Source organism: Nicotiana attenuata, unplaced genomic scaffold (assembly GCF_001879085.1).
Source record: "Nicotiana attenuata strain UT unplaced genomic scaffold, NIATTr2, whole genome shotgun sequence".
NCBI lineage: Eukaryota > Viridiplantae > Streptophyta > Magnoliopsida > Solanales > Solanaceae > Nicotiana > Nicotiana attenuata.
The window spans coordinates 376,997-443,272 of NW_017670622.1; the positions used below are offsets into that span (position 1 = coordinate 376,997).

The 66,276-nt window shown below is 38.5% G+C and overlaps 2 protein-coding genes and 9 non-coding genes across 11 annotated transcripts; 10 read left to right on the plus strand and 1 right to left on the minus strand.

Annotated features, from left to right (window-relative positions):
- Positions 1–26,013: 26,013 nt before the first annotated feature.
- Positions 26,014–30,800, plus strand: LOC109241617 (haloacid dehalogenase-like hydrolase domain-containing protein At4g39970). The gene is made up of 11 exons (XM_019408381.1): positions 26,014–26,474; positions 27,753–27,846; positions 27,948–27,992; positions 28,095–28,145; positions 28,344–28,418; positions 28,506–28,539; positions 29,450–29,505; positions 29,595–29,654; positions 30,183–30,242; positions 30,333–30,379; positions 30,471–30,800. The coding sequence occupies exons 1-11, from the start codon at positions 26,104–26,106 to the stop codon at positions 30,517–30,519; spliced, it is 942 nt and encodes a 313-aa protein (XP_019263926.1). The 5' UTR covers positions 26,014–26,103; the 3' UTR covers positions 30,520–30,800.
- A 695-nt stretch (positions 30,801–31,495) lies between these two features.
- On the plus strand, positions 31,496–31,591 carry TRNAY-GUA. The gene is made up of 2 exons: positions 31,496–31,532; positions 31,556–31,591. It is a non-coding gene; the product is annotated as a tRNA-Tyr (tRNA).
- Positions 31,592–32,078: 487 nt separating this feature from the next.
- On the minus strand, positions 32,079–46,064 carry LOC109241618 (uncharacterized hydrolase YugF). Its single transcript, XM_019408382.1, has 4 exons — positions 45,255–46,064; positions 33,575–33,667; positions 33,263–33,330; positions 32,079–33,126 (listed from the first exon to the last, which is right to left on the minus strand). The coding sequence occupies exons 1-4, from the start codon at positions 45,876–45,878 to the stop codon at positions 32,964–32,966; spliced, it is 948 nt and encodes a 315-aa protein (XP_019263927.1). The 5' UTR covers positions 45,879–46,064; the 3' UTR covers positions 32,079–32,963.
- TRNAY-GUA lies at positions 34,185–34,280 on the plus strand. The gene is made up of 2 exons: positions 34,185–34,221; positions 34,245–34,280. It is a non-coding gene; the product is annotated as a tRNA-Tyr (tRNA).
- Positions 35,684–35,779, plus strand: TRNAY-GUA. The gene is made up of 2 exons: positions 35,684–35,720; positions 35,744–35,779. It is a non-coding gene; the product is annotated as a tRNA-Tyr (tRNA).
- TRNAY-GUA lies at positions 36,811–36,905 on the plus strand. The gene is made up of 2 exons: positions 36,811–36,847; positions 36,870–36,905. It is a non-coding gene; the product is annotated as a tRNA-Tyr (tRNA).
- On the plus strand, positions 38,100–38,194 carry TRNAY-GUA. Its single transcript has 2 exons — positions 38,100–38,136; positions 38,159–38,194. It is a non-coding gene; the product is annotated as a tRNA-Tyr (tRNA).
- Positions 39,096–39,189, plus strand: TRNAY-GUA. Its single transcript has 2 exons — positions 39,096–39,132; positions 39,154–39,189. It is a non-coding gene; the product is annotated as a tRNA-Tyr (tRNA).
- On the plus strand, positions 40,206–40,299 carry TRNAY-GUA. The gene is made up of 2 exons: positions 40,206–40,242; positions 40,264–40,299. It is a non-coding gene; the product is annotated as a tRNA-Tyr (tRNA).
- On the plus strand, positions 42,053–42,148 carry TRNAY-GUA. The gene is made up of 2 exons: positions 42,053–42,089; positions 42,113–42,148. It is a non-coding gene; the product is annotated as a tRNA-Tyr (tRNA).
- TRNAY-GUA lies at positions 42,988–43,081 on the plus strand. Its single transcript has 2 exons — positions 42,988–43,024; positions 43,046–43,081. It is a non-coding gene; the product is annotated as a tRNA-Tyr (tRNA).
- Positions 46,065–66,276: the final 20,212 nt, after the last annotated feature.

Here is a 66,276-nt window from a genome sequence, read left to right on the forward strand (position 1 = left end):
TGAAATGAGACACATAGTCTCTTAATTGAAAGCTTGAGCTGGAAAAGTTGACCGGATGTTGACTTATGTGTAACCGACCTTGGATTTTAATTTTGATGGTTCTGTTAGCTCCGTTAGGTGATTTTGGACTTTAGAGCGCGTTCGGAATGTGATTTGGAGGTACGTGGTAGCATTAGTCTTGGATTGGCGACAATTAGAATTTTGGCGATTTTGGCCGGCAGTGGGAATTTCGGTATCGGGGTCGGATTGGATTTCTGGAAATTGGAGTAGGTTCCTGGTGTCGTTTCCGACTTGTGTGCAAAATTTGAGGTCATTCAAACATGGTTCGGTAGGTTTCAGCATCGTTTGTGGAATTCAGAAGTTTAGAAGTTCTTTAGGCTTGAATCCGGGTGTAATTTGGTGTTTTGACGTTGTTTTGGGTGATTTGAAGGTTCGACTAAGTTCGTAGGATGTTATGGGATTTGTTGGTATGTTTGGTTGTGGTCCCGAGGGCCTCGGGGTGATTTCGGGTAGTTATCGGATTGTTTTGAGTTGAAGAAGTGCAGCTGAAGCTGCTGTTTCTGGTGTGACCGCACCTGCAGAGGGGGAACCGTAGGTGCAAGGCCGCAGAAGTGAAGGAGGATTCGCAGGTGCGGCTAAGGAAGGCCTAGGCAGAGGACGCAGGTGCGATGACATTCCCGCACCCCGGTGGTCGCAGAAGCGGACCTAGGGGTGCAGGTGTGAGTTTGCACCGCAGAAGCGTGATGGTTCACGCACCTGCGAAAGGTGCAGATGCGGTCTTGAGGCTGCATGAGCAAGGTCAGGATTTTAAGAGAAATCCGCACCTGCGATGGAACCCGCCGGTGTGGCATCGCAGAAGCAACAAATGCACCGTAGGTGCGGTATTACTGGGCAGAAAAACACCAACTCGAGGTTTGTCTTTCATCTTAAATTTTGGATTTCAGAGGTTCGGGAGAGAGGCAATTACTCGAGGAATTTCAAGGAAAACGTTGGGGTAAGTAATTCTTACCCCGTGTTGGTCTAAATTTCGTGAAGCCATGGCTTTATTCATCACCTAATTAAGGATTTGAGTTGGAAATTTGGGGTTAGGGCTTGAGAATTTACAGAGTGGATTTTTGGAATTTGAGTGACTAAATGAGGTCGGATTTTGATAAATTTGGTATGGTTAGACTCGTGAGTGAATGGGCTTTCGGGTTTGGTGACTTTTTTCGGATTTCGAGATGTGGGCCTAGGGGCCGGGTTTGAATCGATTTCGGGTTTTTTGCTATAATTTGGTATTTTTCTTGTGGAATTGATTCCTTTAACCTATATTGATCGTATTGTATTGCTTGTGGCTAGATTTGGGATTGTTGGAGGCCGATTTGAGAGGAAAAGGCATTGCGGAGTAGGATTTTGCTTGGTTTGAGGTAAGTAACGCTTCCAAACATGGTTCTGAGGGTTCGAAACCCCAAACTATGTGCTATGTGATTAATGTTGAGGTGACGCACATGCCAAGTGACGGGCGTGCGGGCGTGCATAGTGAGAATTGTGACCTGGGTGATTCCATGGCACCATTTAGTAACTTTATCCTCTTGATATCCATGTTTTCATCATTTGATAAAGTAGTCGAGCTATAAATCATGCTAGATATCATGTTTAGCCTTTATGTTGGTAATGTTTGGACCCTTAATGGTCATTTCTTGCTGTCATCTCACTATCTTCATTAATATTCCGTACTCGGTAATGTTCATGCATTATTATATCATATCTCAGTCTCAGTTATTTATTCATTCAACGTATCATTGTTCCGAGTTTGTTTTCATGACATTGTGAGCCCTTGGGTGAGAGTGGAGAGGTTGATGACTAAGTGAGGCCGAGAGCCTGAGTATGAGTTACAGTTATGGGATCGGGCTGTGCGCCGCATCGGTTATATTGATGATTATGATAGCGCTTGGACTGTAGGAGCCCCTCCGGAGTTTGTAACACATCCCCAGTGAGCGCGGATGATATTATTGAGGGATGGATTTCCCTATACATGGATTTGTCCGAAGTACTTGATACCTGGAGATGGATTTCTCCACAGGGCTGGATTGCCCTTTTTATAGCACTACGTTGTGTAAATCCGGGGTTTCAAACCCTCGGGATATCATTTACTATCATTACTCACCTCAAGCTGGCCCAAGTCCTAGCTTTCTATGCCCTTGCCTCGTAAATCAACCTCCTCGCGCGTCGAATCTGGCCAAAACCACAACGAATACGTTACAATAGGCTAAGGGAATATAACCCAATCGAAAAGACTCGAAAAACATCGAAATTCAGGAAGTTAGCAAAACCTGAGCCCCGGGCCCACTTCTCAAAAAATCAGAAAATTAACATCACCGGATTCCTTATCTCGCCACGAGTCTACACATATCAAAAACTCCAAAATCCGAGCTCAAATGCTCCCTCAAATCCCAATTTTTCATTCAAAAATTCAAGCCCTAATTCTTCCCTTTTTAATCAAATTTCCATGAATTTAAGTGTGATTCTTCAATTAAATGATGTTTCTAGGTCATAAGACTCACCTCCAATCAAACCCAGTCGAAAGCCTCTTTAATCCTCGTCAAAAAGCTCTCAAGGTTGCTCAAAAATTGTGGAAACAGACTAAGCTTCGCGGAACAAAATGAGAATTAAAACCCTTCTAATAACAGGGATTTTCGCATCTGCGGTGCCACCACCGCATCTGCGACTACCGCTTTTGCGGTTAGTTTCCGCTTCTGCGGATCCTCACTTAAAGACCACGACCGCTTCTACGGTCCTCTACCGCATATGCGGACCTCGCTCCTGCGGGTGCTTGTCCGCTTCTGCGGAATTACCATAGTCCAAACTTTTCGCTTCTGCGACCAAAATACCGCATCTGCGGCATCGCGGATGCGGCTCCACGCCCGCACCTGCGGAAACAGCCCCCTTTCTCACAACTCGCACCTGCGACCAACCACACACATCTGCGGAACCGCATATGCGGCCTTTCTTCCGTAGATGCGGAAACACCAGATACCAGCAAAACCTGCAATTCACCAATGTTCAAAACTCCTCAATAACCATCCAAAATCATCCCGAGGCCCCCGGGACCTCAACCAAAAGTGCCAACCCATCGTAATACATGATTCCAACTTGCTCCAATCATCAAAACACCAGACTTAACACCAAAACCATCAATTTACATCAGATTCAAGCCTAAGTTCTTCCAAAATTTCCAAATTACGCATTTGATCAAAAACCCAACCAAAACACCTCCGAATGATCTGAAATTTTACACACACATCCAAATCACCTATCGAAGCTACAGCAACTCTCGGAATCCCATTCCGACCCTCGAATCAAAATCTCACCTACAAACCGGAATTCGCCAAAATACTAACTTCACCAATTCAATCCTAATTCTACACTGGACCTCCAAAATCAATTCCGATCACACTCCTAAGTCACAAATCATCCCCCGAAGCTAACCAAATCACCAGAAATCACATCCGAGCCCTCTAACTCATAGGTCAACATCCGGTTGACTTTTCCATTACCAACCTTCCTTAAAGAGACTAAGTGTCACATTTCCATCCAAAACCAATCCAAATTGACTCGTTCACTCAAGACTCTTATAATAAAACATAAGGAAGCAGAAAACGGGGGAAACGGGGCGGTAACTCATGTGACGACGGGCCGGGTCGTCACATCCTCCCCAACTAAAACAAACACTCGTCCTCGAGCGGGTCAAGAAACATACCTGAAGTCTCAAACAACTGAGGATATCTGCTCTGCATCTCTCGCTCGGTCTCCCAAGTAGCCTCCTCCACGGGCCGACCTCTCCACTGCACCTTTACTGAAGCTATATCCTTTGATCTCAACTTTCGAACCTGACGACCCAAAATAGCCACTGGCTCCACATCATAGGTCAAATCATCATCCAACTGAACAGTGCTGAAATCCAATACATGAGACGGGTCCCCAACATACTTTCGGAGCATAGATACATGAAATACCGGATGTACGCCTGACAAGATGGGCGGCAAAGCGAGCTCATAAGCCACCTCCCCAATCTTCCTAAGTACCTCAAAAGGCCCAATAAACCGCGGACTCAGCTTCCCTTTCTTTCCAAACCGCATGACACCCTTCATTGGCGAAAACCTTCAGCAAGACCTTCTCACCCACCATATATGACACATCTCGGACCTTCCGGTCCGCATAGCTCTTCTGACGCGACTGTGCCGTACGAAGCCTCTCCTGAATCAGCTTTACCTTCTCTAAGGCATCCCGAACCATCTCTGTCCCCAATAACCTAGCCTCACCGGGCTCGAACCAACCAACAGAAGATCTACACTGCCTCTCATACAACGCCTCATACGGAGCCATCTGAATGCTCGATTGATAACTGTTGTTGTAGGCAAACTCTGCAAGTGGCAAAATCCCATCCCAAGAACCTCCAAAATCAATAACGCAGGCACGCAACATGTCCTCCAATATCTGAATAGTACGCTCGGACTGCCCGTCCGTCTGAGGATGAAATGTTGTGCTCAACTCCACCTGTGTACCCAACTCTCGCTGAAAAGCCTTCCAGAACTGAGAAGTGAATTGAGTACCCCTATCTGAGATAATAGACACTGAAACCCCATGCAATCGGACAATCTCTCGGATAAAGATCCCTGCCAGCCTCTCCGAAGAATAGGTAGTACATACTGGAATGAAGTGCGCGGACTTGGTCAGCCGATCCACAATCACCCAAATCGAATCAAACTTCTTCAAAATCCGAGGGAGACCACTCACAAAATCCATAGTAATCCTCTCCCACTTCCACTCTGGAATAATCATCCGCTGAAGTACACCTCCCGGTCTCTGATGCTCATATTTTACCTGCTGACAATTGAGACACCGAGCTACAAATCCTACAATATCCTTCTTCATCCTCCTCCACCAATAATGCTGCCTCAAGTCCTGATACATCTTCGCGGTACCCGGATGAATGGAATACCGCGAGCTGTGGGCCTCCTCCAATATCAACTCCCGAAGCCCATCCACATTTGGCACAGACATCTGGCCCTGCATCCTTAACACGCCATCATCATCAATAGTCACATCCCTGGCATCATCATGCTGAACCCTGTCCTTAAGGACAAGCAAATGCGGATCATCGTAATGGCGCTCTCTGATGCGATCATACAAGGAAGACCGAGAAACCACACAAGCGAAGACCCGACTAGGCTCCAAAATATCTAATCTCACCATCCGATTGGCCAAAGACTAAACGTCAACTGCGAAGGGTCTCTCCCCAACTGGAATGTACGCCAAACTCGCCGTACTAACCGTCTTTTGGCTCAAAACATCGGCCACTACATTGGCCTTCCCCAGGTGATACAGAATGGTAATATCATAATCCTTGAGTAACTCTAGCCACCTCCGCTGCCTCAAATTAAGATCCTTTTGCTTGAACAGATGCTGAAGACTGCGATGATCAATAAATACCTCACAAGATACACCATACAAGTAGTGCCCCCAAATCTTCAAAGCACGAACTATAGCAGCCAATTCCAAATCATGTACAGGGTAGTTCTTCTCGTGGGGCTTCAACTGGCACTATGCTCAAAATCGACGGTCACGCACAATTTGATGTCTGGAACCTAAGCAAATCATTACACCCACGGTGAAACAAATAACATATGCCACACAACCCGATAGGACACAACCGATACGCCGTTCACTAAGCATCGCTCACTTACTCTTTCTCGCTCGAATCCCACTAAGAGACCCCAATTGAACTGCACCATATGTGCATATAACCAACAAATCATAGCACCCCGCAACACAGAAAGGTAACTCATAGATCTCCCCAGATCACTGATAAGTTAGTGCTGTATATGTTCTGAGATGGATTTTCCTGGGCCGGATGGCCATATACAGTACCGAGTGGTTGAGCAGTTGAGAGTGGGAGCACATAGTGCATTTCATACAGTCGGTGCATTGGCATGTAGAATAGCTTATTGTATACCTTACATTGTTCAAATCTATATTTACTTTATTGCTTTGAGCTGTCTATTTAACTTGAAAGCATGCCTACATTTTCATCACATCTATTTCTGTTATATCTGTTGCGGTTGAGTTCGTCACTAACTTCAGTCCAAAGTTTGGACTTGTTACTTACTGAGTTGGTGTACTCACGTTACTCCCTGCACCTCGTGTGCAGATCCAGGCGATACCGGTTACAGCGTTGGTTGCTGATTGAGGTTCTAGAGTTTGGAGACTATCGAGGTAGCTGCATGGTGTTCGCGGGCCTTGACTCTCCTTCTTTATCTTTTTTTTTGTATTTTCTATTTATTTTTCTAGACTCTGTAGTGGATTGTATTCTGATCTAGCCGCTCATGTACCCAGTGACACCCCGATTTTGGGTTGCATTATATCGTATATTGGGATTTCTTATGTTTCAAACAGTTTTCTTTAAATGTTAAATGCTTCCGTTAATGTTTTCAAACTTATTGTGGTTGTGTTGGGTTTGTTGAGTCGAGGTTTGGCCTAGTTCTATGATAGGCGCCATCACGACGGTTGATTTTGGGTCGTGACAGATGTCCGAGTAGTAAACTGCCAGAATGTTAGCTTGCCCAACTTGTATGGAAGATACAAAGGCATTCACTTTGAAACATGGAGGCAAGAACACATGGTTTGACTGTCATCGCAGTTTCTTGCTAATAGATCATGAGTTTAGGAGAAATACTACTGCATTTATGAAGAACAAAACTGATTATGAGGAGCCACTACATGTCTTGTCGGCTGAAGAGATTTGGATCGGAGTTATGAACTTCCTATGGTAAAGAAGTATCCATTGCCTAATAAGATATCGGGGTATGGTGTGACACACAACTGGACAAAACAGAGCATATTTTGGGAGTTACCTTATTGGAAGCACAATCTTCTTCGACATAATCTTGATGTCATGCATATTGAGAAGAACCTTTTTTATAACTTGTTTAATAATGTGATGGATGTAAGCAATAAGACAAAAGATAACTTCAAGGCCATGATGGAATTGAAAGAATATTCTAGGCGGGCTGAGTTTGACATACTTGAACAGCAAGATTCAGAAGCCTAATGCCAGTTACACATTTACTTTGGATGAGAGAAGAGAGATTTATGCTTGGGTTAATTATTTGAGGATGCCTGATGGATATGCATCAAAATTATCTAGGTGTGTTAATATGAAAGAAAGGATGTTGATGCCTATGAAAAGCCATGATTGTCACATTTTTGTGGAATCTTTGATGTCTATTGCATTCAATGCTTTGCCTGATAGAATATGGAAGCCTATCACAGAGATATGCTTATTTTTCAAGGAGTTGTGATCTAGCACATCGAGGGTGGAGAACCTAGCTTACATGAACAGTAACATTCGCTTAACTTTAAACAAGTTGGCAAAAAGTTTTCCGCTTGGTTTTTTCGATGTCATGGAAATCTTCCAATTTACCTTGCGGAAGAGGCATGGCTAGGAGGGTCAGTTCAATGTAGATGGCTGTATCCCTTTGAGAGGTAATTATCTTTAATCAATTACCCTTACGTGTTTTAGTTAGATATTATGTTATCTTTAAATCATGCTATGTAGGATGATTAGCAAATGTAAGCAGACCGTGAAAAATTGATCAACGATTGAGGGATCGATATATGAGGCATATCTGGCTAGAGAAACTTCTTATTTCTGTTCATATTATTTTGAACGTGATGCGCCATGTTTAATAAATAAACCTGATCGGCATGATGATGGTGGCAATACCGATCCATTGGCAACACCCTTTTTCATATTGAATCAGCCTGGAAAAGGCGGTCCAAAACGTAGTCCAACTTGATTTTTGACTTAGATGGAGCTAAAGTCAGCTACAAAACATGTTCTAATAAATTGTCCTGAGGTCTAACCTTATTATATGTAAGTGTACATTTAAATTGCCGACTTACATTCAATCTCAATTTCAATCATTTTAACTAATGAAAGTTTCAGATCTGTCAGATAGTTAGTTTGTGGGTACATATGGGCATGAGCATGTTTATCCTAGGTTTGCAGAATGGTTTAATGTCACGCCCCAAACCTGGGCTTGGACATAACACAACACTCGGTGCTTGACTACATGTGACCGAGCGAACCATCTGGCTGGCTGAATCAACATGTAATATCATAACATACTGAATGCGGAAGATAAACAATACATGCTGATAGACTAAAAGTCTGGATGATATAAATCAGAGTGCGGAAATACAAATACAATTTTGAAATATATTTGCAGCCAACATAGCTTAACATGAAAAGCCCGAGACTCTGTCTAACTATTACTTCAGTCTATGAAGCCTCTAATGAACTACTGAAAACACTGACTATCTGAAAATACTGAAGATTGTAAGGTAATGATAATGCCCCGAAAGAACTAGGGATCACCAAACAGCTGGTACGAGAATCCTAGTGCTCTAAATCATCAACCTCTAAATCATTACCTGCATCGTGAGATGCAGGCCCCAGACAAAAGGGACGTCAGTACATTTGAATTTCACTGGTATGTAAAGCAACTAAAAGAAAGAATTATAAATGTTGAAACTGAAACTAAGCTGATAACTAAGAATTGATAATTGGTACTGAAATGATACTATTGAAACAGAAATTGAAATGATAACTGATAACTGAATAACTGATAAATGAACTGATAAATGGTAACTGAAATGATAACTGATAACTAAACTGAACAAAGGAAATAAGGATATGAATACTCACTCTTCTCAATGATGAACAACATGTTTATCTGAATAAGCTACAGGGCCCAATATATATGAGCACAAGCTACGGCCTCAGGCCCAAGCATACGTATACATAACTATGGCCTCAGGCCCAAAAATGCATAAAGCGTAAACTACAGCCTCGAGCCCAAACATGCATAAAGCATAAACTAAGGCCTCAGGCCCAAGTATGTATAAAGCATATAAACTACGGCCTCAGGCCCAAATATAGGTGTTCAACATTTAGGAACTGAGAATCAAACTGCAATACATGATAGTGAAATACTTAATCACACTGAGTTACATGATACTGGAATACTGGATCACACTGAGTTACGTAATACTGGAATACTGAATAGGACTAGACTGAGACATGTATTCTGGAACTGATTATGAACACTGAAACTTCAACTATTTATGGCATACTGAGTAATCTATATTAAGACTCGGGGGCATCAAACCCAAGTCTATATTGAATACGCACTGAGCTCACACGTTCAGAATGAAAGTGGTGAACGAGTTATGAAGCTAGAGAATAGAAGTTCTACAACTATTAAAGGAACTAGGCTTAACTATATTTCTGAGGCAATTAGTAACGTCGTAAAAGAAACGTAGTGTAGGGAGAATCAATAACATTCCCAAACATAGAGAGTTAGCCTCACATACCTTAACTTCCTGCTCTTGAGCGTAAAACAACATTCGCCAACCCTTTCAACTTTAATCTATATCAATACAAGTCAAAGGGATTCCATATTAGCAATAATTCTAATGTTTTGATCACTTAAGCATTTTCTCAAACACTTAGTGACATAAAGCTTCATAGTCCTTATTAATGGTGCCTCTACACCAAATAACCCTTTCTCTTTCTCCTAGATAACTTGTAAAGTCTCAAATGATTATAATCAACATCATTCTTTATCACCCATAAGGTAAACAACACCCTTAACCAATAATCAACAATCAACACCCCAAACCTATAACCGTTCATGCTTTTCTATCAAACCCATCAACACATATCTCATAAACTAGAGTCAATAATCATTAATCCAATGGTATAATCAATTAGAGGTGAAGACATTACCTTTTTGAAGTTCAATCCCCTTGAATTCGAGTTCTAGGGTTCCTTCTCTCAACAATGATGTCCCAATCGAATATCTAATGATATGGAGGGTTTACCCATGTTAATAAGATGTTGGGAAGTTTAAATTAACTTAGAATGACCATTAGAACTTACCTTGGATGGTGGAGGGACCCTTAAGGAGTTAGGTTTTTGAGAGTTCCCCTTTCTAAAGCAAGTTTTTATGTTTTTGGGCTGTGGGGGGCGAAGTAGGGCTTTAAAATGAACCCCCCATGAGCGCCCCCACGCACCTGGCAGGCCTGACTGCGCACCTGACCGCGCGAAATGACAGTAACACTATCTCAGGACCGCGGCCGCGCTCGGGGCGCGCTCAGGGCGCGTATATCGCATACTATTCTGTAAAACGCGCATAACCTTTTGCACAAAGATCCGTTCGGGCTCCATAATATATCGTTGGAAAGCTATTTCAAAGGCCTACAACTTTCATGCTTTGAGGTTTCCCAAATAACTTACAAATCTTCATTAGACCCTGCTGGAAGATGGACCTTCTGCAAACTTAGTCGATTTTGTCAAATCTTATGCACCTCACTCTCCGTCTTGATTCCAAAACAAGTATTTTTTCCCATACTCATCCCGATAGGACTTCATATGTCTAAAATATCAAATTAATACCCATTTAATATGTCCACACCTAGTCCGAATATACGGGATATTACATTATCTCCCCCTTGGTATGATTCGTCCTCGAATGATTGTCCTGACTGTAACTTCTGCTAACTCCGAACCTTAAACGGGTCTGGTGGAAACTTGAACTTCCATTAACACTTGCATACTAAACATAATGAATACATTATTACTGAACTGTTGAGATACTGAACTGAATGACTACTGCATTGACTGAATATTGGTCTGCCATGGATACGTGAATACTGAACTAACATGGATATCTGAATATTGAACTGGCACGAATAATTGAGTATTGAACTAACATCAATATCTGAGTAATAAGTTGGCAATATCTAAGTATTGGACTGACACGAGTAGCTGAGGGTTGAACTGACATGAGTATCTGTGTACTGGAAACTTGAATGTTATAACATGACATGTGAAATATTGGTTGTACCACCGCTAATTCTGGTGGCAACTACAGCTCATAAACTAATTGACCGATCCTTCACAAGATTCTATATGGCCCAATATAGCAGGGACTATGCTTTCCCTTCTTCCCAAATCTAATAACGCCTTGCATAAGCGAAACTTTCAGAAACACCCAATCATCAATTTGAAACTCTAGGTCTCTATGCCGCACGCTCGAATATGACTTTTGGCGGCTCTGAGCCATCTTCAAACGCTCTTGAATCAACTTAACTTTCTCTATAGTCTGATAGACCAATTAGGTCGCAACAACTCCCTTTCACCAACTATGGACCAACCAATTGGCGACCTACACCTTCGCCCATACAGAGTCTCGCACGTGCCATTTTGATACTAGAATGGTAGGTGTTATTATTAGAAAACTCAATGAGAGGTATGTGATCATCCCAATTACTTTTAACATCAAGGACATATCCTCAACTGTTTGAATAATGCACTCTGCCTGGCCATCTTTCTGAGGATGAAAAGCTTGTGCCTAACCATTTCTGAAAGAACTTCTAAAAGTTCATTGTAAGCTTAGCACCACAGTTCAAAATGACGGACCACGGAGTCCCATGCAATCAGACGATTTCCTGAATGTATAACTTGGTATAATCTTCTGCTGAATCTGTAGTCTTTACTGGCAAGAATGTGCTGATTTGGTAAGTCGATTTACAATCATCCAATCAAATTATGCTTTTAAAATGAGCACGATAATCCTGTTATAAATTTCATATTTACCATCTCCACTCAAAATATGTGTATTCGGTGATAAAACACTAGGCTTTCTGCTGCTCGACTTTCACTTGCTGACAATTCGGACAATTGGCCACAAAGTCTGCGACGTTCTTTTTCATGTCGTTCAACCAATAAATCTCCTTGGTCATGATTCATATTTGGAGAACCTAGATGGAAAGAATACATGGAATTATTGGCTTCTTACATGATCTTCCCTCTTTAAATCCATCTATGTATGGAACACACAATCTGTCCTGGTACCTCAAAGTACCATCATCTCCCCCTTATTCAAAAGCCATCATCTTATACTTGTGAATCTCCTCTTTCAACTACAACATGTAGGGATCATCAAATTGTTTCTCCTTCTCTTCGGCTACTAAGGGGGAACAAGTCCTGTTCTAGACAACAACTCCATTATCTCCGGAGTCCGAAGTCGAACTGCTATCTTGTCTAAGTGGTGAACTTCTTTCACCAGAGTTCTCTTATCTACCTCAATCATGAGTTATACTTCTCACACTTTATCTTCTTAAGCACTTCCTGAAAACACTTATAGCATTGTTGTGACCTAAGTCTTTGACCATCACTCCGAAGACTATAGTCTCGTGCAATGGCACTACCCTCGTGACACATAAATAGGCATGATTTTATTGCTTTTTTGTGATCACTTTATCATCAATAACTAAGCTCGGTGATCATTCTACTCACTTTGTGCTTCTTACACATGCTATACATAATCCCTGTGGTAATTATACAATTTTCTCTCATTACCGAACTGATTTTCTTTTTCATATCCCATGCTAACTATTCGGCTTTCAAATCTCTAACTGCACTTACTGATGGTTTTTACATTACCCCTTAGACAAAAGGTATTATACTTGCAGATCCTTCCCTTTTTTTTTGGGGGGGGGGGGGGTCCAAATAACTTTCCTTATTTTCTGCAACTCTTTGCACTCTACGTCAATGACGACTTATCTTCCAACTTACTTTTGAGCTAGGAAAAAACTAAATTATTCACATAACGGAAAGCTAATGTGTTCACAAATGTCATACACACTCTTAATAATTTAACTCTGCTCACACTGTCAATCCTGGAGAAGCCACATTTCGATAATTCCTAAAGGCTATTCTTCTATAGTTTGCTCTCTTATTGCTAGCTGACTGTTTTTCCCACTATCACTGTACTTAGGATTTAACTTAAACTCTTTGGGATCTAATACACGTTCGGTATTTCAAACTGTCATCCACTCACTAGAATTAACCTGGCTAAGTGAATTAAATTGTACCTCTACTAGCTCTGCTGAAATTGTTAATTCACTGTATCAACTCAAAACTTACTTATTATTCTTTTACTAAACACCTGCTAGAATCACGTTTTCTTGTTCTACTTTGGATAACTAAAGTGAGGAATAAGGTTATTTCTAACTTCCCTCATCATTCGACCCTATTCTATGGTCGCATACTATCCTTTTTTTCTAAACTATGTGCATAGATCACACTTATGAAATTCATCTGTCTTAAACAAAATTAGAATATCTAACGCCAAACTTTCTATATAATACGAAATCATATCATACTATAAACATCCGCGGTAATCACTTACTCACAAAACCTAAGGGGGAACTGCCATATCTTTTATCTTACATCAATAGCTGCTTCTTATAGTAGCTTACTAGCGTGGTACTTCTAGTTCTGATTTGAATAAATATGAACAACTTAAAATCGTTCCCTGAAATTCACTATTAGCTGCTCTGGGTTCTCATGGCATACATCATATCTTCTAGTCATTTGCATGAGTTGTACGAAATCACATCTTTCGTAATAACAAATGTTTCTGACTCCTAGGTAATTTACCCTTACGCTCTTTTATGTCCAAAACTATAGTGACCAATGTTAGGGTCTGACATCTGAACTATCATCATCCCACTTGTGGCTCCATTTTCAAGAATTAAAAATGAAATTGTTCTAGGAGGTAAAACACATACGAATACACTACCATGCACAAACTTATCCTTCAAAGTATACCATTATTTGATAAATAACTTCCTGCGCCATCCAGTAAGTCTTGGTCTTAATCCAGACCTAAAATATGCAAAGGTTTCGCTATGATCACAGTTACTTAAATTTTCTTTTAGCACCCATAGGCATAATTGTATACTCACCAGTCACCAGAATTTCGATACACCAAAAATTAGATATTTGGTAAACATATAACTGAATACTGGAGTACTGAATAACCACAACATACTAATTGAAAGACTGTATAACTAGTAACTAAGGTAAACTGATAACCATAAGACATGATAATTGCTTTTGTACTTTCTGATAAGGTTATGCTCTAATTTGTACTACTATCCATTGCATCCCACTTTTAACATCCTCTCATGTCTCATTTGTTATCAACCTATACTCCATAATTATACCCCAATGGAAATTATCCTCTCTAGGACCATAGGTTTCTCCTGCGCGTCGCTTGGGCATCCAATACGTTTGGAATTCGATAGGAAGAGAAGGTTAACTATTGGTCTTAGCTTCATGGCACGATCTAGAGTAGAAAGAAATGAGACAATCCTGGATGTCTTAGTAGTTAACTGTTTATATCAGTGGCCGGCACACACATATAAAGGAAACTCCACTAGACATGGCTTCATAGACTCCCTAGGACTCTTGAACCTAGTGCTCTGATGCCAAGCTTTGTCACACCCCGAACCTGGGCTTGGACGTAACACGACACTCAGTGCCTGACTACATGTGACCGATCGAACCAACTGGCTGGCTAAATCAACATGTGATGTCATAACTTACTAAATGCGGAAGATAAACTAACACATGCTGATATAATAAAAGATTAGATGATATAAATCAGAGTGCGGAAATACTAATACAATTCTGAAACATATTTGCAGCCAACATAACTTAACATGAAAAGCCTGAGACTCTGTCTAACTGTTACCCTAGTCTATGAAGCCTCTAAGGAAGTAGTGAAAACACTAAGTATCTAAAAATACTGAAGACTGTTAGGTAATGATAATGCCCTGAAAGAACTGGGGATCATCAAACAGCTGGTACGAGAATCCTAGCGCTTTGAATCATCAACCTGTAAATCATTACCTGCATCGTGAGATGCAGGCCCCGGGCAAAAGGGATGTCAGTACATTTGAATTGCACTGGTATGTCAACTGAAAGAAAGAATTATAAATGATGAAACTGAAACTAAGCGAATAACTAAGAATTGATAATTGGTACTGAAATGATATTATTGAAACAGAAACTGAAATGATAACTGATAACTGATAACTGGTAACTGAAATGATAACTGATAACTGAACTGAACAAAGGAAGTAAGGATATGAATACTCCCTCTTCTGAATGATGAACAACCTGTTTATCTGAATAAGCTACGGCCTCGGGAACAATATATATGTGCATAAGCTATGGCCTCGGGCCCAAGTATACGTATACATAACTACGGCCTCAGGCCCAAAAATGCATAAAGCATAAACTACGGCCTCACGCCAAACATGCATAAAGCATAAACTACGGCCTCAGGCCCAAGTACGCATAAAGCATATAAACTATGGCCTCAGGCCCAAATACAGGTGTTCAACATTCAGGAACTGAGAATCAAACTGCAATACATGATAGTGAAATACTTAATCATACTGAGTTACATGATACTGGATCACACTGAGTTACATAATACTGGAATACTGAATAGGACTAGACTGAGACATGTATTCTTGAACTGATTATGAACATTGAAACTTCAACTATTTATGGCATACTGAGTAATCTACATTAAGACTCGGGAGCATCAAACCCAAGTCTATATTGAATACGCACTGAGCTCACACGTTCAGAATGAAAGTGGTGAACGAGTTATGAAGCTAGAGAATAGAAGTTCTACAACTATTAAAGGAACTAGGCTTAACTATATTTCTGAGGCAATTAGTAACGTCGTAAAAGAAACATAGTGTAGGGAGAATCAATAACATTCCCAAACATAGAGAGTTAGCCTCACATACCTTAGCTTCCTGCTCTTGAGCGTAAAACAACATTCGCCAACCCTTTCAACTTTAATCTATATCAATACAAGTCAAAGGGATTCCATATTAGCAATAATTCTCATGTTTTGATCACTTAAGCATTTTCTCAAACACTTGGTGACATAAAGCTTCATAGTCCTTTTTAATGGTGTCTCTACACCCAATAACCCATTCTCTTTCTCCTAGATAAATTGTAAAGTCTCAAATGATAATCAACATCATTCTTTGTCAGCTATAAGGTAAACAACACCCTTAACCAATAATCAACAATCAACACCCCAAACCTATAACCGCTCATTCTTTTCTATCAAACCCATCAACTCATATCTCATGAACTAGAGTCAATAATCATTAATCCAATGGCATAATGAATTAGAGGGTGAAGACATTACCTTTTTGAAGTTCAATCCCCTTGAATTCGAGTTCTAGGATTCCTTCTCTGAACATTGATGTCCCAATCGAATATCTAATGATATGGAGGGTTTACCCATGTTAATAAGATGTTGGGAAATTGAAATTAACTTAGAATCACCATTAGAACTTACCTTGGATGGTGGATGGACCTTTAAGGAGTTAGGTGTTTGAGAGTTCCCCTTTCTAGATCAAGTTTTTATGTTTTGGGGCTGTGGGAGACAAAGTAGGGCTTTAAAATGACCCCCCCATGAGCGCCCCCGCGCACCTGGTAGGCCTGACCGTGCACCTGACCGCGCAAAATGGCAGTAACACTGCCTCAGGACCGCGGCCGCGCTCGGGGCGCACTCAGGGCGCGTATATTGCATATTGTTCTGTAAAACGCGCATAACATTTTACACAGAGATCCGTTAGGGCTCCATAATATATTGTTGGAAAGCTATTTCAAAGGCATACAACTTTCATGCTTTGAGGTTTCCCAAGTTCCTTACACATTGTCAGTAAACCCTGCTGGAAGACGGACCTTCTGCAAACTTAGTCGATTTTGTCAAATCTTATGCACCTCACTCTCCGTCTTGATTCCAAAACAACTATTTTTAACCATACTCATCCCGCTAGGACTTCATATGTCTAAAATATCAAATTAATACCCATTGAATATATCCACACCTAGTCCGAATGTACGGGATGTTACATTTAAATACTTTATAAGTATTAGCAATGTTTCTTTCAATGCAAATTATTATCAGTTGTACGTACTTTTTAATTCTAATTAACTATTATATATTGGGTTCAATCTAGATTCATAATCCAGATAATAGCATAAATGATCCTTTTTTGCGTGACACCTAGCCCTAAGGTTAGAATGATGTCTAAGTACTCCGTCAATGGGCACAAGTTTCATACAGGAGTGGCGTGTGTGTGAAAGCTGATGGTGATGTTGATTATTATGGTGTGCTTCAATAGATATTAGAACTCGAGTATAGTGTTGGTTGGCCGAAGAAAAAGTTGGTACTCTTTCAGTGTGAATGGTATGATCCAACACCTACTAGAGGTACAAAGGTGCTTTCTCTATATAAAATAGTTGAAATAAAGCACACAGGGAGGTATAGACTTTATGACCCATTTATCATAGCACAAAATGTGAAACAAGGTGTATTACGCACCTTATCCTTTTCACAAGAAGAAGGTTACAAGGCGGGTAGTGATAAAAACAAAGCCTGTGGGTAGAGTTGTGGTCGAGGATGCATTAGATGTAGCGTGCCAGAATGACATTTCAAGTGTTGAAACAATAGTGGACGATGAACTAGCAGGTGAATTGCAGGATAGTGAAGGCGAATTCGAGTCTTCAATCCTTAGATCAAACCAAAGTGAGTATGAGGAAGGAACATCCATGCCAAACGAGGATGTAGATTCAAGTGATGAATATGAAGAAAGCAAGTATGAAGAATCAAATGATGAAAATGAAAAAAAGTGATGATGAAAATGAATATGATCAATATGAAGAAATCGACGAGGATTGAGTTGTTTGTGCGTTTTATGACATGTTTGATTTCTTATGTTAATCCTTATGTCATTGTTTTACGTTTATATCTTGTTGGACTTTATATATGTTCTTTTTTTAATTGTCATAATATGTAGAAGAATTGCTTTATATTATTACCTGTTGATTTTTGTATTTATTATATTTTGTTTTACTTAAATTGCACAGTTGGCTTCTAAGGGTAAAGAACCGAAACAATCTAAGAAGGAAAAAAATACTTTGCCATCCAGGAGTGATCACATTCCTTCAGACATGCCTAGGATGAGTCCTCATCCTAGTTTTCCTCGTCCTTCTATAACGACCCGGCCGGTCGTTTTTGGAATTTACGCCCCGATCCCCCATTAACTGCTTCCCCTAAGTTCATTTCAGCTATTTTGGTATGCCGGGACGTTCGGTGTTAAGTTTTGGAGAGTTTTGGGACACTTAGTCCCTAAATGAGAGCTTAAGAGTTAAAAAATGGTCCGTAATCAGAACAGTGTGAAGACGACCTCGGAATGGAAATCTGATGGTTCCGTTAGCTCCGTTAGGTGATTTCGGGGTTGGGAGCGTGTTCGGAATGTATTTTGGAGGCTCGTAGCTCATTTAGGCTTGAAATGCCGAAGTTTGAATTTTTGAAGTTTCCGGTCCGATAGTGAGTTTTTGATCCGAGGGTCATATTGGAATTCTGGAAGTTTCAGTAGCTCCGTCATGTCATTTGGGATGTGTGTGCAAAATTTCAGGTCATTCGGGCGAGGTTTGGTTAGGTTTTTGATCGAAAGTGTATTTTGTTGGAATTTGAAGTTCTTAGGCTTGAATCTTTGATTTAATCGGACTTCCGGTGTTGTTTTAGGTATTTTAAGGATTGGTATAAGTTCGAATAAGGTATTAGGTGGTATTGGTGCTTTTGGTTGAGGTTCCGGGGGCCTCGGGGTGATTTCGGGTGGTTAACGGAGAAATTTCTAAGTAATTGCTGCAACTGGTATTTTTCTTTCTGGTATTTTCGCTTCTGCGGCTTGGGAACCGCAGAAGCGGCCTTGGACGTCGCAGAAGCGGCTTGTGCCCCCTTCCTCAGAAGCCGCAGAAGCGGTGCCACTTCCGCAGAAGCGGCCCAGCTATCGCAGATGCGGTCCTGTCCCTTTTAATGAAAACTGCAGAAGCGGTTGGCTTTCCGCTTAAGAGGGACCGCAGAAGCGATCCCTTGTCCGCAGAAGCGGAAATGACTGTTCAGAAATATCAATTTCGAGGGTTTAATTTCATAAGTTTGAAAATCGATTGAGAGCTCGGGATAAGGCGATTTTGAGTGGGTTTTGAAGAGAAAATCATTGGGTAACGTTTCCTTGATCCCTTTTCATTATATTTCATCACTATATAGCTAAATACATCATTGGAATTCGAATTTAGGATCAAAAGTTGGTTAATTTGGGGTAAAACTTCATACACCAAACTATTGAGTTTTGAGGGGGCATTTGACCTCCGATTTGAGAGATTTTTATATGGTTAGACTCGTGAGAGTACGAGAGTTCTGAAAATGTAAAAATTATTCGATTTCGAGACATTGGCTGAAGGGGCGTTTTGGTCATTTTACCTATTTTTGCGCCCTAGCTGTAAATTTATTAGCGGAATCAGTTGTTTGCAATATTATTTACGATATGTAATTGAATTGAATAGATTTGGGCCATTTGGAATCGGATACTCGTGGCAAAGGCGTGGTTTCTATTGATATTGAGCCGGTTCGAGGTAAGTGGCTTGTCTAACTTTGTGTGGGGGACCTTTCCCCTTAGGATATTGTTATTTGGTATTTTGAGTGCCTTGCACACGAGGTGACGAGCGCGTACTTGAGCCAATTGTTGAAAATCCGGTTTTACTTAAGATATTGCGATTGAGTTTCTTTCATATTTGCTTTATTCTACTTGCAACTATAACCTGTGCTAGATTAGGAAAGCATGTTTAGTTGATTTAACTTGCCTACTTGCTTAAGTTGCCTTGACTGTACTACTTGAAGCAGGTTAGGCCAGTACTACCTGTTGCTTGTCTTTGTACTTCATTTTTGTGTATCTTCTGGTTGTGATTGCGCATTTACATTGGGACTACGGATGTGGGATTCCGGTAGCTCTCCCCCCCCCCCCCTTGTTTGTTTACTTTGGGACTACGGGTTCGATTCCCGGTAGATCCCCCTGCACTTTTACTTTGGGACTGTGGGTTAGATTCCCGATAGATCCCCCTGCCCATTGATAGTTGGATTACGGGACGGTATCTCGGGAGATCCTTCGGATATACACATATGATGGACTACGGGACGGTATCCCAGGAGATCCCCTGGACAGTTGAGAAAAGGACTACAGGACGGTATCCTGGGAGATCCTCATTGCTACCATTGGCATTGAGCTGTACTTATTCTGTGGTTGTTCCGTTCTTTGTGTATTTGCTATTGCCTTGTTTAACCTGTCTTATCTCACTGTTGTACTCACTATTACTGCTTATTTTTCATACTGTTAATTTATTATTATATTTTAGCCTCAGTAGGGCCCTGACCTTCCTCGTCACTACCCAACCGAGGTTAGGCTTGACACTTACTGAGTACCGCTGTGGTGTACTCATGCCTTCCTGCGCATGTTTTTTCATGTGCAGATCATCCAAGTACCTCTACTCAGGCGCACTATCAGTGACGCAGGAGGACTACGGAGACTTCGAGGTAGATCTGCTGCGTCCGCAGACCGACGAGTCTCCCTCTTACTCTATCTCTAGTGCTTAGTTTTTTCTCCTTCCGGTTGTTAGATAATCTGGAGTTTGGAGCCTTTACTTTTCGCTTCTGTAGCCTGTGTTGTCTGTGAGTTTTCGGGTTTTGGGGATTGTTTTGAACTTGTGATATTGAGTTGTACATGTCGAGCGGCATTCAGTACAGTTTCTTTTAGTATTTAATTTGGTTTCCTCTATTTTTCCGCAATTATTATATTTCCGCAATATTAGGCTTACCTGGTCGTGGGGACTAGGTGTCGTCATGACATGTTCACAGTCGGTGAACTAGGGTCGTGACAATCACGACTCCCGAGGGTGGGAAATCCGGGTCGTGACAAGAACTAAAAATAAGCATGTCATCCACATAAAGGCAAATAATAACACATGTGCCATCTACACATTTTGTATAAACACATTTATCTACTTCAATTGATGAAAAACCATCATTAATCAATACTTGATCAGATTTTTTATGCCACTGTTTAGGTGCTTGCTTTAGACCATATAAAGACTTTAGCATTTTACATACTTTGTTTTCTTGGCCAGACACTATACAACCCTCAGGTTGCTCCATGTAAATTTTCTCTTCCAAATCACCATTTAAAAATGCAGTTTTAACATCCATTTGGTGAATAAAAAGTTTATAAATAGAAGCCAACGCAAGTAAAACACGAATTGAGGAAATTCTAGTTACAGGAGCATAAGTATCAAAATAATCAATATTTTGCTTTTGGGTAAAACCTTTTGCAACAAGTCTAGCTTTGTATTTATCAATGGAACCATCCGGATTAAGTTTCTTCTTAAAAATCCATTTACAACCAATGGGTTTAGCTCCCGGAGGTAAATAAACTAAAATCCAAGTTTTATTTTGTAAAATTGAATTTAATTCTACATCAATAGCTTCTTTCCAAAATGAGGCATCAGACGAAGAAATAGCTTCAGAATATGTTAAAGGATCATTATCCACAAGATAAGTATAAAAATCATTATCAAAAGATTTTTCTTTCCTTGATCTTTTGCTTCTTCTTAAACCCTCACTTTCAAAATCATTTTGAAAAATTGGAACATGTGAAATTTTATCACTTTTAATAATAGGAGCATCAAAAATATTCTCAAATTTTAAAGAAAAAATATTTTCAAAAAATTCAGCATTTTTTGTTTCAACAATAGTATTGTTTTCAAGTACATCACTTGTGACTACTAAAAATCTATATGTTGCACTGCTTTCAGCATACCCAATAAACATACAATCAGATGTTTTAGATCCTATTTTTCTTTTCTTAGGATCGGGTAACATTACTTTAGCAAGCACCCCCACACTTTCAAATATTTCAAATTAGGGGGATACCCTTCCACAACTCATAAGGAGTTTTACCGGTTTTCTTATAAGGAATTCTATTTTGTAAATGACAAGCAGATAAAATCGCTTCACCCCAAAGATTATCCGGAGCACCGGAACTAACAAGCATGCTATTCATCATTTCCTTTAAGGTCCTATTTTTTCTTTCCGCTACACCATTTGATTGTGGAGAATATGGCGGAGTTATCTCGTGAATTATGCATTCTTTTTCACATTAATCATTCAACAAAATAAATTCAGCACCTCTATCGGATCTAACTCTTTTGATTTTCTTATCTAATTGACTTTCTACTTCCTATTTATAAATTAAAAACTTATCAAAAACTTCATCTTTATTTCTCAACAAATAAACTTTTGTATATCTAGAAAAATTATCTATAAAAGTCACATAATATTTCTTCCCTCCTCTAGTCATAGTTTGTTTCAAGTCTCCTAAATCAGTATGAATTAAACTTAATAATTCAGATTGTCTAAATACTGAAGCACATGATTTCTTAATTTGTTTAGCTTCTGCACAAACTTCACACTTATCAATATTCGAAAAATTAATATTTGAAATAAAACCTTCAGAATGTATTTTTTTAATATAAGATAAACTAACATGTCCTAATCTAGCATGCCATAAATTAAAAGAATCAATCAAGTAAGCAGAAGTACTAGCATTTTCATTCATAACATTGAGTACAAACAAGCCATGGCTATAATAACCTTTGCCAACAAAATTATTATTCTTGGTCAACAAGACCTTATCAGATTCAAAAGAAACCTTCACCCCCACTTTTCTTAATAATCCCACAGAGACCAAATTGGCTCGGATACTAGGAACATGCAACACATCATTCAATGCCAAAATTTTTCCAGATGTGAGTTTGAGAAGAACTTTGCCTTTTCCAAGAACTTGAGTAGTTCTTGAGTCACCAAGATAGACAACTTCTTCTCCCTCCTCAATTTGGGTGTAATACACAAAGTCTTTTTCGGTTAGCACATATGTGCCTAGTGGCACCAGAATCTAACACCCAATCTTTCACATTGGCCACAAGGTTCACTTGGGAAACAACCGCAACAATTATATCATCCACTTTGGCTTTAGTCAAATTTACTTTAGCCTTAGTGGGATTGTCATTCCCAATCCTTTTACGGCATTGAGCAACATAGTGGCCAGGTTTGCCACACACAAAGCAGTTGCTTTTTTCCTTGAAGGTTTGATTGTTGGTTTTGGGCTTATAACCATTTCTTTCGTCATACCTGTTACTTGATTTTCTCTGACGGTTATTGTCCTCCACAAGGCTGCTTCTAGTTGCAATTTCTTTTCCTTTGTCAACAACAGCGTGCTTGCGGTTAAAATTATCTCCACCAAAAACCGTAATTTTCAAAACATCGGATAAAGATTTGGCACATGTAATTAGCGGCGGAATAACAACAGAAACAGTAGACGTAGCGGGTATAGTAGCAACAACAACAACATTAGCAGTGTTATTCTCCATAATAACAGCGTGCAAATATCCTTAAGATTGTTGGAAAAATATTGGATGATTATGGAGAATAGAAGGTTTAGCTTGAGGCGTGTCAAAGACACTCTCCTTAAGGATATTTCGCCCACACCGTGATAAATAAAATTAGGCGTATCCCCCAGGATTCAACAAGCTCTTCTAGTATAACTTGGAGCAGAAACAACAAAGATTGAATAAAAGAAAACCCAGCACAAAAGAAAAGAGAAGAAATTTTTTAACTTTGTTCACTCCACCATCATGAACACAATCACATAGTTTTATATAGGCGAAATACATAAACGGCCCCTTCAAGTTGTCCTCAACGGTCAGCCAGACACCTCAACTGACCCCATTTTCAGTTGGACACTTCAAGCCTTCATAAAGTAGGTCAATTAAACACCCGACCTCATCATCCCACCTCGCGTGAAATACACTCTCGAATTGATGTCAAACGAACAAATGATAAAATGCCATGTGTAATTTTAATTAAAAAAATTTGCCACCTATTATAAAACAAAAAAAAAAGCAATAATAATAATTTAAAAAAGAAAAAAAACAATAATTATGGAAAAAGCTTCTTTAATCACCATATCTATGAATCACCGCCAGCCCTTCCTCCTCGTCTCCATCACTTCCTCTCGTCTCCGGCCCTTCCTCCTAGTCTCCACTTTTCTTAAGCAACTATTTTGCAGAAGAGAGGAAATTGCAAAAAAAAAAAAAAAAAGCAGACCACTCACCCTTCTTCATCGGAACTTTACTTCAATTTGGATTAAGAAGCAGATCTCAAAATCCAACGTACAACACCAGTTAGATGCGAACAGAGACCATGAACGACGACGGCAACAGACTAAAAATTACGAACGGACCACCTCAAATACGTAATGGACTAAATAAACCTTACCGAAGAACTCAGACCTTGCCGAAATCCCAACGGAATCTAGAAACCAGTAGTTGGAAGCCTTGAACCAAATCTTAAGAACGGAAGATATGCCGGCGATGGAGATATTGGACACCGGGCCGGAGTATGTCGGAGGAGCAATGTTACCGATTTTCCTCAATGATTTTCGGCAAAACAACGACCTTATCACTAGTCTTAGGGTGGAGTTCGTGGTGGTTCCTTGGGATTTCATCTTCTGCTATGTTAATCTCCAAATCCTTTGTTTATATCTTCTTATTGTTGGGAATCCTACGTTCATTGTAACTACTTGGAGGCTTATTCTTCAACCGGGCCGGAGTATGTCGGAGGGGGTGGATTAATGGCGGAAGGAAGAGGTTTGGTGAAGAAGGAATATTTTGGGAAGAAAGTGAAATTAATGTGTGGAAAATAAAATATAATGGGACCCACATAAAATAATGTTAAATTTAAAAGAAAAAAGAAAAAAACCTTAATTTTGAGGGTTTCACGCGCTTAGAATTAAGTGTAAAGCACACACTTTGCCATGTCAGCGTGAATGGTTCACGAGGTCGTACTTTAGTGGAGAAGAAGTGTTAAAATGATAAACGGGTCAGTTGAGGTGTCTTGCTAACCGTTGAGGACAACTTGAAGGGGCCATTTATATATTTCGCCTTTATATATAGTCCAAAGGAAATAGACATCTTATGTAATAAAAGAAACGTTAAAATTCATTAAGGATTCACTGCCATCAAACATTATAAACATTTAAAACCAAAGAATCATTATTATTAAAGTTAATGAAATGTTATCAAAATAGACGTTAAGAAACAATCATACAAGACCAATCTTTGGTCAAATTCAAAGTTACTAAAACATAACTGATTTTGATACTCATTCATGTTAATAAAACATCAATTTTCTTAAAGCCATAATGATAGCCATTTAAGGTTAGTAAATTGTTNATATATATATATATATTAAAATATATTCAATTGATTGGTATAATAAAGATCTATTAAAATAATATTAGAAGAATGAACCAAGATATTAATTTGAATATTTCTTTTTGAGTTAGCAAATTATTTTTCCAACAAATCATCTATATGTCCTTTACAAAATCTCATGTCAAATCGATGACAAATATTATTTTCACAAAGTGAAGGATTATTTTGAGAATCCTTATTGTTCTCATTACCACAATGATGACGATTATAATTTCGTCTATTGCCACGTCCACATCCATTGATACATTCACGGTAATAATTTTGTCTTCTTTCAGACTTATTACATATTGCTACCACATTCTCTTAAGGGAATGAGAATGAAGCAAATTCAATGGGATGAATTTCTACTTCTTTGCCCACAATCATACATGAATTTGATCATGGCAAGGTATAAAAATTTTACCAATTTGGGTGGTTATAATTTCTTGCAAACTCTATTAAAGTTATAATCAAAGTTTATTGTCTTTGCTTGTATTTAAAATCAAATTATAGAATTTCAAGAATTTAAAAGAGAAAAATAAAGTAAAATACTTACCTTAAATCCAGAATTTAATTATGAAGGAAGTTCATGAAACAAAATTGATAATTATTATGCTCAATCACAAAGCTTCTACTCAATTGGTTAGAGTCTCGTGCTGATAACGTGTTATGAAACAATAAAAGTAGAGAGAAAATTCTTATTGATTTTGGATTATTTACAATGAAATAGAACTCATCTATTTATAGGGAAAAAATAAGTTAGCCACTACGTAACAAACCCTAAGATCTCTCTAAAATATACACATTCACCTTAAATAGAATTCCATTTATAACAATCCCTTTATTATGAACGGTTTATATCCGTTATATTCATCTTCCCGCAAAAAACAAAAAAAGAAACTGAAAAATCCCCATTTGCCGATAACCACACGAATCAAACTCCGCCATACCAATTCACAGCTATGGCGTCCATCACTATACTTCTCTCTCCACCAAATTTACAGTATTCACTCCCCTCTCGAAATTCACTCTTCTTTTCTCCTACAATTACAAGACTTAGAAACTCTTCTTCGTCTTCCTCCTATTCTTTAACTCCAAAATCGTTAGCAGTTTCAGCTTCTTCTTCTTCGCGTGCGCTAGAAGCTTTGATATTTGATTGCGATGGCGTTATATTGGAATCGGAGCACCTTCATCGCCAAGCTTACAACGACGCTTTCTCCCATTTCAATGTGCGTTGCCCTTCTTCTACTTCAGATGGACCGCTGAATTGGAGTCTCGAGTTCTATGATGTTTTTCAGAATCAAGTTGGTGGTGGTAAACCCAAAATGCGATGGTCATTCTCTATCTCTTCGTTTAATTTGTTCTGATTATAAGATATATGTAGTGGGTTTTAGTTATATATCTTAGTGTAATGAATCTTTTACACAATAAGTACAATTTGACTTTGTTATAGCAGGTTACTTACCATTTTATTCTAGGTTACCAATCAATGCTAGCAAGGGCGGAGGCAGAAGCCGAGCTACGGGTTCGGCCGAACCCAGTAGCTTTTGCTCAAAACAGGGTATTTGTGTTAAAAAAATATAAAATATGTACGAATATTAAATTTAGAACTCAATCATTAGCATTTGAAGTCGTCGCTCTAAAATCCAGAACACATAAGGTTGAAATCCTGGCTCCGCCTCTGAATGTTAGTAGTAGTAATAACTAAGAGTACTTCCTTTAAAGGTTTAACATTTTAAAGAATTAAATTATATGCCTAGTCAGTCTAATGATTTTTCTTTACACTATTAGTGTAGTTTAATATGTTATGACAAGTTACTTACCATATATTAAGGATTACCAATCAATGGTCCTAAAAAGTGTTACTTATAATGGCTTGTTAAGTAACTGATTTTGTAGATGTATTTTTACACTGTCTATGCATAGAATTTAAACTCAAATTTCATGACAGAAGTGTTTCATATCTTTTGATATTTCTGAGTTTGAGTCTTACCGTTACCTATTCTAAGATGATCTTCTTCATGCGCTTGACATACGAAAAATTATTTAACCCACATGTAAGGTAGCATGCTATGAGCAGTGGGGAGCTTAGTGCAGCGAAGGGGATTGTTGTAAAATTATACCGTACAAATAGAATAAAAATAAAATAATTTTTATGGTTTTATATAAACTGGTGAATCCCCAAATTCTAGTGAAGTGACAAAGGTCCAAAAATTTATTTAGGTCACAGGTTCAAACACAAGTGTGACATTTTCTTATATTTTTGAATCCTTTTATATAAGTTTCTAGTTTCCGCTGGCTATGAGATAATTAAAGAAATAGAATAGAGAAGTTAGTTTCTTTCGCTGGATAAACTTTCAAATTTCCCTACTATCCTATCAGCACGGCAATCACAAATACAATCACTAGTGGAAGGAAGAAGAGTGGTATACTTTTTGACTTTTTCTTAGCTTAATAGCTTAATAATTCAACAAGCGTTTTTTGATGTGTAAAAAAGTTTTGATGGGCAATGAGACTGATCCAATGGTTTACACAAGCTTTTAGATGAGGTTCTTTCACACTTTTCTAACATTAGCATATACTAATGGAGTGTTTCGGATTGTCTTGATAGGTATTTTAAGGAGCATGGATGGCCAACTTCAACAATCTTTCAGAATCCTCCGGAGGATGACAGCGATAGAGCCAAGCTCATTGATACTCTTCAAGTACTATATATCATATTTTTTTATATTCTTTTCACTATCACTAGTGACTTGACATGTGTTGGTACCTTTTGGCTTTCTTTTCATTCTTTCCGTTTTTGTAGGATTGGAAGACTGAGAGGTACAAACAAATAATCAAATCAGGAACTGTGAGATAAATGATCTATATTCATTTTTCCTTTGTAATTCGTTTAAATGCTGTAACATATCCAATTTTCTTTTACAAACCAGCTTGATATTGCTTTTGGCAGGTTAAGCCAAGACCAGGAGTTTTAAGATTGATGGACGAAGCCAGGGCTGCTGTAAGATATTTACCTTATAATACAGTTCTTACTCTATAATGGTACTTTATGTTTGGTTATTTGATCTGAAGAAGATAACTTTGAAGGGTAGCTAGGGTGATTATCTTTTAAGTGGATTCATGTATTTCACTTTCTGTTCTATGCTCAGAGAGAATCTCATAGTCAAGTGGCATTAATGCCTTTTCGTCTGTATCTCAGGGCAAGAAGCTCGCTGTCTGCTCTGCTGCAACCAAAAGTTCAGTTATAATGTGTCTTGAGAATCTTATAGGACTTGTAAGTCTTCTGCTTTCTGGAAGCATGTTTCCTTTAAGTATTATTTCTTGTCGAACATGGTTAATTGTTTGTGCCACTTGCTTTTAGGATCGGTTCAACGGTCTTGATTGCTTCCTTGCAGGTATGTATCTTTATCCTTTCTGGACTTGTTTTGATGGTTTGTACTACCTATTTTGGTAAAAACGCATGCTAAAGTCATAACTAGTTAATAAAGTACAGGGAAGCAAAACAAAAAGATCGTGAACATGATAATAATTTCCCTGCAGCAGGGTGTTTGCAACAATTCCATCAATCTCTGTCCATCATAGATACAAAAATTATCGAGATGTTAAAAGTCAATTTACTTCTCACCAGAAACAGTTGAAATCAGACGCAACTTATTTCAACATATTGATGGCTAGTTACTTCTGATTCTATAGGAAATGACTATTTGCAACTTGTAAGTTTATAGGCAACGTTAAGGGTGCAGTGGTAGGTGTTATGCGTTCAAGCTAATCAGTTCCTACACAATTCCGAAATTACTTACAAGTACCTCATGTTACGTAGACAAAGCTAGTCTTTGATGATATTATACTGGCCCAAAGGTATCCTATGGTACTGTTGGTTAGTAGTTGAAACCCGTAAGCGGTCAAGAAGTGGGAGAGTTCTGTTTTAATGATAAATAGGAAGATGGAGAATCTTGTACCCCAATCTAAAAGATATGTAGTAAAAGATCAGTAACACAAGCATAGAGCATAAGAGGCTTAGTGCGGCTTCTCCAACTTGAATCTATTGAATTTTTCCTAGTTTCATGTATTTGTATGCTGAAAGTTGTCTGGTTAGTAATGTGATTTCAATTCTATTATGCTGTTGCAAACTGAAGTTTTGCAGATAAATCAATTCTGGTTTCAGCACCTCCATTACATCTTGAAACTACTACTACTATATATGATACATGATTTTAGTCACTAGGAGATTAACTTTCTGTGCTAGATATGTTCAGCACAAGATTCTCAGAATATGTAATATATTTTGGCTTTTGTAATTTCCAGGTGATGATGTGAAAGTGAAAAAGCCTGATCCTTCAATATACATTACAGCTGCCGAGGTGATTAACAGTTTAAAGTATTTGCACTTGAAAGCCGCATATTCTAATTTTTACTTACTGCTTTGGACATTTGGTTTGTATTTTGGCAGAAACTTGGCGTCTCAGAAAGCAATTGTTTGGTGGTGGAGGATAGTGTCATCGGGCTACAGGTTCATCTCTCAATTTTCTGGAAAGAGCCTTATATTTTTATTCATTAATGTGGTGCTTATGCTTCTCTGAGATGTGGGTCTATTGGAAAGAGCCTCTCTATCTCCACAAGGTAGGGGTAAGACTGCGTACACACTACCCTCCCCAGATCCCACTATATGGGATTATACTGGGTTTGTTGTTGTTGTCTTATAATTTTATGTTCTTTTGAGTGGCTGTGTTTAGTTCGAAGTAGTCGTTTGATTCTTATAAAATGTGGACAAAGAGTAGTAGCACATGAAAATTTAATGTCTATTTGTAACTCACCCTCATTAGAATGTATTTGCCTTCTTGCGAAACGTATCTCATCTTCTTAATAGGCTTATGTGCCCGATGAAAATTATATTGTTATGGTTCGGATATGTGAACTACAATGTTCATTATTACATGAATACCTTTTGTGTTTGCCAGAGTAACTGTTCTGCAGTATATATTTTAACTGTTCTGAACCATCTTTTTTTACCAAACTCTGTACTTAACCAATTTCTCAGGCTGCAACTGGTGCTGGAATGTCATGTGTGATAACCTACACATCATCTACCGCGGATCAGGTAACACATATCATTCTGTTCTCCTTCAAAAATTACATACTGTCGACTCCCCTGCTTAATCACCATCGAGCATGTTATCATGCTTCGCAGGATTTCAAAGAAGCCATAGCAATATATCCTGACTTAAGTGATGTTAGGTATGAATATATGCTGCTCATTTTGTAGTATAGTACAATTTACTTCTAGGGATGGTGGACTTATGACTAGTTACTTGTTGCATCCTTGCAGATTTAATGATTTAGTATCACTTCTTCAAGATGTTGTGGTCGCGAAATAGGGTAGAGGGCCGGGCCATTATCCTAGTATATCGAAGCAGAAACAGCGGATTTCTAGCTTTTGCAAGCTATTTGAAGTCCCTAAATGTGCACGAAAGCTTCACTTTCAGGAAGAAATCTACTAGAAGCCTTCGCTGTATTTAGAGGTGGTTCTGCTGCTGTATCATTTTTATTCTAAAATATACTGTTCATAATTAAATTATTCATTTGTGTAAAATAACAGTTATTACGTCCCATTGGTAATACTTAATTTCTATGTATATGTCAATAAACTGTAGTCTTATTTCTCAGTTCCCAGCACTTCGCCTACCCCCCCCCCCCCCAAACCACCCCCCAAAAAATTCCAGTCTTTCCAACTAAGCACCTCAAGTTGGGAAAAACATACATAATAAAAGCATTTGACGTATGTGATATTGATTTAATTCCAGAAAAAAAAATGGATTTAATTGATTTAGCCAAAGTGCGTGAAATTTGATAAAAGTACCATTACCATAGGCTTTAAATTGTGATTATTTTTTTAGCATTCTCAATATTACTTTTTTCTTTTCTGTTCAATGCTTTCGCAACACAAAATTTAATCAATACGCTTACCTATTCAAAAGTTAAATAATTCGCAATTTTAATTCTTTCATTTGGTGATCTTGTCGAACAACAAATTAGCATTTAGGGAACTAGAAATATAATTTTCGATTATGTAGTTTATAACTTTATATGAAAACCAAGCAAAAGTATGACTTCCATTTTCGTTGACTTTATTAAGGTTCACCTAAAAATAAAATAGGGTGTGGAGATCCTTCCATTATTAGCTAGAAGTCTCATGTTCGAGCAATGAAAATGATGAATCTTTTCATAGAGAGTGTCTTACTCTTTTAGCGGGCTTACAAGATGTGAATCTGAATTAGTCAATGGAGGTTTTAAATACCGGATGTTTAAATTACCAAAGTATATATAATATTAAGTTTACAGTCTTAAACAAATCCGACCTTAGCTCAGTTGGTAGAGCGGAGGACTGTAGTTGGGGGTGTAAACCTTTCAGATATCCTTAGGTCACTGGTTCGAATCCGGTAGGTCGGAACTTTTTTTCCATTTCATTTCTTTTACTCTTTTCTGTTGGTTTTTCTTATGTGGTTTTCCTTTGCAAAGTTGGACCCAGGATTTAAATACTGCGTATGCATTTAATGTTTCCAACTATTTAGGCAATATTTGAGCAAAATAATACTCCCTCCGGTCCAAAATAAGTGATTCTTTGGCCTTTTTTTGTGGTCCAAAATAAGTAATTTTTTCAAATTCCAAGAATTAATTAATTATTTTTTTTCCTACATTGCCCTTGGAGTAAATAGTGTTGAAGTATGTGTTAGGAGTGTTTATGTAAAGAGATAGTAAAAGTTAATATGGTCAATTTTATTGCTAATTAATGTTAAAAGGTGAATTTTTAATCTGTGTGAAAACAGCTAAAAAATCACTTATTTTGGACCGGAGGAAGTACCTGAATAGCAAGATATTTAGCTCAAAGTTACACATAAAACAAACATATTTTGAACTCTAAATCTTGAAGGCATGGTGAGCGCAATGCAAAGTCATGTTTATAGTGTAGAAGTCTCACCTAATAATTTTCCCAATTATTCAGCAAATCAATGTTCTTACAAGCACAATTGAACAATCTAGCTGCACCAATTCACACCCTATAATTATTGATGGATTAACTTTAGTATTAAAGAATATAATTATGTCTTCTGCTTCTATATATCTTTCAGCTTATCCAATGGTAGATAGCTCACCCAGCAAAAATAAACTAATAGGTCAAGAATGAAGAAGTTTATATTCTGTATCGTGAATTTTTTCTGGTAATTTGCCTGAATCTCTTGGCTATCTAACTTCATTGCATTATTTGTCACTTGATTCTTGCAATCTCTCGGGGCCTATTCTTGAATCTATTTCGAATTTCACCCGCACAGTGTATTTGTTCGTTGAAGGTAACTCCCTGAACGGAATAATACCATCCTGTATATTCTCCCTCTCATCACTAAGCTACTTAGACTTGAGCTTTAACGAGTTGCCGGGTCCTCTTCCCAAGTCAATTCAAAACCTTATGAGCCTAATGCGACTTGATCTTTTCAGGCCTCAAACATCTTGTGTATCTTGATCTTATGATAGATCAAGTCGAGTTAGGCTCATAAGGTTTTGAATTGACTCGGGAAATGGACCTTGCAACTTAAAACTCAAGTTTGAATAACTTAGTGATTAAAATGGAGAATATACCGGATCATATTTTTCCGTTTAGGGAACTACCTTCAAAGAACAAATACTCTGTGCAGGTGAAGATTCAGGAATAGGCCCCGAGAGATTGCAACAATCAAGTGACAATTAATGCAGTGAAGTTAGGTAGCCAAGAGATTCAGGCAAATTACCAGAAAAATCCCTCCAATGTAATATCTTCTTCACTCTTTTAATCTTGTTTGTGGCAATCGCCATTATTGTCCTGCTTAGTATGAGGGTGAGAATCAAGAAGGAAAGACTTCAAGTGTTTGTAAAGCTCCTTCGGTTTCTCCATGTTAATTGCATGTCCCGCATCCTTTATTATCACGAGTTGGGCGTTCTCGCCTAAATGCCTGCTCCATCAAAGCGAATTCAGACAAAACACTAAGTTAGTCGTTTAATTCTTGTAAGTGGAGGGGATTGAATGGAGGAAACATTAAAAATTGAAACAAAAAAGGAAATGAACTAGTCTAGTATTGTAAGATTGACCTTTTTAATCTGTGAGCCAATTCCAGTGGGAATATCTGATCATATTCTCCCCATATTATCAACGTGGGCTGCGTAAAGGAGGTAAACACAGTTAAGAGAGCTCAGATCGATGAGAGAACATCAGAAAGGGAACTAATGACAAGCGGTAATTATTGAACTTTTTTTGCCGAGGGTCTATCGGAAACAACCTCTTCTCCACAGGTTAAGGGTAAGGTCTGCATACATACTACCCTCCCCAAACCCCACTTGTGGGATTATACTGGATTGTTGTTGATGTAAGTGGCAGAGATGAGATCATAGTTTTGTACGAACCTGAGTAATATTAGGAAGATCAGAGAACTTTCTGTTATTGTGTAATGCTTCGATCAACTCCTTTCTTTCTTGATGATTAACTGTGCACATTACCTGCAACAACAAGAAAACAAAACACGTAAATACCAACTTCAAGTTGAACGATTGTGACATATATTCAAACTTCTAGTACTAATGAGAAGCCAAATGTAAATAAGAGCTGGATTAGTTGATGCATCCGCTAAATGTCTATAGCATCTTCGTCTAGCTGCGGTCAAAATTCTACTAGGTGAAAGCCTCAAAGTTGATTTCACGGACCCTCCTCGTATTTCTAGTATATTGTACAATAGCAGTGCATATTTCACACATCCATTTATCATCTCCCACAAGACAATATCTATGAGAAAACTTAAAACTTCTTTTCTCACAATTAACGTCCATGTTTGAACTCCATTTCCAAAAAACATATAGGAGTCAAAACTAAAGTCCTCAAAAGGTCATTGCATAACTCCGTATCACTAGTGAACAACATTCAGCAGTAGCTTTGATCTGAAAGTCATTCTTGGAACAAAACAAGATAGACATGTTTTAATGTTTTCAAAACTATAGCATTGGAAAGAATCAATAGCAACCGACCTTAGCTCAGTTGGTAGAGCGGAGGACTGTAGTTGGGGTGTAAAACCTATCAGATATCCTTAGGTCGCTGGTTCGAATCCGGCAGGTCGGATTGATTCTTTTTGCCATCTTCTTTTAATAATTATTTTAATCTGTAGAGGATAGGTTTCCCATATAATATAGTCCTACTCTGATAGAGGTGCATGAAAACAGTTTATTACCATTATTTTTGGAGATAGCAACTTATAAAAATATATTTGTGTCAGTAGTATCAGATTCCCTGCAATCTCCTATTTCTAAATCCAAGCAGAGGCTTAAAATTTTAGTGAGAAATCCAGACCAAAAAAAACTAGCTTATCTATACCAAAGTAAGAAAACAACAAGCACCCAACTGTCACAAATGTCTTGAAATATCAATACAACAACTGTGCCTCAATCTCAAACAAGTCGGGCCGGCTATATGAATACTTACTAACCATGTTTCTCCATTTAAATTCATCTTAGGTCAACATTATGTTTCGTTTCTTGACATACCAGTCTCTGTCAAAATTTCAAGAGTACATGCTATAAATAATATTTGACAAAAAGAAAAAGGGGCACCAGGTGGTGAGGGGAAGGAAAGAATTTATCCTTGAAATACGAATAGCTTATCAAATTTCAAGAATAAATGCTACATATAATATTTACATCAACAACAAACCCAATGTAATCCCATAAATGGGGTATGGGGAGGGTAGTGTGTACGCAGACCTTACCCCTACCTTATAAAGATAGAGAGGTTGTTTCCGATAGACCCTCGGCTCAAGGAAAGGTGTCCTACGTATAATATTAGAGAAAGAGAAAGCACAACAACAACAACAACAACAACAACAAACCCAGTGCAGACCGCGCTTGTGGGATCACACTGCGTTAGTTGGTTGTTGTTGTAAAGGGGCGCACCAGGGTGGTGGAGGGGAAGGAAAGAGTTTATATAGACAATCAGACAGCAAGAGCTTGAAATCTGATACATAGGCGTGAAAACACAGAAGGAACACCTACAGAACAAATAGTGGTGCAAAAGGAACATCATAAGAGCAAATAACTAGAAGGATGCAATGCACATAGATCATGACAATTTGGGCTTCTTTGGAGCCCGAACTGGTAGAAGATATTGTAAACTTCAGGAAAAAAGGTACACATGTAACCATACATCTTATAATAAACTTTAAGAGTTTCTTCTCAACTTCATGTTTTTGAAGTTGTAGATGGAAGACGAAATTCAGTCTTGGAAATCACTAAGTAAGATCACAATACAATGTTATCAAGATTTGAAGGTACAGGCAAGATCAAGCAACAACAAAACCATTTTCAAGGCATTAGCATGAGTTATCCAACTTTAAAAGGTCATTGCATAACTCGATATCACTGGTGAACAACACTCAACAGTAGTTGATTGGAAAGTCGTTCTTCGAACAAAACAAGATAGACATGTTTTAATGTTTTCAAAACTATAGCATTGGAAAGAATCAATAGCAACCGACCTTAGCTCAGTTGGTAGAGCGGAGGACTGTAGTTGGGGTGTAAAACCTATCAGATATCGTTAGGTCGCTGGTTCGAATCCGGCAGGTCGGATTGATTCTTTTGCCATCTTCTTTCTCTTATTTTAGTCATACGTTTTTTTATAAGGTAAGACTTTCTTATATATATTTTTAATCTGGAGAAGAGGGATTTTTCATATAATATAGTCCTAACTCTGACAAGAGGTGCATGAAAACAGTTTATTAGCATTAGTTTTGGCTATAGAAACTTATAAAAACATTTTCTTGTTTCAGTTGTGTCAGATTCCCTGCAATCTCCTATTTCTTAATCCAGGCAAAGGCTTAAGATTTCAGTGAGAAACCTAGACCCACAACCAGTGGCGAAGCCACATGGTCATAAGGGTGGTCAACTGACCACCCTTCGTCGAAAAATTGCACTGTGTACATTGATAAAATATTACGTTTTAGATGTATATAATACATATTGAACACCCTTTGTCAGAAAAAATTTTCACTTCTTTTAAATTTGAACACCCTTGGAGAAATTCCTAGCTTCGCCACTGCACACAACAACTAGCTTCTTTATCAATGTAAGAAAACAACAAGCATCCAATTCCAACTGTCACAAATGTCTTGAAATACCAATAGGTGGTGGAAGGGAAAAAGTTTACACAGACGAACAGCAATAACATGAAATCCGATACTTAGGCGTGGACATGCAGAAGGAATGCCTACAGAACAAGTAGAGGTACAAAAGGAACATCATAAGAGCAAATAAATAGAAAATGCCAATGCACATAGATCATGACTATTTGGGCTTCTTTGTAGCCCGAACTGGTAGAAGAATAATGTATACATCAGGCAAAAAAGTGGACAAAATGAAACATCTTATAAACAACTTTCAAAATCTATATCTCAACTTCATATATTTGAAATTGGAATTGGAAGACAAAATTCATTCTTGGAACTCAGTAGGTAAGATCACCTTACAATGTTATCAAGATTCCAAGGTACAGTCAAGATAAAAAAAGTAACCTACTGAAGTGAAAACTGATTCTTGGAACAGAACAAGATAGACATTTTTAATGTTTTCAAAACCACAGCATTGGAAAGAATCAATAGCAACCGACCTTAGCTCAGTTGGTAGAGCGGAGGACTGTAGTGGGGTGTAAAGCCTATCAGATATCCTTAGGTCGCTGGTTCGAATCCGGCAGGTCGGATTGATTCTTTTGCCATATTTTTTATTATTTATAATTACTTTAATCTTGAGAAGAGGGGTTTTCCATATAATATACTGCCATTCTGACAAGAGGTGCATTAAAATAATTTATCACCATTGTTTTTGGCAATAGCAACTTATAAAAAATACATTCTTGAGTCAGTTGTGTGAGATTCCCTGCAATTTCCAATTTCTTAATCCAGGCAGAGGCCTAAAATTTCAGTGAGAAACACAGACCTAAAACAACTAGTTCTCCATACCAATTAAATAGAAAAACAAGCTCCAAACCGTCACAAATGTCTTGAAATACCAATCATTTATCAAATTTCAAGAGTATATATTACATATAATATTTCAGAAAGAGAAAGAGGGTACCAGGGTGGTGGAACGGATGGGAAGAGTTTATATAGACAAACAGACAGCAAGAACTTTAAACCGATACTTAGGCTTGAACGGAATGCCTAGAGAACAAGTAGTGGTGCAAAAGGAACATCATACGAGCAAATAACTAGAAGGATGCAATGCACATAGATCATGACAATTTAGGCTTCACTGGAGCGAGAACTGGTAGAAGAAATAATGTCTTCAGGTCAAAAGGTAGATAAATCATCAAACATCTTATAAACAGCTTCAAGAGTTTCTTCCTCAACTTCATATATTTGAAATTGTAGATGGAAGACCAAATTCATTATTGGAACTCACTAAGTAAGATCACTATACAATGTTATCAAGATTCCAAGGTACATGCAAGATCAAGCAAAAAAGGGCAGCCCGGTGCACTAAGCTCCCGCTATGCGCCGGGTCCGGGGAAGGACTGGACTACAAGGGTCTATTGCAGCCTTATCCTATATTTCTGCAAGAGGTTGTTTCCACGGCTCGAACCTGTGACCTCCTAGTCACATGGAAGCAACTTTACCAGTTACGCCAAGGCTCCCCTTCATGCAAGATCAAGCAACAACAAAACATTTTTTAAGGCATAAGCATGAACTCCCCAACTTTATTTTATTTTTTGATAAGGAAAAGATGCTCATGCTCATGAAATAGACATTAGCATGAGCTCCCCAGCTTTCAAAGATCATTGCATAAATTTTTACAACAATATTCAGCAGTAGCCTTGAGTATTTCACTCTTGGAACAAGACAAGACAGACATTTTAATGTTGTCAAAACCACTGCATGGGAAGAATCAATAGCAACCGACCTTAGCTCAGTTGGTAGAGCGGAGGACTGTAGTGGGGTGTAAAGCCTATCAGATATCCTTAGGTCGCTGGTTCGAATCCGGCAGGTCGGATTGATTCTTTTGCCATGTTCTTTCAATAATTAAATTAATCTGGAGAAGAGGGGTTTTCCATATAATATACTCCTACTCTGACAAGAGGTGCATGAAAACAATTTATTACCATTATGTTTGGCCATAGTAACTTACAAAAATATATCCTTGTGTCAGTAGTGTGAGATTCCCTGCAATCTCCTATTTCTTAATCCAGGCAGAGGCTTAAATTTTTTGTGAGAAACGCAGACCCACAAAAACTAGCTTCTCAATACCAATGTAAGAAAACAACAAGCACCCAACTGTCACAAATGTATTGGAATATCAATACAATAAATGCGCCTCGGTCCCAAACAAGTTGGGTCGGCTATATGAATCCTCACTAACCATATTTCTCCATTTAAATTCATGCCAGACCAACATCATATTTCATTTCCTGAAATACCAATCGTTTATCAAATATCAAGAGTACGTGCCACATGTAATATTTGGGAAAGAGAAAGGGGTGCACCAGGGTGGTGGAGGGGAAGGAAAGAGTTTATAAGGACAAACAGATAGCAAGAACTTGAAATCCGATACTTAGGTGTGAAGACGCAGAAGGAATGCCTAGATAACAAGTAGTGGTGCAAAAGGAACATCATAAGAGCAAATAATGGACACTTAGACGAAAAGGTAGACGAGTAACCAAACATCTTATAAACAACATTAAAAGTCTATTCCTCAACTTCATATGCGTGAAACTAGAGATAGAAGACAAAATTCATTCTTGGAACTCACCAAGTAAGATCACCTTACTATGTCATCAAGTTTCCAAGGTACAGGCAAGATCAAACAGTAACCTACTGAAGTGAGAACTGATATCATGGAACACAACAAGACAGAATGTTTTCAAAACCACAGCATTAGAAAGAATCAATAGCAGCCGACCTTAGCTCAGTTGGTAGAGCGGACGACCGTAGTGTGTGTAAAACCTATCAGATATCCTTAGGTCGCTGGTTCGAATCCGGCAGGTCGGATTGATTCTTTTGCCATTTTTTTTAAATAATTATTTTAATCTGAAGGGGAGCCATGGCGTAACTGGTAAATTTGATGCCATGTGACCAGGAGGTCAAGGGTTCAAGTCATGGAAACAACCTCTTGCAGAAATGCAGGGTAAGACTGCGTACAGTAGACCCTTGTGGTCCGGCCCTTCCCCAGACCCCGCGCGTAGCGGGAGCTTAGTGCACCGGGCTGCCCTTTTTTTTAATCTGGAGAAGAGAGGTTTCCCATATAATATAGACCTACTCTGGACAAGAGGTGCATGAAAACAGTTTATTATCATTATTTTTGGCTATAGCAACTTATAAAAATATATTCTTATGTCAGTAGTGTCAGATTCCCTGCAATCTCCAATTTCTTAATTCAGGCAGAGGATTAAAATTTTCGTGAGAAATGCAGACCCACAGAAACTACCTTCTATATACTAATGTAAGAAAACAGCAAGCACCCAACTGTCACAAATGTCTTGAAATATCAATACAACAATTGCGCCTCAGTCTCAAACAAGTCAGACCATCCTTATTAACCATGTTTCTCTATTTAAATTCATTTTACGCCAACATTATATTTCATTTCTTGAAATACCAATCGTATGTCAAATTCAAGAGTACATGCTACATACAATATTTGAGAAAGAGAAAGGGGCGGAACCAGGGTAATGGAGGGGAAGGAAAGAGTTCATATAGACAAACATACAGCAAGAACTTGAAATCTGACACTTAGGCGTGCGACGCAGAAGGAATGCCTAGAGCACAAAGTGGTGCAAAAGGAACAACATCAGAGCAAACAATGTACACTTCAGGAGAAAAGATAGACAAGTAACCAATCATTTTATAAACAACTTTAAAGATCACTTTACAATGTTATCAAGATTCCAAGGTACAGGCGAGATCAAACAGCAACCTACTGAAGTGAGAACTGATATCATGGAACACAACAAGATAGACATTCTTAATGTTTTCAAAAGCACAGCATTGAAGAGAATCAATAGCAACCGACCTTAGCTCAGTTGGTAGAGCGGAGGACTGTAGTGGGTGTAAAACCTATCAGATATCCTTAGGTCGCTGGTTCGAATCCGGCAGGTCGGATTGATTCTTTTGCCATATTTTTTTAATTTATAATTATTTTAATCTTGAGAAGAGGGGTTTGCCATATAATATACTGCCATTCTGACAAGAGGTGCATTAAAAGAACTAATCACCACTGTTTTTGGCAATAGCAACTTATAAAAAATACATTCTTGTGTCAGTTGTGTAAGATTCCCTGCAATATCCAATTTCTTAATCCAGGCAGAGGCTTACAATTTCAGTGAGAAATACAGATCCAAAACAACTAGTTCTCCATACTAATGTAATAGAAAAACAAGCTCCCAACCGTCACAAATGTCTTGAAATACCAATCATTTGGAAAATTTCAAGAGTATATACTACACATAATATTTGAGATAGAGAAAGAGGGCACCAGGGTGGCGGAACGGAAGGAAAGAGTTTATATAGAAAGACAGCAAGAACTTTAAACCGATACTTAGGCGTGAAAACGCAGAAAGAATGCCTGCTTGTTAAAAGAATGCAGAAGAAATGCCTAGAGAACAAGTGGTGCAAAAGGAACTAGAAGGAAGCAATGCACGTAGATCATTACAATTTGGGCTTATTTGGGTAAAAATAGCACGGTCTAGCCAGTTTTCGGACTGGTCATTCAAAAATAGCCAGCGTTTACAAAGTCAATGAAAAATAGCCACTATTTTGCTGCAACAGAGACCGGTCCAGCATAATATACTGGAGTTCGGTGCACCTGTGTATGAACTTCCAGCATATTATGCTAGAACTCCAACACACAGAAAGTTCCAGCATAATATACTGGAGATTCGAGCACTTGTGTATGAACTTCCAGCATATTATACTGGACCGGTATACTTTGCTGGAACTCCAGTATATTATGCTGGAGTTCTAGTGTACTTATGCTGGAACTCCATCATATTAAGCTGGAGTTCCAGCATACTTATCCTGGAACTCCAGTATAATATGCTGGAGTTCAAGTATACTTATGCTGGAACTCCAGCATAATATACTGGCGTATTTTCCGGGTTTTGAACAGTATTTTCCCTCAGATCTATCTTTACATGAAAAGTGGCTAAATTCCGATTACTTTTGAAACTGTGCTATTTTTGAACGACCACTTGTAAATCTGGCTATTTTTGAATTTCTCCCGTTATTTGGAGCAGAACTGGTAGAAGAAATAACGCCTTCGGGTCAAAAGGTATATAAGTCATCAAACATCTTATAAACAGCTTCAAGAGTTTTTTCCTCAACTTCTTATATTTGAAATTGTAGATGGAAGACGAAATTCATTATTGGAACTCACTAAGTAAGATCACTTTACAATGTTATCAAGATTCCAAGGTACATGCAAGATCAAGCAAAAAAGGGCAGCCCGATGCACTAAGCTCCGGCTATGCGTGGGGTCGGGAGAAGGGCCCGACCAAAGGGTCTATTATATGCAGCCTTACCCTGCATTTCTGCAAAAGGCTGTTTCCACGGCTCGAACCCGTGACATTCTGGTCAAATGGCAACAACTTTACCAGTTACGCCAAGGCTCCCCTTCATGCAAGATCAAACAACAAGAAAACAATTTTCAAGGCATTAGCATGAACTCCCAATTTTGTTTTATTTTTTTGATAAGGAAAAAAACGCTCATGCTCAATAGGCATTAGCATGAGCTCCCCGGCTTTAAAAGATCATTGCATAACTTCATACAACAATATTCAGCAGTAGCTTCATTCTTGGAACAAGACAAGGTAGACATTTTAATGTTTTCAAAACCACTGGAAAGAATCAATAGCAACCGACCTTAGCTCAGTTGGTAGAGCGGAGGACTGTAGTTGGGGTGTAAAACCTATCAGATATCCTTAGGTCGCTGGTTCGAATCCGGCAGGTCGGATTGATTCTTTTGCCATCTTCTTTCTCTTTTTTCTTATAATTATTTTAATCTGAAGAGGGTTTTTATATAATATACTCTCACTCTGACAAGAGGTACATGAAAAGTATTTATTATTATCTTTGGCAATAGCAACTTTTAAAAATATATCTTGTGTCAGTAGTTTGAGATTCCCTGCATTCTCCAATTTCTTAATCCAGGCAGAGGCTTAAATTTTCAGTGAGAAACCCAGACCCACAACAACTAACTTCTTTATCAATGTAAGAAAACAACAAGCATGCAACTCTCATAAGAGCAAATAACTAGAAAATGCCAAGGATATACACTGCATAACCTTTGAGAAAGAGAAAAGGGGCACCAGGGTGGTGGAGGGGAAGGAAAGAATTCATATGGACAAACAGACAGCAATGACTTTAAACCGATACTTGGGCATAAAATGAAGAAGGAGCCTAGGGAACAAGTAGTGGTGCAAAAGGAACATCATAAGAGCAAATAACTAGAAAATGCCAATGCACAGAGATCATGACGATTTGGGCTTCTTTGGAGCCCCAACTGGTAGAAGAATAATGTACACATCAGGGGAAAAGGTGGACAAAATCAAACATCTTATAAACAACTTTATAAGTCTATTTCTCAACTTCATATATTTGAAACTGGAGATGGAAGAGAAAATTAATTCTTGGAACTCACTAAGTAAGATCACCTTACAATGTTATCAAGATTCCAAGGTACAGTCAAGATCAAACAGGAACCTAGTGAAGTGAAAACTGATTCTTGGAACACAACAACATAGACATTCTTAATGTTTTCAAAACCACAGCATTGGAAAGAATCAATAGCAACCGACCTTAGCTCAGTTGGTAGAGCGGAGGACTGTAGTGGGTGTAAAACCTATCAGATATCCTTAGGTCGCTGGTTCGAATCCGGCAGGTCGGATTGATTCTTTTTCCATGTTCTTTCTCCTTTTTTATAAGTATTTTAATCTAGAGAAGAGGGGTTTTCCTTTTAATACACTTCCACTCTGACTAGAGGTGCATGGAAAGTATTTACTACCATTATCTTAGGCAATAGCAACTTTTAAAATTATATTCTTGTGTCAGTAGTTTGAGATTCCCTGCAAATTCTTGTTTCTTAATCCAGGGAGAGGTTAAAATTTCAGTGAGAAACCCAGACCCACAACAACTAGCTTCTTTATGAATGCAAGAAACCAAGCACTTAACACAAATGTCTTGAAATACCAATCATTTATCAAGATTTCAAGAATATATACTACATATGGTATTTGATAAAGAAAGGGAGAACCAGGACGGTGGAGGGAAGGAAAGAGTTCAGATAGACAAACAGACAACAAGAACTTGAAAACTGATACTTATGCGTGAAAACGCAGAAGGAAAGCCTAGAGAACAAGTAGTGGTGCGAAGGAACAACATAAGAGCAAATAATTAGAAGGATGCAATGCACATAGATCATTACAATTTGGATTTCTTTGGAGCCAGACCAGAATTGGTACAGGAAACAATGTACACTTCTGGCCAAAAGGTAAATAAGTCACCAAAAATCTTATAAACAACTTCATAAAATTTTTATCGTCAACATCATATACTTGAAGTTGAAGACATTATTCATTATTGGAAATCACTAAGTAAGATTACCTTACAATGTTATCATGATTCGAAGGGAGAGGCAAGATCAAACAATAACCAAACTATTCTCAAGGCATTAGCATAAGCTCCCCAATAAACCCAAATTTCTTTTCATGTATCGAAAACCAACAATTCATGATTCTCATACAGCAATATTGAAGACAACAACCATCCAACAGTCACAAATATCCTCAAAACATAGATTTCCTGATTTTTCATAATGCAATATAGGAAAAGAACCCCTATCCAACTGTCACAAATATTTCCCAATGCAAATTGATCAAACTCTTAACACTGCATTGTCTGTGCATATGAAAGAAGGAAAGGGAAAAGAAGAGTTAATAGCAGAGAGATGGACATAAAATCTTGAACTGGCTGAGGGAATGTATTGAGAAAAAGTAATGATGCAAAATAACACCATGAGGTCAAAAAGTATGATTACCAGAATTACTTGGAATAACTAATGAACATTCTTCAGGCCACAAGCCAAAGCTCACCAAAGCATATATAAACAATCCAGAAGTTTATCCATCAAGTTCATATTTGTAAAATGGATAGAGAATAAACATTATTGGAATTTAATAAGATAGATCACCTTATAATATTAAACTAGGCAGGGGTTTATACAACCGACCTTAGCTCAGTTGGTAGAGCGGAGGACTGTAGTTGGGGGTGTAAACCTTTCAGATATCCTTAGGTCACTGGTCCGGTAGGTCGGATTAAATTATTTTCAATAATATTCTTTTAGCAACTTGCTGGAGGAAGAGGGGTCATAAATCACACCCCAATGTGACAAGAGGTACACAGAAACTATTTTTTAACAGTAGGCATCAGACTTACTTATAATCCTCAATTCTTCTATCTTGGGAGAAACTCTTAAAAGATTAAAACTCCAAAACCTTCAAGAATCCTACTTTCCCAACAACTACGCCTCAATCCCAAACAAGTTGGGGTCGACAATATGAATCCTCACTTCTCCATTTAAGCTCAACTCATGTCATAATCGTATCAAATAAAATAGAAGTGAAAAATAAGTTTTATATATAATAGTAACAATAATAATAATAATATTAGAAGTTCTCTAGCAAGTCTAGAAACTATTACCAACTAGTCGATATTTTCTTCCAGTGTGTCCTATATTTAGCCAAGTCGGAATTGATTCCAATGATCTCATTAGTTCTAATAAACCAAGATTCAATCTTTATACCTAATACATGAACTGCACAAACACAGATTAGCTAATCATGTAAATTTATAAATTCCAACATTATCAACAACAACAACAAACCCAGTAATTTCCCACAAGTAGGGTCTAGGGAGGGTTAGATGTACGCAGCCTTACCCCTACCACGGAAGGGCAGAGAAGCTGTTTCAAATAGACGCTCGGCTGGTATAAATTCCAACATCACAATTAACAAAATCAGTGAGAAAGAAAAGGATATAAAAGTGAGAAATCAAAGACTTACATCAATAAAATCATTGAGGAAACAAGAAGGAACCTTCTGAGCAGGCTTATAAAAGGATAATTTCATAAGCTGCCTCAACTTCTCAGGAGTTTGTGGCAACAAAATTGAAACAGCCTCCTCTACACTTTTCACTTGAAGCATCCCATTTTCCATATCCTTTTCCTCAAGACAAACACCAGAACACCCTAAAACAACTCTCTCCACTGCCTCAGGAAACTGAACAGCCATACTATACCCTACAAAACCACCATAACTCAACCCCACAACTGTCATTTTCTTAACCCCATAAACTTCCATTATCCTCATAACACACTGTGCTTGAAAAAGTTCACTTCTTTCAGGTCTAGTAGTATAAGATTCACCAAAAAATAACAAGTCAGGAACATAAAGATTGAATCTTGATGATAAAGGTGAGATGAATTCATTCCATTGCCACATTGCATTAGCTCCAATTCCATGAATAAGGACTAAAGTGGGCTTTTTTTCTTTGTGGTTTTTAGGAATCCAACAATGCATAATAGTACCATCAGTTAAATCTGTAGTGGAAGATTTTAGGCCTGAGTTTGAAAAAGAGTATTTAAAGCACCAGTTTCTTGATGCAGTAAAGCTGCAACACTTGGCCATATCCTAGTTGGAAATTTAATACAACAATCTTTGATTTGAGAAAAACTGTGAGCACTAAAAAGACAAAAAGACAGTGGCAATCTGAGAACTTTTTGGGTTCAGATTCTTTTTTTTTTTTCTGGACAAAGCAAGGAATTTAGTGGGAAAAAAGGTGTTGTACAGGGAATGTAGGATTCTGATAATTGTTCCCTGTCACTTGCCAGATTGTTTGCTTTTGCTTTATAAATGTATATTAATACACGTAATTATTGTTTTATATTATATTCCACATAAAATAACATAATGAGGCTAACCAAATATAGTATGAAATTATGTGGTGATTATTCTTTTTATTGTACATTCCTAGTGTCACAAACTCACAATAGAAGGAAATAATGTACCACCAAAAGATGTGGTGAAGTGGATGAGACTACTCTTTCTTTAACTAGAGGTTTCGGGTTCGAGCCTGAGTATGGAAAAATCCTTAGTAGGGTGCATTTCCCCTGAATGGGGCCTTATGTGGCGTAAATCCGAATATAATCGGGCTCTAATGCAGGTACAAGACATTGGGTGAAAAACCAAAAAAAAAGGAAATAATGAAGCATAATTAAAAGATCAAATAATGAGTATACGGAATAATGAAGTTTTTAAATGATTAAAAAGGCTTCAAAAAGATAATTATTTAATGTAAAAATAGATGATGAAGATTATACTAAATTACTAGCTATTGTATTTCAAAGGATCTTTACTACTACTACAACAACAATAACCCGGTATAATGCTAGAAGTAAGGGGTTTGGGGAGGATAGTGTGTACGTAGACCTTACCCCTATCCCGATGAAGTAGAAATGTTGTTTCCGATAAACCCTCGGCTCAAGAAAACGAAAAAAAATGGGATCTTTACTGAACCTAATTAAAAAGTATATAAAATATGTATATTTTCTGAATATATACATATATATATATATATATATATATATATATATATATATATATACAAAAATATATATATTTTATCAACTGTTATTTTTTGAAGCAGCTAAAATATACATTTCTCAAATTTATATACTACCAATTAAACACTTGATTTCTATACCTATTAAACACCTACTATTAGCCAACCAGAAAAAATAATGGGTTGGGACCCGCTTTTATTTTTTTCATTTTTTTAAATGATGAGTTGTAGGCTAGTTATAGTATCGAAAAACAGTTTGAATAATTCCATGTGTCTTCATTGAAAATGATATTCTACCTAAATATTGTAGAAAAAATGAACAAAAATAATTTTTTTATATGGCTAGGAATAGAACAACGCAGAGTGAAGGTTGAGCTACTATACTTCAATCATTGACCAATGACTATAGTAGCTTTTGAATCTAACTCGATTATCTTTTTAAGGTTGATAGACTTGTAAATAAACGAAAAATGAATGATTAAAGAACTAAGTGAAATCAGCTAATAATGTGGCGAGACGGATACAATTCTTCTGTCTTTAATTAGAGGTTTCGAGTTGAGCTCTAGAAATATTAATAAAAAAAATAATTGGAAGAGTTTCCTCCTTAATAAAATTTACGTGGCACAATCTAAATTAGTCAATTAAAAAAAAGTGTAAAATCACTAGAAATGAATAATCAATCACACTTCTTCAACTAGATTGCTTCCTCTAGTTATAAAATTTCTGTACGTCTCTTGAAAAACATATGATAGCTTTAATTATAAGAGAATTTGTCTAGAAATGCCCTTTAACTTGGATATCAATTTAATTAGCATTCTACTAATTTGAGCCGTTAGGATAAATTTGGAAAATGAAAAAGTATAGTAATAATGTTGCTAATGTTTCTAATACGTCAAACATTTTGGACCAATTTAATTTATCAGTAGAGCCGTTATGCTTATACTAAACTTGTTAAGAAAATGAGATATAATCAAGATATATCTTTTTGATCAGAGGTTAAATCAATCATCACTTGAAGAATTAAGCAAAAAAATATTAGTATATGAGAAAATCAAACTTCTATCCAAGAGAATTTGTCACGACCCTAAATCCAGACCTGGTCGTGATGGTGCCTCTCGTGAAGACAAGGCCAGCTGACATATTTCCAATCCAGTTTTTAAGCAATTAAACATTAAGCTTTAAGCAATTAAACAATAAGCATACGTCTAAAACATGATATAATCTCAGAAATAGCGATGATAATACAAAACAAATTCGCGGAATACAACCCAACACAGCCCAAACCGGGGTGTCACTAGTCATGAGCATCTACTAAGGTCTAAATACAACTGACAAGTCTGGAATGTACTAAGTACAGACTAATAAAATAAAGAGGGAGAAAAGCAGTGCTGCGAACGCCGACAGATACCTTGCTAAACTCCGATAACTCTGCCTCCGATCAGCCAAAAGCCGCTACCGGGTATAGAATACCTGAATTTGCACACAAGGTGCAGGGAGTAAAGTGAGTACTCCAACTAAGTGAGTAATAATCATAAATAAAGACTGAGTGATAAGAAATCACGAAAAGTGCATCAACATGCTGTATAGAAGTGGTACAAAGCCAGTAAGAAAGCAATGAAGCTGTAAAATCCCTTAAAACATCTTAGCTCAGTTTAAACTTCTTTGAAAATGACTTTTTCAACAGTTACGCAAATGAATGTAGAACAACTAGTGCAGATAAGCACAGAAATCCACCCCTCGGACACAAATACACAATTAAACAGGTAAATGACAGGCAAAAGAAAGATAAGCACATAAGGTTCGCCCCTCGGGCAATATCTCAGAACAGTACCAGCCCCTCGGGCAATCACATAGAACCATACCAGCCCCTCGGGCTATATCTCACATCACAATGGGTACCCGCGCTCACTGGGGGTCTGCAGACTCCTGGAGGGGCCTCTTTCGGCCCAAGCGCAATATCAAGCCATCTCGTGACATCATAAACAGGTCCTCGACCTCATATCAATATCAAGCCACCTCGTGGCGTACAAATCTTAGGCCCTCGGCCTCATAATCAAAATCAGTGTATCACTGCTGCGGCGTGCAGCCCGACCCAAAATATATCCTCATAACACAGGCCCTCGGCCTTACTCATTCAAAAATCACATAAGCCTCTTGGGCAATAGTAAAACAGTATTTCTCAGCCCAAAACATCATTTAAATATCCTTTGAGTATTAAAACAGAGTAAACATGGCTGAATTTTGAAGACAGTGGAAATAACTTGACTGAGTTCAAGTATAAAGTCAAAACAGTGAGGAAACATCAACAACAATCCCCAAAGGGTTCAAATAATTGGCACGGAGCTCAAATATGGCATTCATCCCAAATAATGATAAATAGATTTCAATCAAATATGCGGTAAAATCATCAATCGGGACGGACCAAGTCATAATCCCCAATAGTGCACGACCTCACGCTCAACATTAAGCGTGTGACTCACCTCAATATAGCACTATGATGTGCAATCCGGGGTTTCAAACCCTCAGAACATCATTTACAACCATTACTCACCTCGAACCGGCTAAATCTCTAGCTCGCGACGCCTTTTCCCCTCGAATTGGCCTTGACATGCGTCGAATCTATCCAAAATCAGAATGGGGACGTCAAAATATGCCAAGGAAACAAAGCCCGAGCTAAAACAATTAATTACCAAAACCCGAGCCCCGGGACCACTTCTCGAAACTCAAAAATTTTCACATTAATAGATTCCTCGTCTCCCCACGAGTTCATACATATCAAAAATACTAAAATCGGAGTCCAAATGACCCCTCAAATCCCCATTTAAAGGCCTCTTAAACTCAAGCCCTAATCCTCCATTTTTAGCCCTTTAATCCTTTTAATTACAGCCTTAATTCATGAAATACTACCATAGAAATGTGTTTTTGGTCCAAAAATCCTTACCTTAACGAAGTCTCTTGATTTCTCTCTTCAGAATCGCCCAAAAAGCTCCAAGGTCGAAGTCCAAAATGGTGAAATAACCCAAACTCGCGAAATGAAATAACATATATGCTCTGCCCAAGCCTTTCCGCACCTGCGATACCATAAGCACACCTGCGCTTCCGCTTCTGCAGAAAAACACTCGCTTCTCCGGATTCACTTACTCCTTCAGATTCCGCATCTGCAACCCAGGTACCGCACCTGCGGTTCCGCATATGCGGTCAACGTCTCCGCTTCTGCGGCCAGCACTGCTTTTGCGGTCTCCTTTACGCACCAGCAGCGTCGCACCTGCGGTCACCAATCCGCAGGTGCGGAAACAACAGAGGCAGCAAATTTTTCTGCTGCAAAACTCCAAGTCCGACTTCCCGATAACCATCCGAAACCATTTCAGGCCCCCGAGACCTCAACCAAAAGCACAAACATATCCCATAACCTTATTCGAACTTGTACCAATCCTCAAAACACCTTAAACAACATCAAAACCACCAAAACACATCGAATTCAAGCCTAAGGTTCAAAAATCTTTTGCATTCCGCTTTTGATCAAAAAGTATACCAAACCACGTCCGAATGACCTGAAATTTTGCACACACATCACAAATGACATAACGGAACTACTGCAACTTCCGGAATTTCATTGCGACCTCTATATCAAAATCTCACCTATCAACCGGAAAACGCCGAAATCTCAATTTCGCCAATTCAAGCCTAAACCTTCCACAGGCTCCCAAAATGCATTCCGATCACGCTCCCAAGTCTCAAATCACCTAACAGAGCGAACCAAATCATAAAAATTCTGATCCGAGATCATATACAAACAAATCAAATATTGGTCTAACATTTCAAATTTCAAGCTTCAAACTGGGAACCATTCTTCCAAATTATTCCGATTACCCTGAAAGCCAAAACCAACGATTTACATAAGTCATAATACACCACACGGGGCAAGTCATGCCCGAGAACTAGCGAGCAATGTGCAAAAGCTCAAAACGACCGGTCGGATCGTTACATCCTCCCCCACTTAAACATACGTTCGTCCTCGAACGTGCCCAGAGTTGTTCCAAAAGCCAACCAATCGCCGAATAACCTTACCACGCATATACCCCGGGGTGATCCCACGTCACCCAATCTCATATAGGTCCGATAACACATAGTATCTGAAATTTCACAATCCAATCTAGCCCATAAACCATAGAACCACATTTCCACTTCTGAAATCATCAATACGATCAGAATCTCACATTTATATTGTGAATAAGTCCGAACAAGCTGTAATAACCCACACGTGCAACCTCAGGTGCAATTACATGATATACCACATAACTCAAACACTTACAGCGATAACTTCTAATCACAGCAGCTGCACACAACAACCGAATACCGATAGAAAACCTCTTATCAACTAAAGTCTCATCCCAACACTTTCATATACTGCCAGTGATAAATAAAACACACAGTAAGCCTTAACCATTTCTTAGATCAACCATTCATGAAGCCACTTCTCCTTTGGCAAAGACCATAGCAAATTTCTGAGCCGAACCTCGATATTTCCCTTCCAACATGCTGAAATCGAATCCGTTCGTATTCATTAAAGATCCCCACGATCTCATCTAATCCACACGAATACTCTGGTGACATGACACCTCAATACAGACTAAATCCACAACTTGCGCAATACGCGCTCCAATAGACAACAATCCGAACATACTCAAATCATGAAAATGACTCAAACGAAAGAGTTGTACCGCAAGCTCACCCGTACCACCACAACACAAGGCTGAGACCCGTTTCACATCATAGAAATAGAACACATGAATCCAACCCGAAGGGTCATACCTTCACATAACTTCGCTGCAATACGCGATCCTATCCAAACACTGCTCCACCTGACACACCTCAAGTCACTCTGCTCGAAATTGACGACCACGCGCAATTGGTGTCTAGAACCAAAGCAAATCATCATAACCATGGTGAAGCAAATAACATACACCACACAACCCGAAAGGACATAACCGATACGCCATCCACCGAGCAACGCCCAATTACTCTTCCCGCTCAACTCCCCCTATGAGACCCCAATAGAACCGCACCATATGTGCCTATAACCCACAAATCATAACACCTCGCAGCACAGAAAGGTAACTCATAGATCTCGCCAGATTACTAATAAGCTCAATAACAATCGAATCAACACATCCCTCAATAATACAATTCGGAGCCAACCAAGCTGATCCAAGTTAGAACACGCATCCACATTGGCCTGCCAACGAACTCCTTATCAAGGAAATCCTGAAACTGCTCCTTCAACTCCTTTAACTCTGCCGGTGCCATACGATACGGTGCCCGGCACCAAATCAGTACCGAAATCAACAACCTTGCCTGGCGACATGCCCGGCAACAAGAAAGACATCCGAANCAAACTCAGACATCAGTAGTCGATCTAACAGAAAGTGCAGCAATACTACCGAAGTACCATTAACTCAATCACATTGCTTTTTCTGAAACATATACCATCATCAATCACCCCAAATTAGCAATATCATTTCCTTAATCATCCGAATACCCTCTCTCCAATTATCTGAAGCTCATTTCTCTAATTTTCTAAAGTTGCCCGCTGCCTAAGAGTTTATAACCTTCCCTTCAGAATTGAACCGAACCTTGCACACGCAGATCTCAATCCTCCACACATACCGCATATACCAAACCATCCTAAAATAACATGACAATTTCATATCCCTTCCGAGCCACAAGCAACTATGTACTCAACCAACCAAGAACTTTCCATTGATCCCATTCAGAAAAAAATCTCTACACATTCCTTGCTTCTTACACTCGCAGAAAATACGCATCTCTAACCGCAGTAGAAGAAATCAAGAACTCTCTGTCTCCCTTTTTGACAAAACCAAAGCTGACAGACCGAATCCTTCTAACTCCACGAAGCTACGCAGGCCACCCAAAATCTAAGAGCATTGCCGCGCAATACCTGAAGAAACTCATTACCTCGTAAACACCCCAAAGAACTAATCATATCCTTACCATACCGGTCTGGCCTACTACCAAGCTATCCCATCTATCCGAGCTCCCTTCTGATTTACCTTCACTTGATACTCCTTCTTGCCATAACATCACATTTCCTCAACCCAAACTTACCACACGAGACCCAAGCATAATACCACACGGTCTAAGGCTTACAACCCGCTGAATTCTTTCAAATATTCCTAAAAGCACCACATTCAGAATACCTACCCTGAAAGGACTTCCTGCGAATCTGAAAACATTACTTTCCTATTACTGATGTATAGAATCCCATAATTGATATAGAAATGACTCAAGTCTTGACACCCTCCAAATGCAAAACCTCAGTTTCTAGCCAAATTATACGCCTGAAAATTTCCAAATTGTTACATGTAAAACCCAGAACGCATTAGAACCATTCTCTATAGTCATCCACTCTACCCAACTGCGATTAGCCCGATCAAAAGAACCGAACAACCTGCGCCTCATTAGCACTTCTGACACTGTAGCATATAACCTTACCTTGATGCAACCAAGCCACTCCCTTTCCTATGCACTGAGCATTCTTTATCAACAACAACTCAAGACATTCCGTGATTCTCAAACACCCATGAAGCATTATATAACCTTACCTTAGTCGAAATTTTTTTCCTTTACTCGAGCCATCCTCGGGCTCAATCTCCGCAAACCATAATTGATTCACCAGCACGCCTCGAACTGGAACCAACATAGCATATAACCGTGCAATCAGCTAATCAATAGCAAACTCCCCCACTTGGCTCGAAGCCACAGATCAAGACACACACAATAACCCATAATGCATATACTTAATTGCTGCCATAATACCACAGTGAGATTAACTCAATCCTTCATAAGCTCGTGGAACACAGACCATCTGGTACTTCATATCTTCTGCAACTCTTGCATTTACTCACGTAACAATTAAACCAACTCTCTTAAGCGACCCGAATTAAATTTCAACAAATATATTTCACTTATAAATGGGATCTTCTAACAGACAACATAAGGATCACACAATTCCAAGACACTTCGCAGGAGATGACCCACCTGTTTCGCCTTAAACTAACATTTATGTATACCTTCCACCGTCATAACCATTACGCAGTCACTTAGTCTTCTTGAGTCTGAAGTCATACCGTAACATGAAATTTACTTCACTCCCAACTAGGAAACATGAAAAGATTCTTCACATACCCATAACTCGGGGCTATACATCCAATCACAATGGAGATCAGACACCTAATAGATCATCTGTCCTCCAGCAGACCCTTCTCGTCGCTTCCAAATCATATGATCACATCTCGCAGTCACATCACCCTCATCACGTACTAACCAGTAATTACGTCCCTTAATAGGGGCAAAACAGCACATATAGATCCCGAAACACGTGCCCATGCAAGCAACCGCTCCGGCCTCAAGTCTTTCTAGACTGGCCCAACATCAACACATAGAGATCACATCTCGCCCCTCGATCAGGGAATCACAAGCCATCGATGCACATCTGATACTGAGCGCTCATGCGCGCATACGAACGCGTGGAAGGAATTTCAAGAGTTACTTTTCAAGTTGAATCAAGGACGCACGATAAGAATTCAAGAATGTGAAGTTTTCCTAAAGGTTCTGCAGCCTCTCGAGGATAAATACAGACGTCTCCATACCGAACCGCGAGACTCTACTAAACCTGCTCATGACTCGTGAGACCTATGTAACCTAGGCTCTGATACCAACTTGTCATGACCCTAAACCTAGACTCGGTCGTGATGGAGCCTCTCGTGAAGACAAGGCCAGCCGACACATTTCCAATCCAGTTTTTAAGCAATTAAACAATAAGCATTACGTCTAAAACATGATATAATCCCAGAAATAGCGATGATAATACAAAACAAATTCGCGGAATACAACCCAACACAGCCCAAATCGGGGTGTCACTAGTCATGAGCATCTACTAAGGTCTAAATACAACTGACAAAGTCTGGAATGTACTAAGTACAGACTAATAAAATAAAGAGGGAGAAAAGCAGTGCTGCAAATGCCGGCAGCTACCTTGCTAAACTCCATAACTCTGCCTCCGATCAGCCAAAACCCGCTACCGGGTGTAGAATACCTGAATCTGCACACAAGGTGCAGGGAGTAAAGTGAGTACTCCAACTAAGTGAGTAATAATCATAAATAAAGACCGCGTGATAAAAAATCACGAAAAGTGCATCAACATGTTGTATAGTAGTGGTACAAAACTAGTAAGAAAGCAATGAAGCTGTAAAATCCCTTAAAACATCTTAGCTCAGTTTAAACTTCTTTGAAAATGACTTTTTCAACAGTTACGCAAATGAATGCAGAACAACTAGTGCATATAAGCATAGAAATCCGCCCCTCGGGCACAAATACACAATTAAACAGGTAAATGATAGGCAAATAAGAAAGATAAGCACATAAGGTTCGCCCCTCGGGCACAATGTCAACAAATCCGCCCCTCGGGCAATATCTCAGAACAGTACCAGCCCCTCGGGCAATCACATAGAACCATACCAGCCCCTCGGGCTATATCTCACATCACAATAGGTACCCGCTCTCACTGGGGTGTGCAGACTCCTGGAGGGGCCCCTTTCGGCCCAAGCACAATATCAAGCCATCCCGTGGCATCATAAATAGGTCCTCGACCTCATATCAATATCAAGCCACCTCGTGGCGTACAAATCTCAGGCCCTCGGCCTCATAATCAAAATCAGTGTATCACTGCTGCGGCGTGCAGCCCGACCCAAAATATATCCTCACAACACAAGCCCTCGGCCTTACTCAGTCAAAAATCACATAAGCCTCTCGAGCAATAGTAAAACAGTATTTCTCATCCCAAAAAATCATTTAAATATCCATTGAGTATTAAAATAGAGTAAACATGGCTGAGTTTTGAAGACAGTGGAAATAACATGACTGACTTCAACTATAAAGTCAAAATAGTGAGGAAACATCAACAACAATCCCCGAAGGGTTCAAATAATTGGAACGGAGCTCAATTATGGCATTCAGCCCAAATAATGATGATAGCAAATAGATTTCAATCAAATACGCGGTAAAATCATCAATCGGGATGGACCAAGTAACAATCCCCAATAGTGCACGACCTTACGCTCGTCATTAAGCGTGTGCCTCACCTCAATATAGCACTACGATGTGCAATCCGGGGTTTCAAACCCTCAGAACATCATTTCCAACCATTACTCACCTCGAACCGCTAAATCTCTAGCTCGCGACGCCTTTTCCCCTCGAATTAGCCTCCACACGCGTCGAATCTATCCAAAATTAGAATGAGGACGTCAAAATATGCCAAGGGAACAAAGCCCAAGCTAAAACAATCAATAAAGGGCACAAATCCAGAAATTACCAAAACCCGAGCCTCGGGCCCACTTCTCGAAACTTAGAAATTATCACATCAATAGATTCCTCGTCTCCCCACGAGTTCATACATATCAAAAATACTAAAATCGGAGTCCAAATGACCCGTCAAATTCCCACTTAAAGGCCTCTTAAACTCAAGCCCTGTAACGACCCGAATTTTCCTTTTAAGAATTTGCGTCTCGTTCACGGCTTAAGACCCCGAGAAGCTTTTTAATACACATTATGACCCGCATATATGGTCAAGTTTGGTTTTCGTAAGATTCGGAGTTAAATTTAAAGAAAAATCAAAATCTTATTTTTGAAGCTCAAATGGAAAGAGTTGACCGGAGAGTTGACTCTTGAGCAAACGAACCTGAAATAGAATTTTAATGATGTCAATAGCTTCGTATGGTGATTTCGGACTTAGACGTGTGTCCGAATATGGATTTGGAAGTCCATAGGACAATTCGACGCATTTTGGCGAAATAATAAAGTTGACGTGTTCTAATTATATTATCTTATATGTGGAAGAGGTCTATTACCATTATGGATACCAATTGGATATGATAGCAAGTGTACGAGGTGTACTATAAGATATATGGGGTCTAAGGAAAGTCCTAAGTCTAAGCCAAGTTGGAAAACTTCATAATAGACTAAAGTTGCAAATGAGTATGCACAAGACCTCACTTTGGACGAGCATATCTACATATATATAAGGTGTTATGTGATGCACAACCTATCAAATGAAAGGTCTTTGAGTGTAGTTTTTAATGTTTCAAACCGTTCATCAATTAGACATTTGTACAAAAAGTTATCATTGATTTACTGAAGGCGGGTAATGCTGTATTCTGGGGCAGTGTAAATCCAAGTGCGATTTACAAGTCATATTTGACACCTGCGACATGCCTGGACAGATTACAAAACGCGAGTTTCAGCCATTTTTAACACATTTGGAGCTATGGAGCTCGGATTTGGGCAATTTCCAAGGAGTTTTTCAGGATTTCGACTTGGGTAAGTGCTCTATATCCTGAAGTGATTACATTTCATAAATCTATATCAATATTCATCATTTATTTCGGATTTGGATGAAAGAAATTGTAGTTTTTATAAAACTTTCCATAAAATAAAAATTTAGGATTTGAAGGTCCATTTGACATCGGAATTCGATAACTTTTGTATGGTTGAACTCGTATCAGAATGGGTTGTCAAATTTTATGAGTTTCGTCGGGTTCCGAGACGTGGGCCCCACGACCTATTTTGAGCTAAATTTCGGATTTTAATTTGGAAAATGTGTAAATTCATATGGAATTAGTTCCTACGATTCGTGTTGAGTATTTTGAATTATTATGACTAGATTTGAAGCTTTGGACGAATTCGCGAGGCAAAGGCTTGTTGGAATTTTGAATTGGAAGCAAAGCGAGGTAAGTGTTTGGTCTAACCTTAGCTTGAGGGATTAGGAGTTGTGTCCTATTTGTTATGTGTTATTTGTTGAGTACGACGTATAGGCATGGTGACAAGTATCTATACGTTGGTGTCAAGCATGCTCGTGAGTCTTATACTTCGATTAATGTGACTTTGTTTCGTATTGTATATGCTCTATATGATAAATTCTATTGGGGAATATGACTTGTGGAAGTATTATTGTTAATTGAACATGGTAGAGCGTTGGCCCAAGTTGAGAATTTATTGTTGAACATGGTAGAGCGTTGGCTCAAGTTGAGGTTTCATTGTGAAGTTAATTATCGTTACATGTTTGGTTATAGCTGATTCCCTTGCCGGGACATATTTAATCCCTACTGTTGGTTCCCTTGCCGGGACGTTATTGCTTATTATATTGTTTCCCTTGCCGGGATATTATTGTTATACCATTGTTCCCTAGCCAGGATGTTATTGTTTATGATATTGTCTCCCTTGCCGGGATGTTATTGTTTATGATATTGTCTCCCTTGCCGGGATGTTATTGTTTATGATATTGTCTCCCTTGTCGGATGTTATTATTTATGATAATATCTCCCTTGCCGGGATGTTATTGTTTATGATATTATCTCCCTTGTCGGGATATGGTTGTTTCTTTATTGTTTCCTTACCGGGATTCTTTTGTGATTAGTGTTCGCAACAATATTAAATGGATCGGGTTGCACGCCGCAATAATATTAAATGGATCGGGTTGCACGCCGCAACAATATTAAATGGATCGGGTTGCCCGCCGCAACAATATTAAATGGATCGGGTTGCATGCTGCAACAATATTAAATGGACCGGGTTGCACGCCGCAACAATATTAAATGGATCGGGTTGCACGCTGCAACAATATTAAATGCTTGGATCGGGTTGCACGCCGCAACAGTAATATATGGTTGGGATCGGGTTGCACGCCGCAACAAGAAAGAATAAAAGTGAATTTTGATTCTTATGGTGAGGACGTGAGTAAAAGTACGAAGAGTGAGGCCGTGGACTTTCTGTTTGCTGTGTTTAATTGTTGTTATCAATTCAAGTGTTTTAACGGTTCAAAAATTTTCCTTACTGCTGTGATCCTTTGTGTTGGAACCCGTATTGTTTTCAGTACCTCGCCGCATTTATATATAGCTTTCAATACTTCAAATTTCAACAATTGTTACATTTTTAACTCAATGGATTTCTCAACTAAATTTTCCTTAAACCGTTTGGGGTTGTACTTTACTTAACAGGAATTTCTACTATATTTTGATTTATTGATTTCTCGTATTAAAGGTAATGATTCATTCGATATTGTACTTTAATTGAAAAGGGATTTTCTTTATCAAATGATTTCTAAAAAATAACTTCATCTTTTCTTGTTGATATCCTAATTGAGTTGGGAGTTGTACTCTACTTTATGTTAAGTGAATGAGGCTCCTTGAACATTCTTAATTGTATTGGGTATGGAACCTATGAACTGAGTAATATGAGAATATTGTTGTGCAATGTGAGACAGAAATATGTGGCATAAGGTGCCGGGGAAATTATTATGGTGTTATTTAAATGGAACGTGAGTTGTCCGTGCGATTGTGATATAAATATGGGCACGAGGTGCCGTGAAAATGTGAAAGTGGGCTGAGATCTATATTATTAATGATTTTGAAATGAGGCGTCACAAAGTGACCTTTACTCGAAAGGAAGTATATTAGAGATATATTTATTGAAAAGCATATTATCTTAGAGATTATTACTTGAAGGATTCATAGGCGAAAGATTTATATTTGAAGGACTAGATTAATTGATTGCACTTGTATTTATTATTTGTTGAGAAACATTTATGATGTTCTCGTTGCCTGCTATTTATATCACTGGTTGATCATTGTTGCCCCCATTATTATCTGCTTCCTATTATTTTGTACGCTATATTGCACAGGTTTATTTGGTAGCCTGGTCCTAGCCTCGTCACTACTTCACCGAGGTTAGGCTAGGCACTTACCAGCAATGGAGGCGGTTGTGCTGATACTACACTTCTGTACGTTTTTGTGTACAGATCCAGGAGGATTGATAGTTGCTGTGCGGGTCATCGCGATGGAGACTCAAGGTAAACCTGCTACAGCGTTCGCAGGTCTCGGAGTCACCTTCATTTGTGTTTACTTCCATTTGCTCTGTTTCGGGGCAGTGGTATATTATTTTGTGAAATTACTCTTAGATAGGCTTGTGACTTGTACCACTGGTTTTGGGAATTGTAAATTGTTAAGAGTTATTCAGATTAAGGTTAGTAAATATACATATTATCTCAGTTAATGTTAGGCTTACCTAGTTTAGAGACTAGGTGCCATCACGACTCCTTCGGAGGGATTTTTAGGTCGTGACAAGTTTGTATCAGAGCTTTAGGTTCATAGGTGCTACAAGTCATAAGCGAGTTTAGTAGAGTCTTGCGGATCGGTACGGAGACGTATGTACTTATCTTCGAGAGGGTACAGAACTATTAGGATAACCTCACTTCTTTCATTCCTTATCGTGCGATATTGATTCAGCTTGAAGCGTATATCTTATGTTCTTTTGCTTCTACCCATGTTTGGAATTGCGCCTGCGCCAATGGTTTGTGATACTGTAAAGGGGTTATAAGGGAGCCAAAGTTTCTCGACTACTATTACCACGTGTCGTCCAGAATTGGGGATGCGGAAGTATGGAGAGATCTTTCAGTTTTGCGCATATGGATGCAATATGTTTTGACATCTGGTTGACAAGTACAATCTTAAGAAGGTTTAATTGGGTACCTAATCATCATAGGTGGATGTAGATCAACAAAAAAAATAGTTGGTATTATTAGAGACTTTGTGTTTCGTATGGGAATTCTATTTAGCAAAGGGTACTTACTAACCAGCCAAGACACTGGAGAAAACGAGTTTAACCGTCACGAGGATGACATGCGCCAAATAAATGGCTTGAGGTGTCTTATGATCGGTGTCGTACGAGCAATAAAGGTTAGTATTGTGAATCATCAGAATGTTTCATATGGCNAAAGGAACAATTTCCTTAACTTGATTCGGTTATGAGTATTGAGGCAAGTCCTCATAATATGCTCTACTCATGAGTGAGCTTCGTAATCTTAAATTTACTTATGTGCATACTCCTGTTGGGAGATTATATGGAGATAGCTATGTCTATCATTATGTGTTAGTCACTAAAAATAGTTGTGATGTGGGTTGATGTGATTTCAGGAAAAATTGATTTGAATTGCGAATTTTATTCCCTATCGGTGTGAGGGTTAATTATATGTTGTGGTTTTGTTTGACGGAATTTATTTAGAAGAAAAAAGAAAGGAAATGAAAAATTTCAGTTGGCACAATGTGCATATTACTTGTGGTACGGAGTTGAGGACGAGATCCTCGTATTTTTATATGATGTGAAATATTTAAACCAGCTACAAGCTGCAGCGGATGTCATATAAGGACGAGGTCCTTGTGGTGACAAATTTATGTGTTTAAATTCTCCCTTGTGAAATTAAAAATTAGTATTGTAGTACTTATAGGGAGTCATGCCTATGAGGCTTATTTGAAAATTCTTGTATGAATATCTCTGTGCATAATTTGCCAATTTGTATTGTAACTATTGAGTTGTTTCCCACAAGATAAGTGCCCAAGTGGTGTTAACTGTGACTCGTGAATTCGGGTAATTAATTTGAGGTCTTCATGCCTCGTTGTTAGAAAATGGAGCTTTGAAATGAGATTTTTGTTGGCATGAGATTAATTGGCGATTTGTAATCGATTATGAACAACTATTAAGACCAGAGATGTGGTTATGGTCATACATATGATGTGTTTCATGTCCAGATATCTTTATGATAATGTCACGCTTGTAATGCGGAGATTTGTGTTATTGATATATACACTATGGTAATTTGTTGAGTTGTGGATGTGTTGTTAGGAGTTGTTTTGGTGTTACTCTGACAGGTGGATAGGCCCAATTACAGGGGAGACTCTGCCGAAATTTCTGAAAAAATTTGAGATTTAGAAAATTTGGGGCATTGAGATGTGCGAAGAAAAAAAAAGTTACATTATGTGTTTGAGAGCGGACTCTACTTCTTATTTGAGGGTGAATGACATTAAGTGGGGGACGATGTAACAACCGTTAAGCACTATTAAAAAGTTGATGCGTGCGTAGGCACGAGTTGCTATAGCCAGGTGAGACTAAGATCGTGTGATGATGTGAAAATCGGACCTTTTTGAAAATGTTCGGAGTATAAGAAATTTGGTCTTAAAGTTTACAAATAAGGGTAAGAGAAATAGCCTCAATTGAAATGGTATTGTCGAACTTATTTCGAATGTGGTAATGTGGGATCAACCACGAGTATATGTGTAAAAGTAGAAACATCAATTTGGTAACCTCAGAATAATCTTAGCATGTTCAAGGACGAACGTTTGTTTAAGAGGTGGAGGATGTAACGACCCGAATTTTCATTTTAAGAATTTGCGTCTCGTTCAGGGCTTAAGACCCCGAGAAGCTTCGTAATACACATTATGACCGGCATGTATGGTCAAGTTTGGTTTTCGTAAGATTCAGAGTTAAATTTAAAGAAAAATCAAAATCTTATTTTTGAAGCTCAAATGGAAAGAGTTGACCGGAGAGTTGACTTGAGCAAACGACCCTGAAATGAAATTTTAATGATGTCAATAGCTTCGTATGGTGATTTCGGACTTAGACGTGTGTCCGAATATGAATTTGAAAGTCCATAGGACAATTCGACGCATTTTGGCGAAATAATAAAGTTGACGTGTTCTAATTATATTATCTTATATGTGGAAGAGGTCTATTACCATGATGGATACCAATTGGATATGATAGCAAGTGTACGAGGTGTACAATAAGATATATGGGGTCTAAGGAAAGTCCTAAGTCTAAGCCAAGTTGGAAAATTTCATAATAGACTAAAGTTGCAAATGAGTACGCACAAGACCTTACTTTGGACGAGCATATCTACATATATATAAGGTGTTATGTGATGCACAACCTACCAAATGAAAGGTCTTTGAGTGTAGTTTTTAATGTTTCAAACCGTTAATCAATTGGACATTTGTACAAAAAGTTATCATTGATTTACTGAAGGCGGGTAATGCTGTGTTCTGGGGCAGTGTAATCGCAAGTGCCAAATGCGATTTACAAGTCACATTTGACACCTGCGACTTGCCTGGACAGATTACAAAACGCGAGTTTCAGCCATTTTTAACACATTTGGAGCTATGGAGCTCGGATTTGGGCGATTTCAAAGGGGTTTTTCACGATTGCGACTTGGGTAAGTGCTCTATATCCTGAAGTGATTACATTTCATAAATCTATATCAATATTCATCGTTTATTTCGGATTTGGATGAAAGAAATTGTAGTTTTTGTAAAATTTTCCAAAAAATAAAAATTTAGGATTTTAAGGTCCATTTGGTATCGGAATTCGATAATTTTTGTTTGGTTGAACTCGTATCAGAATGGGTTATCGGATTTTATGAGTTTCGTCGGGTTCCGAGACGTGGGCCCCACGACCTATTTTGAGCTAAATTTCGGATTTTAATTCGGAAAATGCGTAAATTCATATGGAATTAGTTCCTACGATTCGTGTTGAGTATTTTGACTAGATTTGAAGCTTCGGACGAATTCGCGAGGCAAAGGCTTGTTGGAATTTTGAATTGGTAGCAAAGCGAGGTAAGTGTTTGGTCTAACCTTAGCTTAAGGGATTAGGAGTTGTGTCCTATTTGTTATGTGTTATTTGTTGAGTACGACGTATAGGCATGGTGACGAGTATCTATACGTTGGTGTCAAGCATGCCCGTGAGTCTTATACTTCAATTAACGTGACTCTGTTTCATATTGTATATGCTCTATATGATAAATTCTATTGGGGAATATGACTTGTGGAAGTATTATTGTTAATTGAACATGGTAGAGCGTTGGCTCAAGTTGAGAATTTAATTGTTGAACATGGTAGAGCGGTGGCTCAAGTTGAGGTTTCATTGTGAAGTTAATTATAGGTACAAGTTTGGTTATAGCTGATTCCCTTGCCGGGACATATTCATTCCCTACTGTTGGTTCCCTTGCCGGGACGTTATTGCTTATTATATTATTTCTATTGCCGGGATATTATTGTTTATGATATTGTCTCCCTTGCCAGGATGTTATTGTTTATGATATTTTCTCCCTTGCCGGGATGTTATTGTTTATGATATTGTCTCCCTTGCCGGGATGTTATTTTTTATGATATTGTCTCCCTTGCCGGGATATGGTTGTTTCTTTATTGTTTCCTTGCCGAGATTCTTTTTTGATTAGTTTTGGCAACAATATTAAATGGATCGGGTTGCACGCCGCAATAATATTAAATGGATCGGGTTGCACGCCGCAACAATATTAAATGGATCGGGTTGCACGGCGCAACAATATTAATTGGTTGGATCGGGTTGCACACCGCAACAGTAATATATGGTTGGGATCGGGTTGCACGCCGCAACAAGAAAGAATAAAAGTGAATTTTGATTCTTATGGTGAGTACGTGAGTAAAAGTACGAAGGGTGAGGCCGTGCACTTTCTGTTTGCTGTGTTTAATTGTTGTTATCAATTCAAGTGTTTTAACGGTTCAAAATTTTCCTTACTGCAGTGATCCTTTGTGTTGGAACCCGTATTGTTTTCAATACCTCGCCGCATTTATATATCGCTTTCAATACTTCAAATTTCAACAATTGTTATATTTTTAACTCAATGGATTTCTCAACTAAATTTTCCTTAAACCGTTTGAGGTTGTACTTTACTTAAAAAGGAATTTTGTACTATATTTTGATTTATTGATTTCTCGTATTAAAGGTAATGATTCATTCGATATTGTACTTTGATTGAAAAGGGTATTTTCTTTATCAAATGATTTCAAAAAATAACTTCATCTTTTCTTGTTGATATCCTAATTGAGTTGGAAGTTGTACTCTACTTTATGTTAAGTGAATGAGGCTCCTTGAACATTCTTAATTATATTGGGTATGGAACCTATGAACTGAGTAATATGAGAATATATGTTGTGCAATGTGAGACAGAAATATGTGGGCACAAGGCGCCGGGGAAATTATTATGGTGTTATTTAAATGGCACGTGAGTTGTCCGTGCGATTGTGATATAAATATGGGCACGAGGTGCCGTGAAAATGTGAAAGTGGGCTGAGATCTATATTATTTATGATTTTGAAATGAGCCGTCACAAGGTGACCTTTACTCGAAAGGAAGTATATTAGAGATATATTTATTGAAAAGCATATTACCTTAGAGATTATTACTTGAAGGATTCATAGGCGAAAGATTTATATTTGAAGGACTTGATTAATTGATTGCACTTGTATTTATTATTTGTTGAGAAACATTTATGATGTTCTAAGTGTGAACGTTACTGTGTTAAACAAAAAATCAGGAAAAAACTGTTAGAAAAAATAAAAGAAACTGGAAAAACAGAAGAGTTTAAGAAATATTCCGAGTCCACAATTTTCTTGTGTGTCCTTAAGGAATTTTAACCCTCTCACACGTTGCCAAGGTAATGGATTAAATCCTCCCAGGATAAAACGGAATAAACCTTCCTGCAACAGTGGCAATACAAACTGCAGGATACCAACGAACTCAAATAACGGAGCAAAATTACACTTACGAATTTTGAGAGAGAGAGACTGCGAATTAGGATGCAGTATATTCAAAAAGAAAGAAGTTCTGGAGTGTTTTTCGTGTGTAGAAAATGGAGCCTTGCCTCAGAATTTATAGGCAATTATCAGAAGAGGTGTCTAGAAAAGGTGCCTTTTCAGAAGAATACGCTGCCTGCCGCGGTTCTACCGCGGTCGCGGCAGAACCGCGGTTAGAGGGGCTTTCTGAACCTGCCTGCCGCGGTTCTACCACGGTCGCGGCAGAACCGCGGCCAGAGAGGCCCTCTGAACCTTCAGCAGGATTCTAGCGTATTTTCAGTAGTGATTTGGCATTTAATTAATTATTAAATAATTAAATAAATTTTGTCCAAAAATAATCTTATCGATCGATTGACAAATCCAAATCCAAATCCAAATCCAAATCCAAAGCCAAAGCCGAAGCCGAGCCGAGCGACGACGACGACGACGACGCGAGGGTTCATTCTCTTCAACTCCTTTTAAGAGCTTTAAGAAGTGATTCTATATATAAGCACACAAATGTGGTTGTCCCTCACCAATGAGGGACAAAGTGCAAGACAAAAGTTCACTTCTTCAAATTTTCAATTTCCCTCTATTTTATTTCCCTCCATTTCCAATTCACTCTTCTTCTACTTTAAAGCCCAATGGCTTAAAGTCCAACAGTCCCCCACATGAATGGGAATGGCTGTATCAGGAAAGATCATAGATGAAAGCTATGTGATTTTGCAAGTAAGGATTAATTGCATCTGGATAAGTAGGTTTCCCTTTGAACTTTCCGTAGTGAACATATGTCGGATATACTCGGTCAATCGGTAGATTTGATATCTTTGAACCGTCGAACTTTAGTGTATACCTAGACAACCATATGTCACACAATCAACCCTTAACCGTCTTTTCGTTCTCATTGTTGTGTTCGTTTCAGCCATGAACACCGCCTGGTCTCATAAGTGCGTAGAGAATTGGCCTTACA

Bases quoted from the DNA above. Each gene is read 5' to 3' on its own strand.
- LOC109241617 (XM_019408381.1), top strand. From the start codon at position 26,104: ATGGCGTCCATCACTATACTTCTCTCTCCACCAAATTTACAGTATTCA. The intron at 29,506-29,594 runs GTGATTAACAGT...GTATTTTGGCAG, and splicing joins TATACATTACAGCTGCCGAG to AAACTTGGCGTCTCAGAAAG. The intron at 30,380-30,470 runs GTATGAATATAT...GCATCCTTGCAG, and splicing joins CCTGACTTAAGTGATGTTAG to ATTTAATGATTTAGTATCAC.
- LOC109241618 (XM_019408382.1), bottom strand. From the start codon at position 45,878: ATGGCCAAGTGTTGCAGCTTTACTGCATCAAGAAACTGGTGCTTTAAA. The intron at 33,331-33,574 runs GTTCGTACAAAA...TCCTTTACGCAG, and splicing joins ATCTTCCTAATATTACTCAG to CCCACGTTGATAATATGGGG. The intron at 33,127-33,262 runs GTCAATCTTACA...TTGATGGAGCAG, and splicing joins TTGGCTCACAGATTAAAAAG to GCATTTAGGCGAGAACGCCC.